This window comes from Felis catus, chromosome D2, assembly GCF_018350175.1.
Source record: "Felis catus isolate Fca126 chromosome D2, F.catus_Fca126_mat1.0, whole genome shotgun sequence".
Classification (NCBI taxonomy): Eukaryota; Metazoa; Chordata; class Mammalia; order Carnivora; family Felidae; genus Felis; species Felis catus.
In genome coordinates, this window is record NC_058378.1 from 86,326,103 (window position 1) to 86,387,050 (window position 60,948).

The window sequence follows — 60,948 nt, forward strand, 5'->3', positions numbered from 1 at the left end:
GTTGCAGTATATGCACATGTGTGTACATGTGCAACGTAGGTGGACACGTGGTGTGCATGTGCATGTGTGGTGTGGGTGCATGTGTGGTGTGAGTATGCAGTGTGTGCACGTGTTGTGTGTGTACATGTGTTGTGTGTGCACCTGTATTGTGTGCATGTCATGGTACGTGTATGTGTTTTGTGTGCATGTGAGTTGCATGCACATTGTATTGTGCACGTGTTGTGAGTGCACGTGTGTGTGCATGTTATGTGTGCGGTGTGAGTGTGCATGTGTGTACACGTGTGTTGTGTGTGCATATATGGTGTGTGCATGTTATAATATGTGCACCGTGTGTGTGTAGATGTGTGGTGTGAGTGTGCAGTGTGTGCACGTGTGTGGTGTGAATATCATGGTGTGGGCTGTATACGCACACGTGTTGTGTGTGCATGTGCAGTGTGGGTGGACACGTGTGGCGTGCGTGTGCAGGTGTGCTCACATTGGCATCAGCTGGGAAGCGATAATGCCTTAATCTGCCCACACTCAGGGACGCCCCTGCCCGCGTGTCATCGGAGCCAGCATGGGGCAGACACGTGCCAAACCCTGGAGAGAGGAGGAGGTGCACCCGAGAATTGCCCTTCCCCTCCTGCTTCCCCTTCCCCTTTCCTCTGGTACGCCTGGGGGGGAGGGGGTAGAGCTGTGCTGGAAACAGGGGCCCACGGGGAGGGGTCTCCAACCAGACAGAAACCCTGACAGCCACCGGGGCATTGTGGGGACATAACACTCACAGAGGGAGGGAACACAACGCAAATACCTCCTGACGGCACCGGGGGCTGAGCTGTGTCTGCTGCTCTGCTCAAGCTCGGGACATGCTAACTCACAGAGTTGTCCCCGTGCCTCGTGGAGTAGACACACACACCCACGCAGACACAGACACACGTATGCACGGACACATGCATGCACTCACACAGATGCACACGCAAACGCATGCACACACACATGCATTCACACACACAGACACACAGGCACACACACATGCACACAGAAACATGTACGTGCAGACACACACGTACACTTATACACACATGCACACACAGACACACATGCACTAACATACAGACACACATGTACATACCAACACACACCTGTACACCCGCGGACACACATGCACGCACATGTAGGCACATGCACCCGCGCATGCAAACACAGACACATGCATGCGCATAGAAACATGTACATACCGACACACGCATGCACTTATACACACCTGCACACACAGACACACATGTACTAACATACAGGCACACGTGTACACACCAACACATGCAAGCACCCACACACATGCTCATGCAGGCACACACATACACTCACACAGATGCAGAGAGATGCATGCTTGCACACAGACGCATATACACAGACACATGCATGAACTCATACACACGCATACACAAAACTCACCCATGCACATGCAGACACGTGTACACATGCATGCACTTATACACACCTGCACACAGATGCACACGGACATGCATTAACATACACACGTGAACACACCACCACACGCATGCACCCACACACACGCACACGCAGGCACACATATACACACACGTGCCCTTTTCCCAACACCCCTCCAATGAAGTCGTGCTGCACGTCGGTACTTCTCGTGTCCCTACGACAGAGGCCACGGTCTGCCCGCGTGGCCGCCAGCCGTGATGCAGCCCGACCCCCAGGGTGCCACAGGCCAGTGCGGCCGTCACAGGAGGGCCAGCGCACTCTGGAGCTGAGCGTCCCCCTGCCTGGCTCATTAGGGCTACGAGTCTCACCGAGCTCATTAGGGCAGCAGGTCTCACCGAGCTCGTGGGATGCGGGGACAGAGCCGTCCCCACAAAGAACAACTGTCACCAATCACTTTCCCCGCTCCCGCCCCCTGGGAAGGGGGCCCTCTCATAAATAAAAGAGCTGGCACTAGTCTCCAGACTGTTTTTATTATTGGCTTAATTTGTCTTCCCTGATACAGATATAAATATTTTATGTCCCGTCGCCTAGAGATTTGGTTATGACAATCGCTCCTGCTCCCTGCGCACCCACAGAAACACCTGAGCGGGGAAATCTGCCCCCCACCTAGCATGCCAGACCGCTGGCCACCTCTGCAGGACGAGGGCCTGGGTGAGGGACAGAGCCGTCAGGGGGCAGCTGTGAGAAGGTGACACAACACGGGGACCCTTACTCAACAACCTGTGCCACCCCTGAGGAGCCCGAACAATCCCATCCAATACCCTGCAAGTGTGGGCTCTAATTCTCGCTCAGGAGTTAAAATCGTCCTGACCTGTCAGGGCAGTGCCTTGGCGCTGCGAAGTCTCAAGGACATATGACGAGAGCCTACGGGCATTCATAAAAGACTTCCGGAGAGGCGCTGGAAATATGACTGTGTAAACAACTCTATAGCTTTTCTGTAGAGTAGCAATAATCAGTGAGGGGAAAATCCCAATACCTTCCATTCCAGCAGCAGAAGGTATACGTTTTTACAGGACTGAGAGACTTATTTGTAAGAAAGCTGTAAAACTTTACTGAGGCACACGAGGAAAAGGAGAGATATGCACGTGTACAAAACCATGTCCTACAGCGGTGCCCAGCCTGGTCCCCAGACCCTGTGAATGTGTCACCTTACACGGCAAAAGCGAATGATGGTGACCTGGGGGCACGGGCCTGGACTGTCTGTGGCTGACCTCATGACCAGGGTCCTCAGGACAGGGACGCAGGAGGGCCAGAGAGCAGGAGGGAGCTGGGCCCCGCCAGCTTGGCAGGGAGCGAGGGGCCACAACCCGGGGTGGGGGGTGTGGAAGGCAAGGGACCCGCTCCCTGGGGCCCCAGGAGGAACCAGCCCTGCCCACCGCTCAGGTCGACCTCCCAAACCCTAAGTTACTTCAAACCCCTACATTTGTAGTAATTTGTTATAGCAGCGACAGGGAAAAATATACGTTTTAAAGGAAAAGAAGGAAAAAGAAAAACACGTATAACTGAGTTTGTTCCAAAGTTATGTATAAGTTTAGCCTATTTCAGTCAAAATCCAAGCTAGTTTTCATGGAATATGACAGCGTAACTATACATCGTCCTAAATAAACGGGACGGTTACGAAGACTGACCCGTGAGAAGGGCCAGAAGGTGCTGGCACCCGTGTCACCAGCTGTGTGCACAGCGTGGCCGCCGCAGGACCTGGTGGCCGCCCCACCAAGACAAGCTTATCTGAGTGTCACGGCCGCATGCGTCACATGCTATTTGGCATAAGACAGATGCCATTTTTCCTGTGAAATCAGTGAAAATGTGAAAAAACAAAACTGTGCATTTGCTGGTGCACCGAGTCCTGAGGAAGTGGGGTCTGCGGCGCCTGAGACGGGGGCACTGCTGGCTTCCTCAGGGGGCCTCTGGCCGGTGAGCGGGGGTCAGGAGGCTGGGCTCCAGGACAGGGTCAGCAGCCCTGGAAGGCCCCGGAAGGCCCCACAACCTTGGGGCGGCCGAACTGGGGTCTGACGTGAGTGGGGCAGCGAGAGGGAGCGAGAAGGTCACGGTGACACCGGCATCCTTGTTTGCGGGTCTGGGTAGACAGAACCCAGTGCAGGGGTGGCCCAGGGCAAGCAGCGGCCCCCAGGGGACACGTGTGGGAGGTGGGCTGTGTGGCAGGTGGGTCTGGGAACTCTGTGCACCTGCCCAGAGGGGCTGCGGGGGAGGGGGGTGTGCAGGGAGCGTGGGGCCAGATGAGGCCGGACCGGCCTGTCACAGTGTCACCCTCACCCTCGGGGGGGCACAGGCCTGCCCGCCGCCTGCACCCACAGGACGTTTGAGCCTTTTCTGGGAGAAGATGGTGACCCTGCTCTTCAGCCTCAAGGGTTTAAGCAGACATGAAAGCAGCCTAATTACTTTTTAAAAATCCCGTTGATGCTTTTGTATTCAAACGTTACCCAGAGAGAGTGAGCTGGACCACTGCTATGCAAATGAGGCTGTGCCCCGGAAGGGAGGGCGCCGTCCTGGGCACCGACACCCTCCTCCCTGCTCACCCGCCTCCGCAGTCTCCAGTGGACACTTGAGAGCAGTGGAGGCCCCGGGGCTGGTTCGGTGGCACCGTCCCCGCGGGGGTTCACGGCTTGCACGACACCGCGGTCCCCGGAGCCCATCGGCTGTGCAGGCCCTGCTCTGAGGGCTCAACGGCCGGTGTCCCGTCACCCCCAGGCCACCGAGTCACGAACACCTGAGTCTCGGCCGCAGGTCGACCACCGCCCGCACCCGAGTGGCGGCCAGGCCAGAGCCTGGGATCCTGGCCACTATTCCACACACAAAGGACCCAACAGGGCCCTGCCCACGTGAGCCTCCTGCTGGACGCCCCGTGGCACACACACACCCCCACCTCGCTGCACCTGACAGGTGAGGGGACGGCCATTCCACAAGCACCCTGTGCAGCCTCTCAGCTGTCAGGGGTGTGGGACATCTGGCGGGACGCGTGGTGGCCTGCGGCGCTACGGGCTGGGGGTGGCGCTCCGCTGGCAGGTGGCCTCCAATCTCCTGCAGTCGGGCCGGATGCGCGGAAGCCTTTGTCTGTGTCCAGTAAGGAGCAGACACCCGGGCAACCGTACAGTCAGGGACGACACCAGAAGACATCTTGACTCACGTGTGAGGTGCAGGTGCCGAGGCAGAGGGAAGACACAGGAGCCGAGTGGCCCTGGGGGACGGGGGAAGTGGGGTGTGGCCACAGGAGCCGAGGAGCAAACACCCTTGGGGCAAACAGAGGCAACAAAAGCTGTCTCCTTCACTCTAAAAGCAGGACACACTCCAACCAAAATGGGCGGGGGCAGGGCCAGTCTCCCCACCCCAGGCCCAGTTGGCGCAACCCCAGGTCGAGGCTGGGACGAGGCGGCCTGGGCTTCCTTGTCCAGCACACAGGGCGTGTGTCCTGCCTTCGTGCTGTGAACGCGTAGCACGCCCCAACCAAGTACGAGGTTAGCTGTGGGCCTGTCACAAACGTTGTCATAAACGGCCCTTACCGGGCGAGGCACTTCCCTACCACTCATACGTCGTGGGATGGTTTCATCGTTAAAGGATGTCGGATTTTGTCAAGTGATTTTTCTCTTCAACTGAGAGGATCGTGTGGTTTTCTCCTTTACTCCATCCCTAGATGCACTGCAGGGACTGATTCTCCGATGTTAGCCAAGCCTTGTGCCTCTGAGACAAATCTCACTCGGTCGTGGTGAACAGTCCTTTTTCTCTGTCTCTCTACTCCGTTTGCTGCTGTTTTGCGGGTGAGTTTTGTGTTTACGTTCGTGGTAGGCATCGGTCTGTAGTTCTCCTGGAAGGCTCTGGCTTGGCCGCGGAGGTAAGACTGACGTCAGAGTCGGGCTAAGCTCCCTCTTCGATAGCTCTGGAAGAGTTTGTGAAGGATTTGCGTTAATTCTTCTCTAAGTATTTTTGTAGAATTCACCAGCGAATCCAGCTCCCATTTGGGGACGTACGTTAACTGCCCTCCTGCTGTCTTCCCTTGTCATAGGTCTATTTTCACTTTCATTATCTTTTTGAGTCAGTTTTGGTCTAGCTCTTCCCAGGAATTTGTCCATTTCCTCTAAGTTGCATAACTCATTGGCACACAACTGCTCAAAATATTCCCTTTTAATCCTTTTTATTTCTGTAAGGTTGGTAGCATCGCCCCCTCTTTCATTCCTGATGTTAGCAATCTCAGTCTTCAGTGTCTGTTTTGTCAGCTTTGCTGGTGTTTACAAAGAACCAATTTGGGGTTTTGTCTATTTTCCTCTACCATTTTTTCTATTCTACGTTGTATTTACTTCCACTCTTATCAGAATTATCTCTTCCCTTCAGCTTGCTCTACGTTTAGTTTGCTCTCCTTACTTTCTGAAGGTGGAAGCTGAGGTTATTAACTGGAAATCTTCTCTAACGTTTGCGTTCATGGCCACAGACTTCCCTCTGAGCACTACATAAGTTGCACCCAGTAGGTTTATGTACATTAATGTTTTCATTTCCACTCATCTCAAAGTATTTCCTAACCTCCTTGCAGTGTCTTCTTTGGCCCAGTGGCTACTTAAGACTGTGTTGTGGAATGTGCGTGTACTTGTGGTTTCCCAAATTCCCTTCCGCTGCTGATTTCTAGTCCTGTCCCAATATCATCAGAGAAGATACTCTGTGTGATTGCAGATTCTTCAGCACATGCTGACTTACCCTGGCCCAAACGTATGGGCCACCCAGGACAACGTCCCATGCGTCCTGCTGCCAGCTGGAGCGTCCCGAGGTGGCCTCCCGGGTCCAGCTCACAGATGGCATTGTTTGCCCCTTCTCTTTCCTTCTGTACCTTCTGTCTAGTTTTCTGTCCACTACTGAAAGTGTGGCACTCGAGTCCCCACCTGTTGTTTATTGATTGTCTCTCTCCCTTCGTTTCTAAGTTCAGGATGAGCTCGTCTCAAGATCCTTAACTACGTCCGCAAATAAGGTCCTTATTCCAAATTAAGGTCACGTTCACAGATTCCCGGGTACCCGGTGGGCATACCTCTGGGGCGGGCAGTATTCCACCCATTCCGCAGGGACGACGAGCTAACCGCGCAAAAAGCCAGGATCTCGCCTGTCGTGCAGCTCTGGTTGACGACAGGAGCCCCTCGCGGCTCTCCTGACTGCGTGTCTCGGCTCCACCCACCAGAGCCCTGGCAACAGGAGGCCTGCAAGGGATGCTTCCTTCTGTGTTTGTGTGCTGGTACACGCTCTCACCTGAGCTGTTGGTCAGGTACAACGCCGGGCCGGGGGACCTATCTGCGGCCTCAGGGCCGCCACCTTCAACACTGGAGCGATGACAGTCCCCCCTATTAGGCAACACTGACCCCTGCCCTTGCCCACCAGGTGAGGACCAGCTTTTCCAGCGGGCCAGGGGACCCGCTGGGCCCTGGCAGGCACTTCTGTGAACACTGGGGGATCACATCCAGGGAACTTTGGGGAAGAAAGCTTCTTTGGAAGTTTCCCCTTTCCTGGTCTCACCCTCCAAAGGCTTAGCCATCAGCACTAAGGGTGGAGGAGTCCCAGAGATCGGGGGCTTGCCCAGAGCCCCTGCCCCCATCACGGTGCAGCCGTATCTCCCTGAGAGCACAATGGGGGTGCGGCCGCCCAGCTCACGCCGGCAATACCGGGCCGGAACCACCAGACCCTCCCGCCACGCGGCCGCCTGCCCTCCCCGTGCTCCCGCTGGCAGACATGACAGCCAGCCATGGGAAATGGCCAGATTTGACTTCCTCTCTCACCGCGGTTTCCATTCCAGTTTCCATGGAAACCGCCATCTGAATGTGGGCCAGGAAGGGGGAGCGAGCAGCTTTAAAATGATGATAGTTGAAAAACTTTCATGGGCCTGTGTTTCCTGCTACTGGGGTTTCCATGGAAACTCAGACCAAAGACGGAGCCGGATGGAGAAGGCGCTGGGTGTCTTCCACCATGGTGACTGGCGGCTCCCGGGGGCAACCGTCCGCCCCTCCCAAGGGTGCGGGAGCACGCTCCCAGATCCCGACGGGCCACGTTCCTCCAGGGGGTGGGGACACCACAAGGGAGCAAGGGAAAGGGGGTGGTCGCCTGCCATCCTGAAACAGGACCCGAGACACCATTCTCCACCCAGGACCATGGCCCGCACCCCGATCTACACACACCCCTGAGGGACAAGCAAGGTGGGGGGCAGTGGGCCTGGGAGCCCCCCTTCCCCTGATCTGCCTCTCACATGCAGCACATACACACCCTCTCACACACAGCACATACGTGCACACACGTGTGCACACACACCTCAGCATCCATGTGCTTGCACACTTGCTCTCTGCTGGGCTTGGCGTCGACCTCCTAACAGTCATCTGTGCCCGCACCCCTCCCCTTTGCAGTCGCCGAGGGGCCAGAGGCTGGAAGCTGAGGGCCGGGGCAGGGGCAAGCCCGCCAGGCTGGGGAGGACACCGTGTCAGCAGCGCCCGACCTGTGAGTCTCACCCTGACAGGGACTCTCACTGTCCCCGAGCCCTTGTCCAGAACCATCCCCTGGGGGCCGCGGACTCGGTATCTGGGCAGCCGCAGAACATGGCCCACGACTGCAGCCCCCGGGGACACCGTGGCCTCTGCAGCCTTGGTTCCTCTGGCCGGTGGCCAGCGTGCCGGCCCTGGGGTGACACCCGCGGAGGCAGAAGGGCCCGGCAGCCCTGCCCTGGCCTGAGGGGAAGGGCTCTGAGCTCCGTCCCCCAGCAGCCTGCTGAGCCCTCCTTCCTCTTCCTTTAAACAGGACTCAGGGTGCCCGCTGACTCGTCTCCCCCTTTACCGAGGTCCCCATCCTGGAAGCTCCTTCCCTTCAAAGCCCTGGGGCCCTTTGCTGCTCTCAGTGCCCCCGCCCCTGCCCGACGACAGTCCCTCGCGGAGGACAGGATGCATTCACGAGGCCGTGGACACACCTCACCGGCTCACGCTGGGTGCGCCTCGCCAGGTCTCAGACAACCCACAGACCCCGCGTGAGGAGACGCAGCAGGGGGTGGACCGAGGCCAGGCCCCCCGCCCGGCCACCGTGCGGGACACACACCGGCCTCCACGGCCCGTGCCCCGAGAGTTTCGTGTAAGGAGACGGCCGGAACCCGCCAGACACGCGTTGGGCCCGGAAAAGGCCAGTGAGAGCCGAGTTCGAGGGGCCACAGCCGGGGCCGCGACGCCTCCCCGCACCATTCCAGCTCCCCAGAGTCAGAAAGGAGACACGGAGACCATGGCTCCCAGACACGAGGCATCAACGTGAGCCTAGGAGGAGCCCAAAAGACATACAGACGTCAGCCAGCCTGCATGGCGGCGCCCCCAGCTCTGACCGCTCGTGTCCCATGGACGAATCACCCACACCTCGCCTGCCGCCCACACAGCTGGAGCAGGTGCCGGGCGCAGGGTGTTCACCGAGGGTGCCAGGCAGACGGCAGAGGCGGGGTCCCCGTGCCCACGATCGTAGATTGAGGGGCGGTGTGACCGCGTCCGGCGAGTGCTCAGTGGTCATTCTGCGGCCAACGGTCGACGAAGCTTGGGGTTCCGGGGAGGCTTGAGGGACAGACACCTCCACAGGCCCACATCAGAGGAGGCGCCCTGGGAGAAGTTACAGCCATGGCGAGACCCGACCCACAAAAACGCTCATCCCAGACGGCCGTGGTGTCAGCCCCGGACCACCGCCTAGGCAGGGGCCTGGAGGCGGACACAGCGGTGAGGGGACAGTGAGTGCGGACGCAGCAGGCAGGTGCCCCTCAGTGTCACGAGGACAGAGGGAGAGCCTTCGGCCGGGGTGGGGACACTGCGGGATACGTGCTCTCAGGTCACTGTGGCTGCAGTGCAAAGGGTCCCGGAGGATGTGTGGTCGTGCGGCTGGGCCTCGAGGGGCTTTTCTCCCCCCTGCACCGGGTCTTGAACCCCGGGTACCCCCCTCAGCCATCGTGTCCCCCCGCCCAGAGCCGCAGGGGACAGCTTGGAAGTTAAGGCCCCTTTACTGCAGAGAGGTGAGGAGGGGAGGACAGAAGAGGGAGCAGCCCGGAGAGGGCACCGTGTGTGGGGGTGTCCCTGCAGCCCCACCTGTCTGACCCCAGAGCTCACGCTCTTAACCTCTGAACTTGGGCCTGGTGATATGGGGAGAGCGAAGCAAAGGAAGATACCAAACAACCGTCACTGATTTGGAAACTCTGCCAAGAGCTGGCCCTGCCCCACATGGCCCGGCCTGGAGCTGTCCTCCGGGAAGAGGCAGGCGCCTCCTACCCCTCGCTCCGGGGCTCCCCCAGCTCAGAGGGAAGGAGGGCAGCAAACATCTGTGGGGGGGGGGCGGTCCACCATGGGGTGAGGAGAGAGGGACCGTGGGCCGGCATTCCACAAAAAGTAGGTCCCTGTGTCCCCCCGGCCCCCCAAGGTGGTCTGGGTGGACGTCTTACAGCTAAGGAAACAGACAGTGTCCTCAGCGTGCCCTGCACTCTGAGTGGGACGCAGCCTCGTCCTCCGTCCACCTCCCTTTTGCGGGCGAGCCGCTGCTTCTGAGCGTGGGCCTTGCTCACCAGCCCCTGGCACCACCAAAACAGGTGAACAGACCCCCCCAGAAGGCTGCCCTGGCTGAAGGAGCTCATCAGAAGAGGGGGTGTGTTTTAGAGCTGGAGAACAGGGCCAAAGAAAATCGCTTCTCACCAAACACAGTTGAAACGTTCTCACGGCCAGGCTGCTAACGAGGTTTAGTCCCTCAGGGATCCAAACTGCAGACTCGGTGCCTATCATTTTCGACAAGCACGGCTCGGCACGTGTCTTCCTTCTGACTATGCGGGTGGCCCACAGGGCGGCCCCTTGGAAGTAAAGCACTGATGCCAGAGAGGAGGCCAGCGGAGCAGGAGCCCCGGGAGTGCTGGGGGACCCAGGGGCCGGGACCAGGGGCCCTGGAGCTGCGGTCCATCCGGAGGCCCGGCCCCCCTGGGCTGCGAAAGCCGGGGAAGCCAACGGGGCAGGAGCTTGGGGCTCGTCCAGGCTGAGTCTGGGAGAAGGTAGGGACTGAGCCAGCCGCGATTTAGCACAAGCTGGCTGCTAGAGCCTTCCCCCCCCCCCCCGATTTCCAGGGCTCCACAGTAAGCTCTGGGTCCACCCGGCCACCCACCCTGTCTGTCGGGGCAGAGCTGTGATTAGCGCAATCACAGCACCATGGGACAGAAAATGCCCCAGAGTAGGGAGTGTCCTGAGGGCAGGTGTGGGGGCAGATTTTCTCTTTCAGGGACCTAGATATTAATGAAACCTCTCAGGAGACGGTCACAAGGACAGACTCCAGAGGACGTGTGGGGCGGGGCTGAGTGCACCTGCCCCCGAAGCCTGGCCCCCGCAGGTGCAGCCACCGCCCTCCCCCAGCACTTCCTGGGGCCCAACCCACCCCCAGCGAGCATGACGCACAAACACGATGCACAAACACAGTGCATGACGCAGCAGTTAGAGCACTTAGTGAGGACTAACTCAGCCCCACGCACACGCGGGGGACAAGTCTAACCCGAACATCACTCACAGTGCGTCAGCGCCATCCACGTGCTATGACTGCCCTGTGCCCGACTGTCCTGGCCAGGGCCTGGGGATGGCCGTGGGCAGGCCCGGGGCACTTGGGAGTGTCCGCTGACCCTCTCCAGGCCGTGCAGGTGATAAGCAGGTGGTCAGTGGAGGTCACACCCAGACAGCTGGGCCCCAGAGCAGGTACATGCTCACACAGACACACACACAGTCGCACACACGACTCAGACACTGGCCCCCCGCTGACTCCTAGCCCAGGGCAGCCACCGGGTGGGCAGAGTCCCCGCAGCAGGCACGGCTTCCATCAGACACTTGGCCCCCTCCCCAGAAACCAGGGTACAGGCACCCACACGGCTTCCTGGGGTGGCAGATTTGGAGCAAGGCCCCCGGGAAGGGGCCTCCGCAGGGCCAAGCCACCTGACACCCGGAACCAGCCGCAGCACTGTGCCTCGCTGGGACTCAGGGGTGCTGACCAGCCGAGCCGGGGTCAGCAGGCTGGCGGGGAAGGAGCCGGCCCAGGCCTCGGGGTGTATGCGTCCCGGGGATGGGGTCCAAGCAGGCCGGGTGGCCATGAGCCGCTCACCAGCACTGCAACAGGTCTAAGGGCCAAGGACTCGGCCGGGAGGCCAGCAATGCTTCTGTGTCCCCATCAGCAATTCCTGCCCACCGGCCTCGGGGTGGCCGGGACCTCTCACCGGCCCGCCTGGCGCTCCAGGACAGGCAGGACAGCCCCGTGATGGTCTCGGCAGGCCCCGACGGCGACCCCAAGCCGTCGCTGGGCCTCGGCCCCGGGAGAGGGCAGGGAGCAGGTGGAGACCCCCGGAGGCCGGTGCGGGGGACGGGGAGGGGAGGGGCGGGGCCCCCGGCTCTGGGAGGACGGGAGGGGGACGCCCCAAAAGTTGGCGCCGCCTCCTCGGAACTCACCGCGCGTGACCAGCAGGCCTGCCCCCGCCGGAAGCCAGCGTCCCGGAAGCCGCCGTCCCGGAAGCGACGTGCCAGCCGCTCTCCCTGCGCCGTCGGGGAGCCGAGCCCCACAGCCCCTGAACCCCTGTCCCTCAGATCAGATTCCCTTCCACCCAGCACGCGGGGCCAGGGGCCCGGGAAGAAGGACGCGGCCGCTGGGGCCCCCCCGGGGGCAGCAGAGGCGAACCGCTGTGCGCCGTGACCGCCAGGCCCCGGGGGTCGGGGGGGTCGGCGGGGAAGCCCGACTCAGCCGCGAGGGAGCAGGACTCGGGCCTCTGCTCGGGCAGGCCATCTCGCTGCTCTTCCTCCTGGACAGTGACAGCAGGCTCACGAGCCCGCGGGTGGGGGAGGCATCTGTCCCTGCGGAGGGCGGAGGAGCCGGGGCGGGCCCCTGCCGCCACCCTGACGACTGAGCGTCTGCCACTGAGGGCCGGCCCCTCGCCCCGTGGGACCCAGGCCGCCAGAACCAGCCCGTGCGCCCCAGCCTTGCCAGCAAGACCGTCGGTTCCAGAGCGCTGGCCTGTCCGCAGCCCAGGTCACCCGCGTTCACTCAGGACGCCAGGACGGCTGGGTTCCAGGGGGGGCCTTGGTATTATAACCACGCTCCATGATGGCACAAGCTTGGTCCTTTATCTCCAGAGCCCCCTCTGTCTGTGTGTCTGTCTCTGAGCCTGTCGCCAGGAAGCCTGGGCCACTCTGGCTCTGACCCCGGTGACTGCGGGAACAACACCCGGCAGGCCCCCGCTGAGACGCCATTGCGAGGCGGATGGGTGACAAGGCGCAGCGGGAACGTTCAGGTCCCCGCCTACTAGTTGGGAGGACTCCTTCATTCCTACCCCAAGCCCCGCGAGATGCCCTTCGAGTAAATGGCGTGTCCTTTCTACAAGTCCCTACCCTTGCCGTAGCTCCTTCACAGTCCTCACCGGTGTAACCGAAGAGGCCGACCAGCCCACGCCGCCAGGAGGCCACGGTGCCCGGTGCCCAGAGAGCACAGCGCCTCCCCAGACGGGCGCCCGGCCTCCTCCCCAGACATGCTGTGTGTCTGTCCGCACCGCGGAAACAATCCAGAGAAGAGGTGTGGACACCCTGAATGTCTTTCCAGATACTTATTCCTTAAGTTATACAAAATGGGGAAAACAGCGTCTTCCAGTATTTAACAGTTTTCTGAAATAATTACCCAGTTCTGTGGAAATACCAGGGTTTCTGGCCGCCTGGGCCGCCGCGGCTGGGAGGCAGGACAAGAGGCAGATCAGCCGCCTCCACCCTTTGGCCCTGACCTCTGACCTCACACTCAAAGGCCTGGGGGTGTGGAGCCCGGGACAGGGTGACACTGAAGGTGGCAAGGTCCCCTCCCCCATGCCGTGTCTTTTCCTGCCGCATTCAACTCCACCGGGGGCCCTGAGCTGCTTAGACTCGGGAGGATGGCCCCAAACAAGCCTGAACAGGGATCAAGGCCACACAAAGGTGTCTGTCAACAGCAGATGGCTGAGCCGTGGTCACTCCCACCCTGCTCGTGGGGCTGTGGTTCCTGGGAGCAAAGCCTCCTGTACGAGCGACCAGGGATGCGCCCCCCCAAGGGACCTATGGACTTGGGTGGGGCCAGAGGCTCCACCCTGTCACTGGGAAGCACGAGAAGCAGGTGACAGAATCAGTGCTGGGGTGGAGCCGTGTCACCTGCTCCTAGGCCGCATGGCCAAGGTCTGGGTGGTGGGGGGCTCAGAACACAGGTGCCGGGGACATGCTGGCCGATGGGCCCCCAGCACGCAGGGCCAGGGGACCTTCAGCACAGGGATGGGGGGCAGGACTCAGGGGGCAGGGCTGGCAGCAGAAGGGCCACGCGTGGGTGTCCTTAGATGCTCTCCTGGGCAGATTCTCTCTGATCATGGCTGACTGAGAAGGACATGAGAACCTGGTGAGGAGTTCGAAGTTTATCTTAAGGACAGAGGTCAGCAGACCATGGCCTTGGGGTCAGATCCAGAGGTCAACAGATCACAGCCTTCGGGTCAGATCCAAAGGCTAGCAGATCACGGCCTCTTTCTGGATGGCTACCAAGCTAAGAATAGTTTTTATACTTTGAGTAGTTGAAACACAACGAGGAATAATATTTCCTGATACGTGAAAATTATACAGAACCCAAATTTCAGCGTGATAGATAAAGCCTCATCGGTTCAGGCCGCGCTTCTCTGGTTCCGCACTGACCGGGCTGTGTCCACGTCAGAATCAAGCAGTCGGCAGCAGAGATTACAGGGCCCTTGCAGCTAAACTATTTATCCTCTGGAACTTTAAAGAAAAGGCTTATCGACCTCTGCTGAAAGTGATCAGAAGCCATTAAAGATTTCTCACCTAGGGGCGCCTGGGTGGCTCAGTGGGTTGGGCGTCCGACTTCAGCTCAGGTCATGATCTCACGGTTTCTGGGTCCAAGTCCTGCGTCGGGCTCTGTGCTGACAGCTCACAGCGTGGAGCCTGCTTCAGATTCTGTGTCTCCCTCCCTCTCTGCCCCTGCCCCTGCTCATGCTCTGTCTCTCTCTGTCTCTCAAAAATAAATAAATGTTAAAAAAGACAAATTGAAAAAAAAAAAAAAAAAGATTTGTCACCTAAGAAAGGCCCAGAATAAAACAGTGATACGGCCCACGGGTCCGCGGACAAAGACTGTCCATCTGCCACCTCTTGAGGGGAATGATTTGTGCCAGGGCAGGACGGCACAGGGAAGCAAGTGGGACCAAACCGGCTGAGCGTGCAAACCTTTATTTCCACGCACGCAATCACGTCTCTTGTCGTGGCTCACGGGCGGGCGGCCTCACTGTCTGCAAGCACGTTGCCCCAGAATCTCACCGGGACGTAGATGCGTTGACCCCTTGCACAGGCGTCACATGTGCCCTCGGGCCAAGACTCCGCACCCTGCCTGGAGTGAGTGGGCAGGACCAACGGACCTAAACCCCGACGGAGGCGCTGAAGGGCTCGCCCTGCTGGACTCGCTGACCTCAAGCCGCATCAGGGCTGGCAGGGTCTGAACAATCCTTAGAACCATCTGGTGATCTTGAACTCCATTCAGTTCACCAATGAAAAATAATTTCTAACATCCAATTAGACCCTCTGGTGTCGATTTTGATAATAATATCTGAAGTATTAAGTAACCACCCGCAGAATATTGCAAACGCCCACAGTCCCTAGGGGTAGAGTCAGCCTACACGTGTCACAATTTTCATGCCTCACACTGTTAAAGCAGGTCGGCACGCGGAGAGCGATGCCTCCTCATTCTCGGCGCTGGGAAGGGCTCCACGCACAGACGTGCACCGGGACCCCGAGATCCTGCCACGAGCCCAGAGCACCAGCGGCAGCGGCTACGTCTGGGTCCCTTTCCCTAGAGGCTGGAAGGGACTTCCTCCTCCAAAGACACTGTGACAGCAAGGACAAGACAAGCATTTAATGTATCTGATGCAAGAAAGAAAGGCAAGACGCACGAGGCGGGTGTCCCGTGAACAGGGGCTGAGCCTTCGCATGACATCACCACCGGCACCACCAGCACCTACGCTTGAGCTGGAGGAGTGATCAGCCCGTCCTTCCTCTCTCCTGCCTGTCGTGTGATCAACGCCTCCCGCCAGCCGGTGCCTCCGCAGAAGCAGGCGGACAGGATGTACAGAGATACAAAAGAGAAGATTCCTTCTAGGAACTGGCTCACGCGGTTAGAGAGGCCAAGCAGCCCCAGGGTCTGCCGTCCACCAGCAGGACCCCCAGGAAAGCTGGTGGTGGGATTCGGTCCGAGTCCAAAGTCCTGAGAAGCAGGGACTCCGACGTCCAAAGGCAGGAGAAGCTGGACGTCCCAGGCGAAGAAGAGAGAGTAAAGCAGCCCTTCCTCGGCCTTTTTGTTCTATTTGGGCCTTCACCAGATTAGATGAGGCCCGCCCAACTATAAAGGTGGCCGACCTTTATAGTTACTGAATCACGTGCGAATCTCAAGAAACACCCTCACAGATACACCCGGGAGTAACATTTGATCGGCTCTCTGGGCGTCCCTGAGCCCAGTCAAGTTGACACATAAAACTCACCATCAGAATGGCAATGCTAAGTGACGCAGTACAGGCTCTAATTACAAGCACTTGTTGAACTATTTGGATGACATTTATTTGAGGCGTGTGATAAATTACACCCCCCCCCCACACACACACACACAACATTCTCATCCAAATATGTTTAGAAGATAAAATTTTTGTATAAAGGGAAAATTATTACTGTCATAAAATTATAAAAAAAACACATCAGAGATTTTGTCAAACTAATTAGCTACTGAAGAAACCAGTAAAATACTACTTGGTAAAAGGATTAACACACATACACGCTGCAATCAGGAATTCTGAAATGAGTTTATAAGTAAGTAAACACTGGTCCGTATCCGGCCAGTTGTATTCCCCCAGACACAATTTATTTGCAATTCTATGGGCATTACTCTAAGTTTGTACAACTCAGGGTTGTAAAATAGCCCACAGACAAGGAAGGACGTTGGCCCCTGTGCAGTCAGGCCAGACAGGTGTCCCACACAGTCTTGCAATTTTCCCCGACAGTATATTAGTGTCAAAAAACAAAATGCGGCCAAGTAAATGTAAGATCTAATTGGCTTTGGTAAGCGATTCATGAGTGGGGCAGCAGGCCATCCGGGAGGCAGAGGGGTGCTCCGCTGATCTGCCCGAGAGGAAGGTTGGCAAAGGCAGAGAGAGGATGTAAACACAAGAAGAAAGGGGTTTATCAGCAGGGTTACTCTCCCAGGGGACCGGAAGGGCTCTATCAGAAAGTTTCCTGGGACTGATCTGGAAATCCCACGTCTGCTGGTGAAAGCTCACTCCCCTGCGGGGGGTGGAACTGCAGGCAGGTTACATGTTGAGTCTTTCGGTTTGCTGACTTGGGGCCTTAGCCTGAGTGACACCATGTTGGGCCCATGGTTTTCCTTTTAACACTGGAAAGTTCAAAGTTCTGTGGCCTGTGAGGACTGTCTGTCCCCCCCAACCCCACCTCTTATCCCTTCTTCAGGAAAAGGTGTTCAGCTGGTCCCCGCCCAAGCCCCTGATTCCCCAGGGCATCAAGGCCGTGGTCCATCCGGTGCTTTCAAGCGCTCAAGGTGGCGAGGACAGATCTCCTAGATCCCACAGGATATCAGGGACCAGCACAAAGACGGGCAGCGTGTCAACCCCAGAGGTCATTGGGCCCCTGGAGCAAGGGAAGAATGTGTCAGAACATCCCTCTGTAGTCACCAGAGAACAGAGACACCACGACTGTGATTGTCAGAATCTCGAGTAAAATAATTTAGATTGCTTCCTGTTCTCTGTTTCGAAGGAAGGAAGGAAGGAAGGAAGGAAGGAAGGAAGGAAGGAAGGAAGGAAGGAAGGAAGGAAGGAAGGAAAGAAGGAAGGAAGGAAAGAAGGGAGGGAGGGAGGGAGGGAGGAAGGGAGAAAGGAAGACAGATGAAGGGAGGGAGGGAAGGAAATCATGAAGAACCTCATTTCCTATCACACTCGGCCTCTCACCTGCTGTGTGACCTTGGACAAGGTACTAATCTCTCTGCATCGCAGTGTCTTTATCTATTAAACAAGAATCTAGCCGCCGGTGACCAAAGGCCTGCGGGAGGATGAGGGCAACTAACCTACATAAAGTCCTTGCCTGGTGCCTGGGTCACACGAGAAGCGTGTTTTCCATTTGTGTGGTTTCTCTTTTCTGCAGGACCGTGGAGCACTTTCCCACAACCCGTAGGCCTAGACGCGGAGCTCCCCCGCTCGTGTGCAACCCTGTCCCACCTGACCAGGCTCCCAGTGCTCTCCAGCTGACGGTTCCTGGAGTCCCAAGTACGTGGGAGAATGGAGACCGCTTCCCTTCCCGCGTCCGTGTGCGCACCCTCGGCCTGGGCACCACCCGGCCTTCGCCCGGCGCTTGACCGCTGCGTGGGGCCACACTGGCTGCCAGCCGCTCCCCATGTCGCCGGGGTGCCCGCCCGGCTTGGCTCCACCGGGCCCCATCGGACCTGCTCCCCGATAACCTGTCATCTTTCTACAAGTGCGTGCCCCAACACGGTGAAGGGCCATCTGACAACTACGCACTTGCGTCGTCCGATTCAAGTCGCCAAGTCGCGCTCACATCTTAGTCCGCAGGCTGGCCGCGGGCTCCCAGCGCTCCTGACGCAAAAAGCAGGGTCCCTCCATAAACGCCAGACCCTCCCGAGCAGGTGTCCATCTGCCCTGCCGACCGCTTCCCCTACTCAGCCCGGGGCCGCGGCCGACGGAAAACACAGCGCAATGTGTGTTGGAGCCTCCTGACCTGCCCGGCGCTAGACGGTCTTCCGCGGCCACAGAAGGGTGCCCCACAAGGGTGGGGAGGCGCTGAACTTGAGCTATCTCCATCCTAACACTAGTGCCCTTTCTGACTTTCTGGAAAATACAAGGAGCAGAGAGAAGGGCGCGCTGGGCGGAAGAAGGCGATGTGTGACACTGAAACCATCCTTTTCTTGGCTCTAAACGCCACTCTGTTCTTCTTTAAGAAATGCTCTGCAACGAGCCAGTGCTGCATCCCTGCTGGGGAGAAGCCCCTTCCGTCCCAGCACCGCTCTCCTCGGTCACCAGCCCGCCGCTGACCGTGCACACCGCCGCGGGGTGCCCGAGGCCAGGCTGGCTCCTCCCTCCGTGGGCACCAGCGGGCCCCTCCCTGCTACCTGGCCGGGACCCCAGTCCCCTGTCACGGAACACACATCCTAGTCCAGTCCTGGATAAAGCTGATTTCATCTTATTCCATTTAGCATACACTTGTTGAGTGATTACTGAGTACCCTCCCGCATGAATCCTGTTCCAAAGGGCAGGGTCTGGTCCACCATCCTCGTTTGAGAGGGGGGCACACGAGAGCCCATGATCCAGGACGGCTTGCACAAGAATGTGCCCCTGCTGCTGAGCTCTCCATGGGGGCTGTGAGAGCCTGATGAGCTGTGCATATGTAATGGGATGTGAATATGTAATGAGTGGTGCATATATAAACAGCCCTATGCTGCATACGTAAATGAGCTCAGTCCCCTCATCGGCACGTCCACACTAGAAGCCACTATCACAGCCTCACCTGACAGCCTATTTGTATAAAAACTTATTCTGGTGATACTATTGGATTCTAGAGGTGGGCTCCATGTTGAAAATGTGAAGCGTTTTGAAGACTGGTTTATAATGTGCTTCAAGTTGTTTGTTGCCTCCTAATACGGGGGCTTATGAGACACATTTCCTTTCTCTAAGCTGAGTGGGTTTGGGCAGCTTCATCTCACGCCAGTAAAGATGGCCCTGCGCGCGTGCGAGGCTCTCCCCCGGCTCCCACGAAGCTCTGGGCGACGCCGCATCCTCCTTTAGGCAGACCAGAGACCCCGGACATGTTCCAGAACTTGTGCAAACTGGCTCGCTGTCATGCCGCAAAGGGTGTTTTAATATGAATACACCTGTTGCTGTAACACCCGCTGTGTGCTGGGTGAGCATCAGAATCGAAAACTGACTACAGCCTAGAGCTCGCTGAAAGCCTCACTTAGTTTTTACGCGCATGTTGACCACGGCGCCCCAGCCAAGGTCTCCAGGTGAGGGTCTCTGCAGGTGGGGGGGCTGGATGAGGGGATCGCTGCAGGTGGGGGGCAGGATGTGGGGGTCTGCAGGTGAGGGGCAGGCCTCTGGGGCTGGTTACTGTGGACTAAGTGTTCATCGTTCTACTGTTAGGTACTTTTATGTACAACCTGGGCCATTGCCTTTCTGTACAGTCAGCGCCTCGGGCCGTGGTCAGGAGTTCCGCTCGCCTGGGGGTGGCCGGCAAGGGTGCTGAACTCAGAATACGGCCCAGGACTCAGGTGACCCAGCGAGGGAGCAGGTCTCAGTGGGAGCACAAAACAGATCCAACGTCTGCACCGCCAAGGCCCTACCAGAGTCCAGAGACACACAAGTGGACTACAGGGCCCCCGAGCAGGCCGGACACACGGACGCCTCAGGAGAGCGTCTCTGATGTAGATCGCCCACGGAAGGCTGGTGGAGAACAAAGTCAGGTAGGGTCACAGCCAGCAGGAGGGGTGCCGGGGCCACGGCGAGGGGTCCCAGGGGGGACCATGCCTGTCTCGGCCTCCGCTGTCCACGGCCTGACCTCCAGGCCCTGCCCCTCCCCCCCGGTGGGCCGCGAACATGACCCCCTAGTCCCAGCTGGCCAGCTCCCTGACACGGGGATGTGGCAGCAGCCCGTGCAAGGGGACAGTGAGATCTTCTGGGAAGAAAGCACCCTCTGGGGCTCGCACAGCACGGCAGGGCCGGCCAGCACCTGACAGCCTCCGAAGACGCTCCAGGTCTGGCAGGAGTGGCCGCAGCCCGGTGCGTGTCCTCCGAGTCCAGGGTGAGTGCGTTCCGGATGTGGACACGTGACTGCAGGAGACACGGGAAGGGCCACCGTGCAACGTGGAACAAAGATAGACAATGATGAAGGGACGTGCAGCCCCCACCCTTGTCCGGAGGACAGCGTCGTTCTCTGAGACTGGACGAACACGTGACGGAGCACGCTCTCGGTGCGGCTGGTGGATGCTGCTGCCGGGTCACCGAGAGGTGATTGTTAAAATGAGTGTAGGAAAGCGGGGTGAGCGCCATACTCCCCAGGCTGACCCCACGGAGCGGCCCTCAGTGACCGGCGACCCCCCAGCCCTGCCTGCCCCGCTCACGGCCCACAGCGCAGGTGGCCACTCGGCTTTTCTGCAGGGACCACTAATCGCCCCGTCTGCCCTCCCTTCTCACCCCTGCCGTCGCCTCCTCCCCAAGTTCGGCAGAGGTTGGCTCCCTTCCCTTTTCCCCAAAGCTCTTGTGTTTAGAGATAAATCCTGAGCAAGAGGTGCTCCAATCACAGGGGCCTGTGGCTCGGCCGCAGCCTGAACGACAGGCCCTTCCAGTGTAATTAGGAACTGCCCGCCCCGGAGAGCCCTGTGGCCAGAAGTCGGGCCCCCTCTCCAGACCCAGGGCTCCGGGTTTGTTTTGAGCACTTATTCATAAAACCTGCGCACATCGTCCGGGCAGGAACAGCAGAAGAGGGAGTGTGCTTGGGCGGGAAAGTGGGTCGGCGAGTGGCCATAAATGTGCCCTCTAAAGGCCAACGTTTAACTCCGTAAGGACAGCGCTGAAAGCACTTTTCAAAAGAATGGGATTTTTTTCAACAGACACGAGTACGTCTGAGAGTCTCGGATTCTGACCCCAGTGGAACCGGCTGCCCGCAGGTGGGTTTACACCCGCCGCACACGGAGCGTGGAGGCCCGCTCTGCCTGAGGTCTTGGCGGCTCTGAGATTAAGCCCTCGTCTGCTGGGAACTTTGGTCACACGGGTGCCGCAGCCTCGGCACCAGGCTCTGCCTGCCCCTGGCCGTGCCCAGCTGCTCTGGGAGGTCAGTGAAACCACGGGAGCCCAGCCGGCCTGTCTCCGACCCCCGAAGGGATGTTTCTGGAGGCCTTCCGTGTGCTGGGGCTTACACGCCCCCTCCTTTTCTCCAAATGTATCCATTGTTCAAAAGTCCAAATCTGCGATTAAAACGTGCTGCCACCAGGGGTCGCATGTTCCAAAAAGTAGAGTTGGCCGTGTTCCGGGGACGGACGTTGCCCTGAACACACGGTCCTCGCTTGTTTAGAGCGAAATGTGTGAATTTATTGAACATCAACTCTTCATGTAACAGGTACGATCTAAACACAAGCCTCAAGGCAGCATTTCTTAACTTCATGTGGGTCATGGGTGGTTTCCCAAACCTGATAAAACGTGGGAGGTTCTCCCTCAGGGAAATTACCTCCGGGCACCTTCAAAAAACGTTCACATGCAGCTTGGAAGTCACATGGCACCATACGAAACCGCTATTTTAACGACAATTCCTAGGAATTGCTCTCACCAAATGATTGCAAATGAAACATGAAAATGGCTGCCTGATCGCAACGCAAGAACCGTTACCCTCTGGGCTTCTCCGAGAAGTCACACGGACGCATCCGTGTTCCGTTTGGTTGTTTAATAGGCGAAGGTGTGCACACTGCCGAGACAGGTGGATGCACCATGCGGATGAGAAGGTAGGTAGGTGGAAAGACGGATGGACAGACAGGACACAGAAACACACAGATACTTATATATCGTGCGTACTTATTCACGTAAAACCACGTGTTTCTCTATTCTGATTGAACACGGCAATTAATTTAATTCTGCACAATAGTTATTTATCACACGGCTGGTCTGGTCACTGGGCCAGGTGCTGGACGCTCAGAGAATGAAATCCAGTTTCCGCCCATGATAAACTCACTGCCTGGCAAAGAAAACACACATATGTAATAACTGTAATCTAACGTGATGAGCGTTTGTGTAAAAAAAAATATATATATATGCTATGGGAACAGAGGACAGACGGTGTTGTTTCTATCTGGCTCGGGGAGCAGAAATCAGGAACCAGTAGAGAGGAATGGGGACCGAGGATTCGGTACCCAGTCTGGGGCCACTATTCTAAGCTCGGGGCCCTGCATGCCTGTCAGCCAGCACTCTGCGGTGGGGTGACCAATGGCAGGTTTTCCCCCGAGCAAAGCTCCTCGCCAGTCCCCTTCCGCAGGACCCCCTCTCAGGCTCTCCTGCTGCCCACGTCTGGGTTTGGGGTCAGGTCCGAGTGGGGCTGGACCAGGCCCCTCCTCTGGCCTGAAGCTGGACCTCTTCCTTCCCAATTTACGTGCCTGCAAAGAGGACCTGGGGCAATGAATCGGAAGTCAGACCCCTCCTGCCACCCGCACTGGCATTTGGGGGCCTGGGTCTCACCCAGCCTGGCAGACGTGCCCTGCAGACTGAAGCTGAGTCCCCACCTCAGCCGGAACAGGCCGGCTCAGCCTAAGCGTCAGATGCGCTGCGACCGGGCCGCCTTTCGACCACACAGGTGTCCGTTTGACACGTTCCCCCTCCCAGTTCTTCTGCTAGAGATCGTTTTTCCGAAACCAAGGTCATGTTAATATAAACAATTTTGACTTCTACATTTTTCACTCCAAGTTGTAGCTACACCTGTTTTAAGAACTCAGAAGACGCCACCGTAGAGCCTGAGACCACGTTGAATGTGTCATGTGGACACAGCCAGCTATCCGACCACAATCACCAGACACTTAGGACCTTTCCACGTTTTCACTGTGGAATTAATGCCGTGATTAATATCGTTTTTTAAAATATTCCCAAAAAGTCTCTGTGAGAAGATTATTCCTGAGGTCTGAGCACACAAACCCTCCTTAAGAGATCCCTTGTTCTGAACCATTTATCCGACGGGCACGGCACACTGACTGGCCGCGACGTGCACAGTCCGGGTTAAAGCCCCAACGAAGAAACCCCCAGCTGCTCCGCACGACAGAAAAGACCCTGCAACTGGGCTCAAAAGCATTCAGATCAGAACAATTTTCACGATTAAATAAAATTTAATCTTGGGCTCACATGGTAAAAGACTGTATCAGATTTCTCATTCCTTGGAAAATCAGAGAGAACTTAATAACAAATACCATAGTTTTCTGCAAAGACCAGACCATGATTAAATTATCAGGAGGCCTTTCCTCCCAAAACGATTTCTTTAGTTAGCTAAAGCTGGCAGTATATGTTAATATTTCCAGAGATATTTGCGTACACTCACAACAGGCTAACCAGGTATTAGCTGAGATACAATTTTTCTAGTATTATATTAGAAATACTTTTAAGAATACATCATATTATCATGCTTTTCTATGATTATTAGAGTAGGCACTCCTGATTTATTACCATAAAGTCCCAAATTGAGAAAGTGAAAATGCTTCTCTTTTTCCTTGATGAGATTTTCCAGTTCCACCTATAAGCCAAGGACCCGCTGGGGAGAACGGCTCCAAATAATCCACCCGCCCAAACTGCTCGGGGACAAACGGAAGGAAGCCCTCCCTGACGTCCAGCTGCCGCGCTGTTTGTCGCCCAGACCCGTGTGACCAGCTCCTGGAAGGCCTCCGGCAGAGAGCCTGGCAAGGGGGCGAGGGAACTTCGGGCACTGGGGTCCCACCGCCAAGGTCAAGGAGCACAGGGCCTGGCCAGGATCCCAGTCACAACTCCCAAGACTTCCCAGGCCCTGTCCCAGCACACCTGGCGGTCCCTGCATAGCAAACCGGGACCGTCCGAAGGTTCCAGGAAGGGGTCCGCTCCAGAGGTGTGGGGAGGCCACATCCCGGCAGGACTGTCGTCACCCCTGCTGGGCACAGCTGGCGATGAGACCCCACGGGAGAGCGCTTCAGAGACAGAAGGGGGTCAGGAGCAGGGTCAGGAAGGGCGGAGCCAGAAGGGGGATCAGGAGCAGGGCCAAGAGCAGGGCCAGGAGGGGGGCCAGAAGTGGGGCCTGAAGGGGGTCAGGAGCAGGGCCAGGAGGGGGGCCAACTCCGGAAGGCCCCAGGGAGGGGTCGGAGAATAGACTCTGCCCACTGCCCTCCTCCCCACCCTCCTGCCTGGGCCCAGCAGAAGCCAGAGGGCAAAAGGGCTGGTGGGCGTCCAGGCCTGGGAGGAGAGAAGGCTGGGCATAGACGTCCGCATCCAGCGAGCTCATCTGAGGCAGCATGTGCCCGTTCTCCACTATGGTGCTTTCTTCACCACGGCCGTGACTTTAAACAACAATCATCAGCAAGAACAGCACCTACTTTGAGAACCAGACAGAAGTTTCTGAGGAGCGAGGAGCCAGGGGCCAGGAGCTGCGGCCCTGCACCCCTCCTGGAGCAGCAGAGGCGGTGCTGGGGTTGGACACTGAGCAAGGACGGGGCCCCTGTCCCAGAGGCTCCTGGCTGGCGGGGCTGAGGGCCCCATCCCACAGCTCACTTGCTTGGAGAGTGAGACACACGTGGGGATGTGAGCAATGAGCAAGCAGGGCGGCGTGGACAAGGACACAACTTGGTCCACTGGATGGGAGGGGCTTCCGGAGGTGACAGCAGGGAGGTGTCCTGAGAACCACCCCCACCCTCGGTGGCCATCACTGGGCAAGGCTGCCATCTCGAGGCCAGTCCAGCAGGACCCTGGTCTCGCTTCTGTGGGTGCAAATGGGGGAGGAACGCAGGGGAGGACAGTCCTCTTGTCCCCGACGCGGAAGCGGGAACCTGTGGGCAGGCAGTCCTGACTTGGGCCCCTGCTGCCCCTGCCCCAAGCACCAGAGAGGGACGGGGACACCAGACTCTGCAGGTGTTTCCCACACAGGACGATGAGGGCTGGTCTCCAAACCTGGTCTCCTGAGGACTTTTTCTTCCCTCCTGCTCCCACCTCCTCTTCCAGACAAGCTCACTGACATGCCGTGGCCTCCCGCCACGTTCCGTGGTGCTCGTTGAAACGTCACAGAGCATTTGCACATCCTCGGACGCCCGGAAGCCTGGCTTGAAACTCAGGTCTGTGTCCAGGCTGAAGCTGACCACCCTGCCACATCGTTTCCACATCGTGGGAGGATGTGGCTGAGTCAGTGACCCGCAAAGAGAAGGCGCAACAGCCGGCCGGCATAGGAGCCACGGGCATGCGGGACCAGCTCCGCGTCCCCCCGTCCACACCCATCCCTGGAGCCTCTTCAAGACAGACACGTCCATGGCAGAAAGTCTACTGGCTCCCAACAAGAATGTATCCCTGAAAAGATGCGTTTCCCCTCCCCAAAGATTGAAACAGTATTTTAGGAATTAAAATGCAGTAAATTCAAATTACAGTCTATCCAAATCATGATTCTAAAAAGGAAATGCAATATTCATGCTCAACTTGTCATCTTAATTAATTTGTCTAAGTTATTTCAGGAGTTCTAAAAAAACAGGGTAGTCATCAAGTGAAAACGACAGTATAAATAAAGCAATTCAATTAATTCACTATCCATCCAAGAAGATTTAGGGAGGAAAACCTTCCCACTGGGAAGAAAAGTGGGCTAGACAAAATACTCCCCAAAAAAAGATCTTTGAGAACAATCGCTTTAAAATGTGCAACTTTGTAAAGTTATTATACAACATTATCCACACTGAAATTTCAGCGCCTTATTTCTGGCATTTTTGACTTACTGCAAACTTTATCTCTTAAAGCGATTTTCACAGCAACGTGGAGCAGACGGTACACAGAGTTGCCAGTCACCCCGCCCCCCAACGCACAACCCCCGGACTGTCCACGTCCCCACCACATGGTGCCTTTGTTATAACCGATGAACCACCCGGGCTCATCATTACCACCCAAAGTCTATAGTTATCACAGCGCTCGTTCTCAGTGTTGTACTCTCTATGGGTTGGGACAAACGTATAATGACGTGTATCTATCATTATAGTATCCTACAGAGTAGTCTCACTGCCCTAAAAATCCCCTGGGCTCTCATTCATCCCTCCTTCCTTCAGTCCCCGGAAATCAGTGATCTTTCTGCCATCTCCATAGTTTTGCCTTTTCCGTAACATCGTAAGGTTGGAATCATATCTACGCAACCTTTTCAGACTGGCTTCTGTCACTTAGCAATACGAATTTAAGATTCTTCTGTCTTTTCACGGCTTGACCCTCATTCTTTCAAAAAAAAATTTTTCGGGGGGGTGCCTGGGTGGTTCAGTCAGTTAAGCGTCTGACTTCGGCTCAGGTCATGTTCTCACGGCTTGCGGGTTCGAGCCCCGCATCGGGCTCTGTGCTGACAGCTCGGAGCCTAGAGCCTGCTTTGGACTCTGTGTCTCCCTCTCTCTGCTCCTCCCCCACTCGTGCTCTCTTTCTCTCTCGCTATCTCAAAACTAAATAAAGCTTAAAAAAAAATTATAATTTATTTATTATAATTTATTTATTCTTGAGAGAGACAGAGAGAGACAGAGCATGAGCAGGGGAGGGGCAGAGAAGGAGGGATTCACGGAATCTGAAGCAGCTGCCGGCTCCAAGCTGTCAGCACAGAGCCCAACGTGGGGCTCAAACCCATCCATGAATGGTAAGATCACGACCTGAGCTGAAGTCAGACACTTAACTGACGGAGCCACCCAGGCACTCCAATCCTCATTCTTTTCACTAACTAATGATATTGCACTGTCTGGACAGACCAGTCTCTTTATTCACCTACTGAAGGACATCTTGATCACTTCCAAGTTGTGACAATTATGAATAAAGTTGCTATGAACACCAGGTTTTTAAATGATGTACATTTTTAATTCACTGGGGCAAAAACCAAGGAGTGTGATTTCTGGGTCATAGTTTTGTAAGAAACTGCCAAGGTCTTCCAAAGTGGCTCTACCATTTTGAATTCCCATCAGTGATGAGTTAAGAGTTCCTGTTGCCTCACACCCTCATCAGCATTTGCTGTTATCAGTGTTCTGGATTTTGCCATTCTAATTGGTATAGTATTATCTCCTTTTTGTTTTAATTTATAATTCCTTAATCACACAGGATATGGAACATCTTTTCATATGCTTACTTGCCATCCACATGTCTCCTTTGGTGAGGTGTCTGAGCACGTCTTTTGGCCATTGTTAAATCAGGTTGTTGGTTTTTTTATTGGTGAATTTTAAGTGTTCTTTGTATATTTTGGGTAACAGCCCTTTACTAGATGCGTATTTTGCAAATGTTTTCACCCAGTCCGTGGCTTACCTTCTCATTGTCCTGACACTGTATTTCATAGAGCAGAAGTGTCAACTTCAGTGAAGTCCAGCTTATTAATTACTTCTTTCATAGATTGTACCTTTGATGTTATATCTAAAAAGTCATCTGCATACCCAAGGTCACCCACATTTTCTATGTCATTTTCAACAAGTTTCATAGTTTCACATTTTACGTTAGTTCTGTGGCCCACTTTCCGTTAACCTTTGTGAAGGCGTAAGGTCTGGGTCTAGATTCCTTATTCTGCACATGGACAACCAGCTGTTCCAGTGCCATCTGTTGAAGACACCATTTTCGCTCCAATGTAGTGCCTTTACTCCTTTTTCAAGCATCAGTTGACCATATTTATGTGGGTCTATTTTTCTGACCCACATCGACCCATTTGTCTACTTTTCCACCAACCGTACACAATTTTGATTACCAAAGCTTTACTGTGAGTCTTCAGGTTGGGCAGTGTCAGTCCTACAATCTTGTTCTTCCCCTTCAAGGTTGTGTGGGCAATTCGGGGCCTTTGTCTCCTCTCCATATAAATGATACCATCATGTTACTGATATCCACAAAATAACTTGCTTGGATTTTGATTGGGATTGTGCTGATTGTCTAGACCATTTGGAAAGAACCACCATCTTGACAATATTGAGCCTTCCCATCCATGAACATGGGATTCCTCTCCATCCATTTAGTTCTTCTTTGATTTCACTCATCAGAATTTTGAGGTTTTTCTCATATAGATCTTGACATATTGTAAGTCTCTACCTAAGAATTTCATTTTGTAAGATGTTAATGTAAATGATAATGTGTTTTTGATTTCAGATTCCATTTGTTCATTGATAGCAGGCAGGAAAGTGATTGACTTTCGTATATTAATCTCGTATCCTGAAACTTTGCTATAATTTCCCATTAGTTCCAGGAGTTGCGTTTTGTTTTGTTTTCAGTTCTTTCAGATTTTTCATGTAAATGATCATGTCATCTCTGAAGAAAGACAGTTTTATTTCTTCCTTACCAATCTGTATACTTTTATGTCCTTTTTTCTTCATACTGAATTAGCTCGGACTTCCAGTACAATGTTGAAAAGGAGTGGTGAAAGGGGACGTCCCTGCCTTGTTGCTGAGCAAGAGTTTTTTTAATTAACTTGTTGTAATTAGTTCTTTTGAGTGATAGCACAATTTCAGAAATGGCTCTGCTTATACATCACAAAATGAACCGTCAAAGATGCTTCTGTTTTGAAGAGATGGGAATATTTTGTTTCAAAGAATTTGGAGCCTCCCATAGGCTACACACCAGGCCTTGCCCAGGAGAATCTGCATAAAGCGTGTACTTGTATTAATAGTCACGTATTGCTATCAGTTCGTGAATTGTGACAGATGTTTGTTACTAACGTTAAGATGTCAACAGTAGAGGAAACTGGGTGTGGAGTACACAGTCTCTCCCTGAACCATCTCTGCAATAGTTCTCCAAGGCTAAAACAAAACCATTTATTTAAAAAATACACTGGATGGGAACAACAGCAGATTCAACTCTGAAAGGAAATTTTAGTGAACTAGAACAACAGAAATACGAACTTCCCAAATGAAGCACCTAAAGGAAAAACAGAACACAAAGTGGTCATCCGGCAAGTGGTTCCAGAACAGTCGGATGTCCAACTATATCTCACCATCCCACAAAAACTAACCTAGGATAGGTCCTGGACCCAACAAAGAGAGAGAACCATCACACCACTGTGAGAAGTCTTGCAGCTCGGGCTGGGAAGAGGTCTTAGATGGGATGCAGAGAGCAGAACCATAAGAAACAACTGAATAATTGGACTCCTTCAAATTGAAAGCTTTTACTTTTTGAAAGCTGTTAAGAAAAATAAAAGACAAGCGACTAGGAGAGACCATTACGTAATATATGTTGATAAAGAACTTGTAACCAGAAAATAGAAACTCGTTAGCAACTCAGTTATAAGAAGACACCAAAAAACGAGTTTATTGTAAAACAGGCAAAACCACGGGCGCCTGGATGGCTCAGTCAGTTAAGCGTCTGACTTCAGCTCAGGTCATAGTCTCATGGTTCGTGGGTTTGAGCCCCGCGTTGGGCTCTGTGCTGACAGCGCGGAGCCTGGAGCCTGCTTCGGATTTGGTGTCTCCCCCTCTCTCTCTGCACTCTGCCCTACTTGGGCATGTGTGTTCTCTCTCTCTCTCAAAAATAAAGAAACATAAAATTTTTTTTTAAATGGGCAAAACCAAAGAGTAGAACAGATCTTCACAAACATACACAAACGGCCAGCAAGCATAAGAAAAGACGAGCCACATATTTGTCTCGAGGGAAATGCGGATTAAAACCACAGTGAGATACCGCTGCACATCCACTAAAATGGTTCACTACGGGTAACACTGCAAAATGATACAGCTACTTTAGAATATAATTTTCCAGTTCTTCACAATGTTAAATATATCCTCACCATGTAACTTGGCGATCCCATCCCTAGTATTTACCCAAAAGAAATGAAACATATAAGCCTAGGAAGACATGCTTGCAAATGTTCATAACGGCTTTATTTATAATAGCCAAAACCTGGAACCGTTACAAATTCACATCAACTAGTGAAGAGCTTAAGAAATCGTGGTCTAGCTGTGAAATGGAATAGTCGTCAACAATAAAAAAAGAATAAACTACGATGCAGACAATAACACGGATAAATCTCAAAGCCACGACACTAAGTGAAAGAACCCAGACACAAAGGACTCCAAAGGCAGAATTCCCAGGACTTTCAGGGGGACCGAGGACTGACTGCCAAGAGCACAGGAACTTGGTGAAGTGATAGAACGGGTCTACGGCTTGGCTGTCGTCATGAAGGGAAGATGGTACACAGTTGTTGAAACCCAGCGAACTGCATATTCCAACGTGGCCGATTTTATTCACATAAATTTTACTGTAATAAGGCTGATTTAAAGATATTTATCTTGCCATTCCCAACTGAAAACCCCATAACGCTGTCTCTCTGGCCTCACCCCTGGATGCTATCTCCTCTCTCCTCCCTGTGAATCCCACACCCTTTACTGCGGCTGCACGGAACACGGACAAATCCTCATTCCCCACGTCTGGGTCCTCTGCACCGGTTCCTTTGCCTGGTAGGCCCGTCTCTTCATTCTCCCTCCGTACACTGGTAGAGTCTCCTGTCCTCCAAGACCAGCCAGAAGCATCTGCAAAGACCACTAAGTAGGGTCTGCCAGAGAATGAGACACAGATGCCTGATACCCCCCTTCCCAGTTAACATTGTACCAGACTTCCCGCCAAGGCAATATGTTCGTTTTTTAAAATAAGGTACACAGATTGTAAAAGATTAGGTAATTATTAGCAGATCTTTAGAACTGCATACAAAAGAAAGATAAAAGGAGATGTACAATTACGAGTAAGAAGGAGGTCCGGCAAGGCCACTGCTTAAAGCCCGACACACAAAGATGAAAGCATTGTTACACCTCAGCAGTATCTAATTAGGAAATGTGATTTATACAAGATCCCATTCACAATAGCAAAAAAAAAAAAAAAAAAAAAAGAAGAAGAAACTGTAAGTTCTCTAAAACAAAGTCTAGCATAAGATGTTCCAGATATTTATGGAGAAAGTTAGAATAACACATTACTCAAGGACATTAAAAAAAGACATGAATAAGTAGAAAGACGTACAATGTTGATGAATGGGAAGCCCTAATTTCGTAAAGATGCCAGTTCTCTCCAAATTAGTCTATAAACTCAAAGCCATTCCAATCAACGCTCCAAAAGATTTTTTTGTGGAACTTGTAAAATGTGTTCTAAAATTTATATGAAAGCAAAAAAGTCCAAGAATAGCCAAGACAATTCTAAAAAGGGAAGGACTTTCACTGTGAGATTATCCAGGCCGGTTATAAAGCTGCAGTCACCACGAAGTGTGTTGGAAAGGCCCCTGAGTGCGACCAACAGACCCCCGTGCACGCACGGACGGCACCACCACACGGTAGAGGAGGTGTGCAAACCAAAGGGGAAAATGATTACTCAGCGTTCGATAAATACCGCCTCCAAGACCCTTGACTCTCCACACTGGGAAAAATCATAGATCCCTGCTTCTCAACACGGACAGTTATAAATTCCCAATGTATCAAAGGCCTAATGGTGAAAAACAAATTAGGACGAAATATACAAGAATACTCTAAGAAAACACAGCGAAAGAAAAGAGAAAAGCATAAATCATGAAGGAAACGACTCATAAATATGACATCAACGTAAAATTTGGGGTATAACAGGAGACATCATCAAATTAAAAACCGGGCACAGGCTCGGAGGAAAATTGCTCTCAGTGTATGCAACCTATAAATAATTCATATCTAGGAAGTATAACGATTTTCTCACAAATCACTAATAAAAAGAAAGCGCCCAGTGGACAAAAGGCGCAAGGGCTCTGACAAGACCCTTCGCAGGGAAGGCACCTGACGGTGCTGGGGAAACTCACTCTAAAACCAGGGATGCCCCTGCACACCCATCAGCATGGCAAACACCACAGCAAGCGTGACCCCGTGATGACTGGCATGCAGGGCCCGGCGGATTCGCACGCTGCTCTGGGGTGTGCACGGCACCCTCGCTCTGGGGGGCGTTTTGGTGGCACCTTGTAAAGCGGGGGCACAGGGCTTCCCTCCTTCCCTCCCCACAGGCCCGGCGTTTCCCTCCTCTGCCACCTTCTTCCTGCACCAGAGGCGGATGTGCGGTGAGAGGCACAACCACAAGGTGAACGTGGGGGCAGCAGATGGAAACCCGGAAGATTCCGGTCAGGGCAACACTGCTGACCCGCTGAGCTGACCTCGGCGGCCTTCCCACAGGGTCTCTCCCTCCATGAGGTCCTCGCCTCCGTCCCTGGAGGGACCCGGCTTTCGGTGCCTTGTATCTGATCACACTCCCAGCCAACACCCCATCCGGCACCCACCGACAGGACAGAAAGGGAGAAAATACAACATGGATTACAGTGCATGACCCACGTGGCCCCTCGGGTGGGGCCAGTGACCCCAAGGCTTGTGGGCCACATCCTCGGAAATGTGGGGCGGCTCCCGGGGGGAATGGGGCGCTGCTGGCCCAGAGGTGCAGACCCGGCTGCTGTTGGACATCCTGGGGCGCGCAGGGCGGCCCCAAGGTCAGCGCTGCTCTGCCGAGAGACTGCGACCCCGCCTCACAGCCATGGCCGGGTCACCAGTGACAGGTCACAGGCTGGGGAACATGACCCGTGGCCCCGGGGATCGTTTGTGCTCAGCAGGGGTGGTATCACCCCCAGAGAGGAAGGGTTTGGTCTGGGGAGGGGAGAGGGAGGTGAAAATCCGGATTCCGTACGATTTCATTTCTCTCATTAGGGAGAAATTGATGAATTTCGTTAATTTAAATTTAATTAATTAAAATTTTAAATTAATTTTGTTTTGTTTTCCTCCTGAAGGCAGCAACAATAGGGAAAGCCTGAAAACACTGCCCTCCGTGCATATTTTAAACACACACGCCCCCTGGTTTCCGGACAGCTGCTCGGATCCGTTTCAGCCACGGCCTGAATGTGCCTCAGTTTCCCGGTGGAGGGTGTCGCAGGGCAGGCAGGGGAGGCGTTCACAGAGGGACTTCAGACTTGTCTAAAGTGCCTGAGTTCGCAGGGAGAAAGCCCAGAGGTGAACAGCACAAGTCAACATGCGGAGTGAGAGACGCACTCGTATGGTTTCCCACAACTTCGTACTATAAAAATGCAAAAAAAAAAAAAAAAAAAAAAAAAAGATACTGAATTATTTCCAGACAAAACGGTGTGAGATGTAGATCGTTTTCAAATTCTCAGAAAACAAGAGTGGGGTGGGAGCCGCGGCAGCGAGACGGACGAAACAGGCCTTCTCTGCTCCCGCGGAGCCAGCTGCCCCAGGACCTGGTGGCTTCGAGAAGCACGCCCACGTCACCCCGTCTCCGTGAGGCCGGAATGTGCGGCAGCCACGCCGGGGCTCTGGCCCTGACACTGAGCTGGCTTCACCTGGAGCCCACCACCCAGGACCTGCCTTCAGAAGCCCCCGGAGAGGGTCTCAGAAGTCACCTCTCGGGCAGTTTGCAGGGAGGGTGCTGAATTAGCCTTCACCTCTGAAGGGAGGAGTGTCCGTGAACTTGTGGGCGTATTTTATTTTTAAGTAGTGGGACTCGAACTCACAACCCTGAGATCAAGAGTCACGTGCTCCGACGGAGCCAGCCAGGCATCCCGCGTGGGCATATTCCTAAATTGCCAGACCTTCCCTGCACTTGACCCCACAGGGAGGAAGATGTCAACCAGAGGCCTGGGGAGGAGCCCCGTGTCCCAGCCACCACCATCCCAGCTCCGGAGGCCGAAACGGTGCGTCCTATTTATGGCCTTTCCTGGCCATGCGTGAACCGGAACGCCGTCCCTGAGCCACCTTCTTTATCCCTGGGTGACTTCCTTGGTTTATTTTAATCAGCTAATTTGAGAGCAAAATATCGTGTTGCAAAATAGTTATTCTTGCAACGCAGGAGCTGGTCCACGTCCTACAAAGTTAGAAATTAAATGGCTGTTCTTTTTCTGAGACATATGTTAAGCTGGTAACTCATTAATCTTTCTGCTCTAAGACTGTAACTGCTGCTAAATCTTTAAGTCCTTGAATCATTTCTCTTTTATAATCCCAACGCGGGGCTCGGAGAGGAGTTCATCTTTCTTAAAGCATTCCAGGAGAGGCCGGTTCAGACAATGGGAGACGGCATATTCCCGCTCCCAAAGTTGGAAGAGACAGTGTGATGGGACCGTGCCGGCTCTCCCGGCAGCTGTCGGACGCATCCTGAAATCAACTCCCAGGTCCAACCTGGCCCTCTGCTCATGCTTGACCTCTGCTGCCTGAAGAAAGTCTCGGCATGATTCTTCCTGCCCAAATAGTCAGCTGATCTACTGATATCCCATAATATTGCTCACTGCTTTCTGATTATTCAACATTGAGGGGGCAATTCAGGGGGCATCTGGGTGGCTCAGCCGGTTATGCATCCGACTTCGGCTCAGGTCACAATCTCACAGCTCGTGAGTTCGAGCTCTGCGTCGGGCTCTGTGCGGACAGCTCGGAGCCTGGAGCCTGCTTCCCATGCTGTGTCTCCCTCTCTCTGCCCCTCCCCTGCTCACACTCTGTCTCTCTCTCTCTCTCTCTCTCTCAAAAATAAACAAACATTAAAAAAATTTTTAAAAACATTTAAATTACTTCTAATTTTTCATTATTATTCTCTCTTAATTAGCATCCCCTACAAAATCACACCTACTAATTTCTCCAGAACTGACTTCTGGAAGTAAACCTGCAGGATCACAGGGTTTGCACCTTTGTAGAGCGCGAGGCCCCCAGAGGCTTGCACCCCACGGCATGTTCCCCGCACGTTACCGGCCCCCAAGTTCATTCTCTGTCATGCTGTCACTGCCACAGGTGAAAGTGCTGTCACTTTATTCCGATTGACTCAGGCGCCACGGGTGAGGTCAACGCTCCATCACGAATGCAGGACTGGAGAAGGTCCAAGAACCCGCGGAGGAAGGCGAACCCATAGCCATTCTCAGCCTCAATTTACCTGCAGCACATCTGCCGTCTGTCAGCCACGCCCTCCCGGGACCTCCGCCCCCACCCTCTCAGACAACCAAGAACAACGGTCACCACGGCCACCGGCTGCAGCTGGGGTTCCCCCAAACTGCCCTCGCCCCTGACGCGGTCACCTCCAGCCCCTGGCACCCACACTCTGGGGGTCGAGCTGACACCTTAGATCTGTACTAGGGTCAGCACTAAGAATCCTTAGCGATCCTTCCTTCTGGGAAGCCGCCTGCCCTTTCGCAGGTGGGTGCCAGGTACCCGGCGGGGGCAGCTGGATGCCAGCGGGTCCACCCCTGCGGTCCTGGTCCTGACGGGGCCTCTCTCCAGCCACACAGGAAGCCAGTCCTGGGGCAGAGACCTGAGCATCACAGACCGGAATGAAAGTCAAAACAATTGCTCTGTGATCTTTATTTATATTCTAGGAACCTGCTTCACATGGAAATGCAGATAATCAACAGTCGCTGATTAAATTGTCCATATGAATATTCATCAAATCACCTGGACTTTCATGGAAATTCTGTTCTTTCTCTCCAGCCATCTCTGAATAACAAAGCTTCCTTCCTTCTCCAAAGAGGGCGTCCAGGGTGGGCGGAAGGCTTTAGTGAACAATGGCATCGGGTTTCAGGGTCTAATTTGATCTTCCGATTTAAGGTAAGTTCCACCTTCAAAGTCTAACCTAATACAGTTTCTTCGTGCAATCGAGACGAGAAGGAGCAATTATTTCATATGAAAGGACGTGTATTTAATGAGTACTGGGAGAATGTTCTATTTTAAAGGATTATCATACTAAACTACAGTGCAGGAGTTTCCTAGACTAAATGTTAAACCGATGTCCACATTTGACCAAACATCTAAAGAGAAAAGCTCCTGAAACACCTCAAACAAATAAATAAATAATACATAAAAGGCTTTGAACACACCTGGGTTTTGAGGCCATATCCGTATCCGTGCAAATGTCCGTTCAGCCCACACCTCTGGGGGTGCGGCACTCACATGGGGTGTGGCTCAGGGGACACATATCATTAGGGTTTGCCCTGCCCTCACTTTCCTCCACTGGCTCACAGCACCGGCCTCCTCCTCCGTGCTCCCCAAACCTGCCCTCAGCTTTGCTCCAGGCCAGGGACAGGAGGAGGAGGAGGATGACTGGAGGTCAGGAGGACCTTCAAAGGTTGGCCCCCTTGGCCCTCCCGCACACACCCCTGTGCACCCCAGCCCCCCACCCCCACGGGCAAGAGGCTACCGGTCTGCCAGTGCCGTGAACCCTCGCACACCCATAAGGGAGGCCCGCTCGGTCCGTCTGGCCCGATGAGCCAAGGGACCAGCAGCCACGCTGTGGAGACAGCTGAGCCCTCTCAGCCCCTAGGGTCCCCGGCCAATCCCAGGGCCTCCTCTGTTGGACTGACTCAGCATGCAGACATCTGTGTCCCCAAGGACCCCCCACCCAGGGCTGCATGGGAGCAAACCCTCCCTCGGTGGGACATCGGCGGTCACAACTCTGTGGTCTCAGGGCCCCAGCTTTCCCACCAGCTGCGCCCCAGAACCCCAGATTTCCCCATCCCTTGATCTCCCCCATTCCTCTCCCCCAGCTGCTCCTTCCAGAAAAATATCCCAAATTCACACTCCACTGTATATTTAGTTCTACAGAGAAAACTGGGTCACTGCATGGGGAGGTACAGGCATGCGCCCCCTCTCTGCCTCCCTTCCCCACCTGCTCCCAGGCCCGTTCCCTCCAAGCTGGTGCCCTGACCTCACAGGGCAAGGCCTTCTGCAGGCAGAGGGCTGACCAGGAGCCCTGAGGCAGGGACCAGGATTTCCATGTCCCCCCGCAGGGACCTGGTGCAGCGTCAGGCCCAGGCCAAGTGACTCATCTTGGTGACAGCAATGCCGTCACCTCAGTAGTAACTGTTCCGACCAAAGAGCCAGTGTTCGCCCCGCGCCTTGGCCGCATCAGACTGACTCTGAGTCCGCACTGGGTCACACGATGCAGCCTCTTCACTAACCCTGAGTGACAGAGCACGAGTCAGGTGCTTGGCCAGCCACGAGGCCAGAGGACAACGACGCAGTGATCTCCCGAGAGCCCAGGGCAGACAAGGACACCCTGTCACCCACCTCGGGGAGCCGTGGGGCAGGAGGGCAGTCTGCAGGCTCAGGGCCACGCGGCTGCGCCCCGTCAGCAGTGGATGCTCACCGTGTCCTGGGCCGAGGTTAGGCCTCATCAGGACTTGTAGAGCTGCTCCCTCGAGGCCCCTACACGTAAGGGCGCGTGGCTGGGCCGCGGATCCTGGCTCACAGCTGTGCTGTCAGAGCCCTGGCCTCCCGTCAGCGATAGCAACGTACGGAATTGTCTGAAAAATCAAAAATCAAAATATGATTGTGCAATCAGTGTGCAATTTCTACTGTTTGTATTCCTACTCCGTGTGCTCGGGGGAAGTACGGCAGGACACGACTGGGTCATGGGAGTGAAGACACGGAGCCACGGGCCACCCTCCCACCAGCTCGGGAAGACAGGGCACATCCAGGGGAGAAAAGGAAACTGTAGGAAAAGAAGCTCCCGGAGCATTCCCCCACCTCAAGGCCATGGAGGGGCCAGGCGTGTTCACGTCTCGAATCACGGAGCCCAGACGGCCAAGGATGTGGCCTGAACTCCGGGGATGGGGGCCCTGGGGCGGAGGTACTGGAAGGCGCCTGGTCAGGGAGCCACCACCCCGCCACTGAGGAGGAGGCGTTTCCAGGTCCGGCAGGGTCCTGCGTCGTTACTGTCCCCCCGGGGCTGGTGCAACCCGCTACCGGCCCAGGGCCTTTCATGGACTGTCCTGTGGCCTCAGAAACCTGCACTGGGTCGGGGAGGCGGGGAGCGGCGGGGGGAGGTGAGACCGTGCACCCACAGGCAAGGGCCAATGCTAGTGGCCCCAGCCCCGGCAAGGACCCCGCCCCCTGCCCCACAGCAGATCCCATCGCGGTACTGATTCACTCTGTCATGCGCTCATCCACTCGTTGGGAGGCCCCCGACACGCGCCATGCCCCGGCAGCAGACTCACACGGCTGCCATGGCAGCTCCTGAGGCCGACGTGTCCTGACACCTGCAGAACCGGGGTCCCCCACCCAGGTCACCCGCCATGCCACACCTGCCCCCCATGGGCCTCCATCTGTCAAGATCGGGATTCTCCTTGGCCACGTTTTCCCGGGAAATTGGCTCTCTCCCCACTTCCTTCCCAGGGTCTGGCCCCCTACAGGGCCTCGGAGATTTCGGACGTGAATGAGGTGACCACCAACGGCACTTCTGGCGGCTTCCCCGGGATGCGGAGGGCCCCGCGCTTGACAGGGGTCTGTCCTGTCCCCAAGCACAGTTCTTAATCTTGACATAAACCCCTGTTAAGCCCCTTTTTCTACCTAAAATAACAGCCAAACTTCAAAACTCGGTGCACAGGGGGCACCTGCGTGGCTAAGTCGGTTAAGCGTCTGACTTTGGCTCAGGTCATGATCTCGTGGTTTGTGAATTTGAGCTCCGCGTCGGGCTCTGTGCTGGCAGCTCGGAGCCCAGAGCCTGCTTCGGATTCCAGGTCTCCCTCTCTCCCTGCTCCTCCCCTGCTCACGCTCTGTCTCTCTCTCAAAAATAAGCAAACGTTAAAAAATTTAAAAAAAAAAAGCTGGGTGCACACACAAAACACTTTGGAAACCCGGCTCCTTAGGCCCAGAGAATCGCACTCGGGACACAGGGAAGGTGGGTCCATCAGAGATAAATAAGTCACATTCACAGGCACCGGGCTGAGGACTTGGACACGTGTCCCCACACAGGGAGACAGCAGCATCGCCCACTCCCGAGTCCCCGACCACGTGGCCAGGCAAGAAGCACCATTCCCACGAAAGGCTTCTCTTCAGAAGTTCAGACGACCCATCAGCACATGGGCTGCTGGTGCCAGGCTGCGTTTCCCGGTTCTGTGCACGGTCTTCAGCACCCTGACCGTGAATTTATGGCCTCCCCATCCCCACTGGAACATCCTCCTTGAAGGGAGGGGCCCCCTGCCCCTCATTAACAGCAGGCATCCTCCCCGCGGCACTCAGCTCCCTAGGGAGAAAGGTGTCCCCACAGAGGGGCAGCGCGAACGTCTGCGGGAAGGGCATCACTCTGCCGTGCATCGGGGACCCAGGAACCGGGTGAGTCACCAGGGCACATGGGTCCTGCTGACCAGCTTCACCCACCTGAAGCCACAGCCTCTTTCTGAGAGCCGGACGCGTTGGGCAGCGTGCTGTACCTCGTGCCCGCAGCCCTGGGCTGAGCCGGGACCTCCAGGAAAGCGCACCCTCTCCCGAGCGGTCAGTTCTGGAACCGGCTCCGGATGCCACACCGGCCCAGCGTCCTGGCTCCTTGGCTCCCTGCCATGCGGGAGGCACGGCTCCACCCGCGGGAACAAGGCTAGGCGGTGAACGTGCTACCCCAGTCCCCAGCCCACGCTGACTGGTTCCGGCGGTCATTTCCATGTGCACACGGACAAGATTCTCCCCGACCAGACCCCGGCCAGACACTAGCCGGACAGGCCCAGCCCTCCCTGCATCACTGCAGCGGCGTGAACCGTTTCTAACAGCTCGAGGCCCAACCCTCGGATGACCCCGGTGCCCACGGCACCTGCCTGGGAAAGCTCAAGGCTGCCCGGAGGGCCCTGCGTCCCCAGCAAGCCCTGTTGGGGTCCTGGGGACCACACCCCGCCTGGGAAAGGCTGTTTTTCCCTCCCTCCGTCACCCACACCAAGCGATCCTGCAACACCAGCTGGGCATCCCACCGCTCAGTTCTGACACCGTCTCCCTGGAGGGGGCATCAGACCCCATGGCTAAGGCCTCGGTCCCACGGGGCTGCCCCTCCCCCACTGCTGACCCCAACTGCACCTGTGCTTTCAATCCACCTGCTGCAGATGGCTGGAGAGTGGCTCACGGAGCTCAGAGAAACGCCCCGTGGTGCACCCGTTCAGGGCTTCGCGGGAGGATGTGGACGAGCAGCTGACGAAGGGGCATGTGGGGCGAGACGTGGAAGCAGCTCCCAGGCCCGGTTCCGGAACCTGGAAGAGCCCTGAGCCCCACAGCTCCAGACTCTACGGCGGCTTCGTGGGCGTGTTGGGTCCTCACCAAGCTCCCCCTGACCCCGCCCGGAGGATGGGGTGCAGGTGGGGCCACGAGCTGGCAGCTCCCACTGCCTCCTCACGAGGAAGGATCGTCACAGCGCCTGGAGGCTCCGACGGACGCGGGGCCCCCTGCCAGCACCTGGGGCAGAGCCCAACACGCGTGTCTCCTGTCACTTCACCTGCCGCTCTGCCAGACCGTTCTCTGCGAGCCCAGCCCACCACACCTGCTCACCCTCCTCTACAAAGATCTTCCCCGCCACAAGCTGTCGCGGGTCACAATCTAACCAGGTCCGGCCTCGTGACCTCTGATAACATGTTCTGTAATCACGAACCGTCTCCGAGCCCGGGGAGCCGAGCGCAGTCTCCAGTCCTCACCGAGAGCCCGCGGCTGTCTCTGCCACTGGGCTGCACCGTCGGGGGCAGGCTCAGCTCCGTGTTTCGCTCTCAGACCACCCAGGAGGCACAAACCGGCTGGATTTTCGCTGTTCTGCAAGGAATCTGCACTAAACCACTGAAGAAAGACGGGTCTCTGGCAGGAAGAAAGCCACGGTGGCCCGTAACGCCAGCCTCGGCTGGTTTTCTCCCAACGGTGAGGTGCTATGCAACCTGCCCCCCCCACCCCTGCCCAGCGTCCCCACCCCCCAGTCTGTCCTGCTTGGGAGGGAAGAGCGGCCCCCCGGGCGGTTATAAGGTTGGCGCTCCAGGGGACAGACCCCTCAGACGCCTGGAGGAAAGGGCTGAGCGGCATCCCCGCGAGGCTCCCTCACACTCATATCTGGACCGGTCTGTCTCGGTGGGGCTCCTGCCAAACCACGGTCGGGGGCAGGGCCTGGGGTGCAGACGGTTTCAAGGGGGGCACAGGCAGGCGGTGAGAGAGGCAGGACAGACAGACCCAAGCAATGGACTGCTGTCGCTTACAGAGGTGGCCACTCAGCCATTATCACGAGTGTCCAGGCCACAGTCTGCACTTTGCCCTTGGAGAGCAGGAGGGAGGCCGCGAGCCTGGGACGGTGGGGACAGCGCAGCACCGCGAATCTCATGGGCGTCTATGCAGCACAGCCAACCCGGTGAGCCTCCTGGTTACACTGTAACTGTCACACCTTTATGTCTGTTTGTTTGTTGTTCTGAAGTATCATTTCCATGAAGTAGCGGTTATTAGAGTCTTAATTATGGAGAATTATTCCCAACTTCATCAAGACCCATAGGTGCAACATACTTAAGCTATTAAAATTTTGAAGGAAACGATTGCCCTGAGTTAAATTTCCAACGTGGAAAGGCGAGCTTGAGGTCTTGGATCTCCGCGAGACCGTGGCCTTGCGGCGGCGACCGTGAGCACCTGCCACGCAGGGGGTCCCTGCGTCTCTGCCCCGGGGACCAGACGCGCCAGAGCTGAAAACCCCAGAGCCGCCCTCAACCAACGCCGGTGGCGGCAGTCAGGTGAACAGCCCAGCCCCTCACTTGCGGGAGAGGCCGGCTCCAGACCACGTGCCCGATGGCCTCCCAATCCCGCCAGGACCACTGCCCACCCCCAGTGGCTGCTCTCCCCCTGCTCTTCCCACACCCGGCTCCTTCCCTGGATCAGCCCCGAAAAGGCCCTAGCTCTCCAGTCTGTGTGGCCCACCTGCTGCTGTTTCAATAAACTGTGTCCTTAAAAATTAACATAACATAACGTAACAACATAACGTAACGTGATAACGTAACACGATGACCTGACATGGCGTAACATAACAACATAACGTAACGTAATAACGTAACAATAACGTAACGTAATAACGTAACACGAAGACATGACATAACGCAACATAACGTAACGTGATAACACGACATAAGCTATGTCCTGCTGAGCTGAGCCCTCGGCCAGTGTTTGGAAACAGAAAAGACTTCATTGCAGCAGCACGATCATGACTTTTAAAAAAGTGACCTGAGGCAGAGAATGATGAAAAGGACACAGATCGCTCAAAAATCGGTTCCCGGCTTCAGAAGCCTCCCGCCTCCACGCGGGACTGCAGCGCACAGCAGCCACGCTGAGGAAGCCGGGACGTGGACGGTGGTCGGCCACAAGGCCAGGACAGGGGCACGCAGCTGGCGTCCGGGTTTTCTGCATCTGGAATCATCTCACAGAGCGGGCCGGGGAGGCGCACAAGGGGGTCGGGACGGCAGACAGGTTGGGAATGCTCAGTGCAGGGTGTCCACGGAGGTCTTGGGTGTGGGTGGGTCCCCAGGGAGAAGGGGCAAGGGGCAAGGCGGGAGGCGTGCAATCAGGGGCAGACGGGGGAGTGAAGTCGTCACAGAGAGGCAGGGGAGGGCCCGCTGACCGGTGCCTGAGGGCAAGGTCCCCCCTGTGCCCTATGGCCCTCCGTGTGGCCTGTGCCAGCTCCTGAACTCCAGCTTCTCATCATGAAACAAGGACGGTGATATTTCCTCAGGTTGGTGCAGTCGATGGGATGACGTGCAAAATGGCGAGCGGCAGGGGCGGAGGGAGGTTCAAGTTCCCAGCACCGCGGCCGCCCAGGGACACTTGTTACCTGCTGTAGGCCGGGCTCCCCGGGAAGCAGGCTGGGACGGCGTCTGGGGGGCAGGACGGTGTTGGGAGCTTGTGGGGAGGGAGGGAACAACTTCGGGCACTGGAGCCGACACAGTGACCCAAACAGTGGCCACGGCCAGGCCCCCAGGAGCCGATGTGGCGGGCAGTCATCCGGATCCGGGCCACACTGGCCAGCCCACCCGGAAAGCACATGGCCTAGGCAGGTCCCAGAGCGGAGGGCCCGTCGACGTCCACACTCCCATATCTGGGAACAGGACCTTCCTCGAAAGGCCCCGGGTCTTCACGCCGCCGTCTGTCACGGTCCCCCAGCCCCGTGGAGCCAGTGAAGAGCTCTAGACATAAACAGAAGGACCAGTCTCCCGGGTGTCTTCCGTCCCTGACGATGGCAGAGAAGAGGAGGAGTCACCTGGGCTCCCAGGTAAGAGGCCCCAGGGCCTGAAAGGAACTTTGCTTGATGGGAAACAGTCTGGAAACATAGAACCAAGCAAACGGGCGCATCAGCGAAGTTCTCTGGGCTACAGACTGGCAAGACAAGTGCCGATCCCCGTAGCTCGAATGATGGTCACGGACGTAAGACAGACAGCGGCTGGACACCCGTGGCTGGACAGCATCACTCTGCGCTCACAGGCGCAGGACTGTTGGGGCCCTGGCTCCCAAACAGCAGCTCCCGAACGCTGCCCAGACGTCTCGAACCCAAACCCGCTCTGCTCTGTCAAGACACGACACCCTTGGTGCAAGACCAGGAGCCTCGCGCCAACTTGCCACGTGTGGACGGAGCGCATCGGGCACCCAGCACAGGGGACACGCACGGCCCCATCCTTCAGGACCGCGTCTCCCAGGAGCCACGGCAGCACCAGAGCAAGGCCGGCCAATGCCTCTGTCAGGCAGCCTTCTGGAAGCTTCTTCCTGGAGAGTACACCACCAGGCACCAGAGCAGGGGGCCCTGGGGTTCCTCTGCACCAGGATCACACGTGTGCGTGGCTTGTAAAGTGCCCACTCTCTGTGCCTGGTGTTTCCCAGGACCAGCTCTCTCCTTGAAGGCCGGGTGCTGCCACGCAGCCCACGGCGTGAAGCGGCCGTGGCTGCAAGTTCCCCTCGTGGACATGGAGACAAAGGGACAGAGCGACCGTCACAGAGGCCTGCTGGCGCTTCTGCAGAAATGACCCTCGTGAAGGAACCCGGCTGTGTGGGCATCAGCCCAGGGGCACCTGAGCCGGCTTGCTCACTGCGCTCCCTCCTGCTGACCTCGGTTCCCACTACAGGAAAGGCTTCTCCGTGGTCCCCCTCAGTTCCCCGCTGGTCCCGGGGGGTCTGGAGCCTGTGTCTGTGGTCTGTAGGATGTCGGCCTCCCAAAGGCATCCAGTCCCGGGCCCAGAACCTGTGAACATGTCCTTGCACGTCAAAAGGGACCTTTCGGATGTGATTAAACTGGGGATCTAGAGACGGGAGGTGACCTCGGGCCGTCTGGGTAGGTCTGACGCAGGAAGAGTATAGTAGCCGGGGGTCCCCGCAGACACAGAGCCAGTGGGACATACGTGGATATACAGAAAGACGGTTCTCGTGAGGATTGCCTCGTGGACTTTGAGGCTGAGAAGTCCCACCGTGTGCCGTCTGTAAGCTGGAGGCCCCGGAGAGCTGGGGGCTGGTCCCGGTCCAAACCCAAAGGCCTGAGGCCCAGGGGACCGATGCCCGTGGGCAGGACAAACCGGGCATCCTGCGGGAAAGAGCCAACAGCGGCCCCTCCGCAGGGTGGATGGGGCCCACGTACACCAGGGAGGGGGCTGGTCTTTGCTCAGTGACGGAATCCAACATTAATCTCTTTCGGGAAGACGCTCACAGACGCACCCCGACGTCACGCTGCCCAGCTGTCTGGGCTTGTCTGTGCTCACACAGGTGGACACAAGAGTAACCTCATGGCAGGTCAGGGGGCCTCCCAGGACGGCCAGAGGCCAGAGCCCTGTGGGAGGAGGCCAGAGCACCATGGGAGGAGGCCACAGCGCCATGGGAGGAGGCCAGAGCCCCGTGGGAGGAGGCTGGAAGCTGTCCACAACTGGCTTGGAAGGCGGAGGATAGGCGGGGGGCTGAGGGGGTGGAGCCAAGGAGGTAGATCTCCCCGAGAGCTCGGGGAGGAAGGACAAGGACGCGGCACGGTCGGCACCTTGACCTTAGCCCTGCTCCCAGGGCTCAGACTACTCCCAGGGCTCAGACTTCCCGTCCGCGGGATGGTCCGCTGATGCGCCTGTATCTTTAAGCCGCTGAGTCTGTGGTAATTCTGTAGCAGCAGAAGCCGCTCACAGGCTGCCTGTAATCCTTTATTTAAAAGTTCCCTCTTTTCTGGCACTTTTTAAGTGGCCGCCAGAAGCCGGGAATTCTCGGAAACCATCTTACACGCAGTTCACTGTTTTTTTTTTTTCTGGCTAAAATTAGGTCCCTGCTTAGTCTAAAGGAACATTCTACTGTGCTCCATGCTGATCTAAATTCTAAGGAGGTAGATGAATCTTTGTAAACTGCACAGTAACAGGCAGGTCTTGATGATGAAAGTCATTTAAATTATTTATGCAGAGACGTGAAGCCAAGAGGAATTTCACGGCAGCAATACTAGCAGCTAAAGATGCGGGCTCGCCGGGCAGCAGGTCAGGGGACGGCCGCGCGAAGCCCCAGACCCTCAGCGCCTCAGCGGCCAGGCTGACGGGTCTCCCGCCGGTGGGGCGTGCAAGGGTCTCAGGTGCTTCCAAATTCAAACAAGAATCAACACTTCCGCCCTCTGGCCGTTTGGTGCGCGGCGGGCTGGCGGTAATTACTTAGCCGGTCACGCTCTTCCCTCTGGAAGTCGTGACGCTCCGGCCACACCCCCCCCAAAACGTCTACCGGACTTTAAGGGCCGGGTGGGCCCACGTGCCACGTCAGACACTTCCCGTGTTGGGATGGGGACCACGGGACGACAGTGACACGCACAGGAGCGCGCACATCCTGCCACGATCAGGCCCCAGCGAGGCTTCCGTCAGCCCCCTCGAGGGTGAAGACACAACCCGCAGACCCGCTCCGATGCCGGCCAGGGACAGGCCCCACTCCCCAAAGCAAGGGAGGCCTGGCCCGTCTTGAAAGGCCAGCAGGTCTCCCCCCGGGGAAGAGGAGGAGGGGGAGGGTCGGGGGGCCCTGCTGGTGCAGCTGCCCAAAGGACAGGAAACTTCAAAGGTGCGTCAGGGCCGCGGGAAGCAGACTGCCCAAGCCACCCGCCAGGCACACCGCCAGGTGTTCCGGAAGTGGAGTCCGCCCCACGCGGAGCAGTGAGTCCGGAGTCACGGCAGATCAGACCTTCTCCACCTCTGCTTCCAGGTTTGCTCAAAACGTGACCTCCACCTCCCGGAGGGGAGAAGGCGGCTCAGACCTCCTTAAAACCAGTAGGGAAGCGAAAACCAGGTCAGACTGACTCAAAGCGAACACAGTCAACAGACGTTGACGGAGCAGCGTGCGGGGGCCCAGCATGCAGGTGTGGGGCCCAGCAGGCCAGCCGAAGAGCGCGGTCAGCCAGCCGGAGGAAGGTGCTCGGGGGAGAGGGCCCCCGACGGGGCTGCGACTCCAGATCAGCAAGCCGCCGAGCAGCGAGGGAGGGGACCCCGTGACCCTCCCCGTCCTCCTTCTGACGCCTGCCGGTGGCCAGCGGCAGACAGCTCAGCCTCTCTGGGCTGGGAGGGGTGCAGTGGGTGGGGGGCTGCTACAGACTGAAGTTGGTGCCCCCCCAGATTCACCAAGGATGAACGGTGCCTAACCCCCAAGGATGGCCTCGGGAGGTGACTAGGTCCCGAGGGTGGAGCCTCTATGACGGGGATCAGTAAGTACCCTGATAACAGAGACCCCACAGGGCCCCCTCGCCCCTTCTGCCTCGTGAGGGCAGAGAGGGCTGGTGGCATCCGTGAACCGGGACGTGCTCTCTCCAGGCACCTGTCTGCTGGCACCCAGGCGCGAGGACACCAGTCTGCTGGCACCAGGTCTTGGACTTCCAGCTTCCAGAATTATGGCTCTCCACCCCCCCCCCCAAGAGGCTGTGGTGGGCTTACTCGAATAATCCCACAGCCACGTAAGGACCTGAAACCCGCAGGACAGGGATAAGCACAGGCACACGATACTGGGCTATTTGGGTAGCGGCCTCATCTGCGGGCACTGTCGGCCATCGGAGGCTCCCGACTGTGCCGGAACTCGGAGCCTTTACCGTGGGCCTTTACCACGTGTCCCTCCTGTTCTCTCCCTCTCTTCCTAGATGCCTCCACCATCAGACGCCCCCAAGATCAAATTCCAGGTCGTCCTTTCCTGTCTTGACCAGCTTACGAGACAATGTATTTGGCTGACGGAGAGCAAACCTAACACGTAACACTTCCCTTGACGTCTTAAACTGTTCCCGAACACCTTCTGGGGGGAAGGGAACAAGGAGTGGTTGACGAGAATGAGAAAAATCTGGCGTTCGGATTTTTGTGAAATATTAGAAAACGCTTACGTTCTCCACCTCGCACTAGACGTACTATCTTGGTCAGGTGGGTGCTGTGCGGCCCACTGGGGCAGAACACTCAGGTAGAAAATTCTGACGGCCGTTTCCGGGCAAACAGTCGCCTCTGGTCCGGCGACAAGATGGCCCCGAGGCCCACGGAGCGCACGGCCACATACCGCTGCATTGGCTGGAGGGGTGAGGGGACGTTGTCTCGCATTCGCCAGTGTTGAGAGCGCACACCTCTCCTGAGACAGAGTCCTGGCGTCCTCAGAGCTGGAGGCAATTTTCACGGTTTCGTTGACCCACAAATCCCCTCGGCTTGTCCATCATTTGAAGCTCATGGTTTTTTCCCAAATGGTTGAAAGTATACGTGCATTTCCTGAAAGAAGTTCTCTTGTCCAAACAGTAGAAAACAGTCACAGAAATTGTTTAAGATAAATTACCAAACGATGCATTCCATAACGAAGCGATCAAGTTTAGTGACGTTCCGGCTCCGTCTGTAAAAGCAGCAAGGCAGGGAATTTTCGTCAATTGTCAGGAGCACGTGAACCACGCCGCCGAGCCGCCGAGCTCTCTGGGCAATTTCGGAAGCCACGTCGGCCCAACGTGCCGATCCTCGATCCAGGGACCAGCCCCCGAAGTGAATGAAAACAGGCCCGGTCCTGAAGCTGACAGAAACCACCTGAGCTGGCACAACGGTCTTCCTAGAGACGTTTCTTTGCACGTCCGCCAACGGCCAGTGCGTGCGCCAGGCTGCCCCCAAGTGAACACGTCCACTGACTGGGAGTGACCTTGGGCTGGAGGCTGCACCCACCCCCCCGGGGGGACCGGGAGTCATGAGCTGCGGCCCCCTCCCCGGAGGCCCGGCAAACGCATCTCCAGCCAGCGGCCCTGAGCGCACCTCGGTGCTGACTCCCGTCTGGTCTTCCCAGCCACGCTGACCAAACGTGAACGGGCACAGGGCCGCGGCCGTGTCCACCATCGGCTGGGTCTGCTGAGCTGGCCCCGCCCCGCCCCTTCAGCTCCATCACTACAAGGGAAGGGCGTCCTCTCACTCGGTCCACGAGAGAGACGGATGAGCCCTCAGGCCACGGCCATCCCTCGGCTGCAGCAGGCAGAGGAAGGTGCCCCCAGACAGGGGTGTCCCCCCAAGTCCTCACCTCTGCAGACGCACATCACCCCTCCAACGGGTAAAATTTCCTTTGGTGTCACGTCTGCACGACTTACAAAACCCTCCCCCACACCTGCACCTGAGCTCTGCCGACCACGGGAGCACCTGCTTGTGTTTGGGCCTCAGTCAGGGCCAGAGCGGGGAGCGCACGTGGAAAAGCCAAGGCTGAGTCAGCCTGAGGTCACGACAGCCTCACTGCCTCCCATCGAGTCCTGGTGGGGACATGGCGGGACGGTGACGACATCGGATCCCCCGCACAGTGAATGCAGCTGGGGCTCTGAGCCACAAACCGGAGGGGGGGGGGGCCTGAACATCACACTACTTGATTTCCACTACTTTAAATCAGACGTGACTCCCAACCCATCCCCCCGGCAGGCTAGGGGAGGCCAATGTGACTCCTTATCGGGGTCCCCCATGGGTCATCCTACAGACAGAAGCACAGGAGACCCCATCCAGCTTTCCCCTGAAGCGGGTCGCCGAAGGCACCCACTGTGGAGCAAGAACCGCTGCACAACCAGGGTCCTGGGCATGTCAGGAGAACGGGGACCCAGCCTCCGGGGCCACACCCCTAGCTCGGCCGCACACACATCTGCATTCTCCGGGTGCTGAGTGCAGGTGTCTGGGAGCAGGTGAGTGGCTTCCGCCCGTGGGTGACTGGACCCGGGTGACAGCTGATCGTGGTGCAGCCCCTGGAGAAGGGTTTGGGGTTTCCTGCAAAGTTAAATAGACACCACAGGACCCCACAACCCACTCCCGAGTATTTGCCCTGAAAATGTGAAGACCCGCGTTCACACAAACCTGCCCGAGACTGTTCACTGCGGCTGTATTCCTACCGGCCAAACCAGAAACAACCACAGTTCCTCAGCAAGCAAGTGGGTGGGCAGAGCAGACCATCCGTCCACACCGCAGCGGGGGCAGAGTGGTTCGGCCATCCACACGGAGGAGGAGTAACTACTCAGAACAGCAGGTACAAACCGCCAACTCGAGCCCGCGGGGACGACTCGCCGAGAGAAGGAGCTGAGCCAGCCTCAAACCCTCCCCCCCGGAACAAACATCCTCAGAAAGACAAAACCTCAGCATTGGGAAGGTGTCCGTGGTGGCCCCGGGGTCAGGCCTGAGGACACAGGCTGAATCCTCGCCCATGTCACAAATCACAGACCTGTCACCTAAAGAAGACACATAATTTTACTATATGTTACTTTTTTTTTAACGTTTTATTTATCGTTGAAGGGGAGCGAGGCCATGACCGGGGAGGGGCAGAGGATCCGAAGCGGGTTCTGTGCTGTCACGCTGGAGCCTGATGCGGGGCTCGAACCCAGGAACCAAGAGACCATGACCTGAGCCAAAATCGAAGTCCGGCGCTCAACCCACTGAGCCCCCTCCCCCCGGTGCCCCCATACGTTACTTTTACTCTAAAGCCATATTTAGAAAGAACCCAGAATAAAGGGTGAGTGAGAAGATTAATCGCCCAAGACGGCAGCGCCCTCCCAGGCAGGGGACGGCCCCCAGGGGTGCGGTTCTGATCCCCGCCCCATTCCCTCTGACCCGGAGACGCTTCCACAGCTCCCCGCATCCACGGCCACACCTCTGGCCCCTGGAGGGACCAGCCCCCCAGCCTCACCCCTCTTTCAGCAGAGTCCCTCCGCCCAGGGCCACCAAGGCCCTCTGTGTCCCTACCTGCACGAGGTCGGCGTCCCCACAGATCCGATTTCCGGGCACCTATTGGGGGGGTGCTGCTCCTCTCACCATCATGGTGCCGCAGCGTACGTCCCGGCTTCGTGGGGCCGCAGGGCACGCCCCCCGGCGTCGTGGACCCGCAGGGCACGCCCCCCGGCGTCGTGGGGCCGCAGGGCACGCCCCCTGGCGTCGTGGGGCCGCAGCGTACGTCCCGGCTTCGTGGGGCCGCAGGGCACGCCCCCTGGCGTCGTGGGGCCGCAGCGTACGTCCCGGCTTCGTGGGGCCGCAGGGCACGCCCCCCGGCGTCGTGGGGCCGCAGGGCACGCCCCCTGGCGTCGTGGGGCCGCAGCGCACGCCCCCTGGCGTCGGGACGCCGCAGGCCACGCGCCCGGCATCTTCCACGCCAGCCCTCAGCCACTGCTTCTTCTCGCCGCGGATCGGGTCCCGGGTCTGTGTCGTCCTTACCAACAGCGACGGCCAGTCCGCAAAGGTGGGACGGGTGTCTGCAGAGACCCGTCCGTGGGAGACGCGGTGGCCTCTGGTGGCCCTGGAGTCGCTCCCGGAAACCGAATCCTGACCGTCCCGAACCCCCAGCGGTGGAATCCGTGGCGTCGACCCCAGTGACGACGGCAGGAGAGCGGGGACAGGCAGGCACGCCGCGCACCGCGCGGGACAGATAGGCCGGAGCCGCAGCCCCGGGCACGAGTCTCGGCGACGGGAGGTGAGCGCGAGCGGAAGGAAGGTGGAAGGCGATGTCGCCGGCACACAGACGGCAGGAACACACAGATGTAAGTGGGGCTTACGAACGCATACGTGTCATTAAGAGCTGTGCCCAGGGAGGATCGCCAAGTTCAGAACAGCGGGTCCCTGCGGCGGGAGCGAGGTGGGGGTGGGGGGCTTCACGGGGAACCTCAGTCGTGTTGGTCATGTGTGAGTTCTGGAGATGAGTCACGGGACGTGGGTATTTGGGATGTTTTCTGTGTTTTCTATGTGCTTTAAATATTTTACGAGCAAGAAGAGCAAACAACAGAACGATAAGTAACATACAAATAAATAGCAATAGATAACAGAGGAGGTATCTGCATACCTGCGTGTGTTTCGGGGGGCGCTCCAGGAAGGACAGGTCGGGGCCTGCGGGTTGGGGGACGGTTTCGTCCTCCGCCGCGCCCTTGATTTTGTTGAGTTCGGGTACCATGTGCACGTACCGTACCTCCGATTCATAAAAAATGACTTCGGTGTTGAACAAGGGACGGTGAAGGAGGGATGCCCTCGCCCTCCCCTCGCTCCTGCTCACGCAGCTTCACAAGCCGACCTGTCCAGCCGCGTCCTGCGGGCCACGCTCTGCCCTCAGCCTCAGCTGCGCCACCGCGGCCGGTCCCACCCTCGCCTCCCGGGGCCCCTCCCCTCCCCTCCCCTCCCCTCCCCTCCCCTCCCCTCCCCTCCCCTCCCCTCCCCTCCCGAACCTACAGCCGCTGGCCTGCCGCGCCTCCCCCGCCCCCCGGGACCCCACGGCCGGCTCGCACACGTCAGCGGCTCCCGGTCTCCTTGGGGAGCCTCTTCCGGGTTTTCTCCAGGACTCTGCCCGTGCGCCCGCCACCTGCCCCACCTGCCGTAACAAACCGCCCCGTCGGGGTGGCTGCAGGAAGGGATCTGCCGGAGGCTGGACGCCAGCCATTGGGGTGTCTCGGGGCTGGCTTCCCCGAGGCTTCCCTCCTGTGGCATGACGAGGGCCACCTTCCCCCGTGTCCTCGTGGCCTCCCCCACATGTCCCTGGTGTCTCCTCCTCTTCTTGTAAGAACACAGTCATGTCGGATCTGAGCTCACGTAACCACAGTGTTTCCAGGTGCCCCCGCGCAGCCACGGCTTCGGTACCGGGCTTCAGACGCCATCCGTGAATTTGGTGATACAATTCAGCCATAAAGCCACGAAGGTTTCCATTCACAGCCTTATCTTTTCTTACCCAAGGCAGGAGGGGGGGAAGGGGGGCCCCCAGGACCCAGAAACTCAGAGGAGGGGTCCCGAGGGGCTGGGATCCGGCAGCCTGGCAGGGTCCCGGCAGGACTGCTTGGGGGGAAGGGGCCCTCCAGGGCTGGACTGTGTGGGTGAGGGGGAGGGGACAAGAAGCAGAGGGAAGGAGTGAACCCCTCCCACCCCCAGCCACTGCACTGGCAGAGGGAAATGTGGCATCTGTGTCCTGGCCCCGGGATCAGGGAGCCCAGCTGTGGGAACCAGGCCGATCGGCCGTCACTCGTGACCTGTAGTCATTTGTGTTCACGCAGGCTCTCAGTAAAGCCCGAGTCGGAGAAGGAAGGTGGGCACACAGGGCCTCTTCCCCTGAGCCGCTCCTGCCCCCCAGGCAGCAGGCTGTCCAGAGCGGAGCCCTGCAGGTGACTCCCAGACGGGGGGGTTCATGTGAAAGGACACTCCCTTCCTCGGCCCAGCAGTCCCCTCGGACCTGCCCTCTGCAGCCATTCGTGCTCCAGGAGAGAGTGATTCTCGGCCCTGCTGGCCCCCGCCCCTGACCCACCGCCACCTGCATTCTGACCCCCCCCCCCCACCCCACGAATTTCACCAGGAAGAAGTAACTAACAGCCATCTGGAAGATTTAAGAGCTTGCCTTTGGGAAAGTTTGAATTATGTATGATTTAAGAATGGCCGTCTTTCCTAAATAAAATATTAATTTGATTCTTCTAAAACAAATAAAATGTAGGCAAGTGATAGCCGGGAAAGGTCAGCCGTGGTGCAGACAGAAGCGTCCAGGACACGACTCTGTCGCTGCTGCACAGCCAGAAGTTAAAACAGCGGGGATTGCACGGACAGAAACTAGTTTATTTACTCACCTCGGCTCTGTGCCATCGAACACGGAAGAAACCACCCGTCCCCTCCTTTCTGAGATTGTTCCTGTGGCCCGAAAACCAACCATCAAAATTGCGGTGAGCATGACGTGAGTCCTTGCCTGGGGGATGGCCCCTCGGTGAGAACGGGACCTCGTGCTGGCCCCCTACACCCCCATGACTGGGAATGGGCCCCCCATGAGAGCAGGACCCCCATCCGCCCCCCGGCACCCCCAGTGCCCCTCACTGTTCCTCTGCTCCAACCAGGCACGTTCTCAATCTCGCACCTGCTGGTCCTTCTGCCTAGATCCCCTCCCCTAAGATTATAGGGCTCCTCCCTCACTATCCTTGGATGCTTCCTACACACCCCCCCGTCACTGTGTATCCCTCCTGTCCTCTGCATTCGTCACAGGCCCTACTCAGATGTCTATACACATGTCCGCTGCCCATCACCCTGCAGATGACACCAACCAGGATTATCACAGGACACGACATTTATCAGAGGACACGACTGTGGGGAAACAGGAGGGGGAGGCCCAGGGGACTGGTGGGCAGACAGTGGGCAGGGCTGGACCTCGAGAGAGAGGACTAGGGGCAGGGATCTGACACCTGGGGTGTGTGGAGCCCCGTGCCCACAGCTGCCCCCTCCCGTTTCACTCCCCTCCTGCACTGACCGCTCAGCCCCGGCCGAGAGGAGGATAGGGCCGAAACGGCAGACGGTTCCTTCACGCAAGCCTGGCCGACACAGGCCGTGTCTCGTCCGCCTGAGCGCCTCGTTTCCACGGCTCATTCTTCAAAGCCCACCATGGCGGGAGAAAGCACCTGTGAGGAAGGAGCTCGAACCATCGGGTCTCAGGGGCCCTGAGGGCTGCAACACAGCAGGGTGGACGCCAGCGAGGACAGGTGAACCATCGGGTCTCAGGGGCCCTGCGGGCTGCAGCAGGGGGTTGCCGGCAAGGACAGGTTGCACAGGGGCCACGGGAGGGTCCCGCCAAGGCCGGCCGGGTGCCCTAGTGAAGGCGGTGGGCTCCCCTCCTGCCCACGTGGGCCTCCCGGGAAACGCTGTCTTGTATAACGTACGCCCCACCTTTTCCTAATTGGAATGCACACGTCTGACGGCAAAGTTCCCGCACAGTAAGACCGTGAGTATGGAGATGGAGCCCATCGGCCTCGTAGGGAAGGAGGGACTTTGTCTGCGTGACTCCGTTCCTGGCTCCCCCGGCACCTGGACCAGGCCATCAGGAATGAACCGGGCCTTTCAATTAAACGTGTTCATGAAGCATTTCTGGGGACCTCCAGGACCTCTGGGACAGTGACCACCTCCTCCAGACATGCTTCTATTTCCCGCCGAGGCACCTCTGCACAGGGACCCGAGAGCAGCAACTACGATTTCCCAGAGGCGGGCCTCTCGCCGACACGCTGATGTCTCCGTGCTCAGAGGAAGTCATTCCCAGGCAGCAACGACCAGAAGATATTCAAATAACCCCACCAGTGCCACGGAGGAGGGGACTGACGTGCCACATCACCTCCCGCGAGGGGCCCGGGCACAGGGGGGGATCTGGCCTCACTCCCAGACGCCGCCCCATCGTTCCCACAGCCGAGCCCCAGCCCGGCGGCCCCCAGCCCTCCTGGGCCTCCTCGGCCTCCCCGGGCTCTTCTGACGTGAGGACTGGGCCAGGGGCCTAGGGGCCAGGGCGGCTCATCAGAGCCAGGACCCAGGACCGAGAGGACTCTCTGCCGGGGTCCTCGCCCCTTGCACCTGCAGTGCCAACCTCATCAGCCTTAGACCCCTGAAATGGTGTCGAAACAGGGGCAGCCGTGACCTTGGGCACCGACCCCGAATGCCACGTCTTCGCCCTACGAGCCTGTCACTCACATCATAACCCACGAACCATCCGACGTTCAGGGGGCAAAACCCTGTGAATCGGGGCCACAGAGTCACCACAAAACACTGAAGAAAGGGGTGCCCAGGTGGCTCAGTAGGTTGAGCGTCCAAATCTTGATCTCTGCTCAGGTCGTGAACCCAGGCAGGGTCAGGGGATCTCTCTCTCTCTCTCCCCGCTCCCCTGCTCACACACGCTCTCTCTCTCTCTCTTAAATAAACATCTTAAAACATTTTTCTTTCTCTTAGCAATCTGTCTGGAAGAGCAAAATTTTTAATTGTTTTTCATCCAAATGACTTTTAATGCACGTTGTCAAATATTACAGTAACACAAAAAATAAAAAAGACAAATGTACTTTCCAAGAGTCACCGGTAATAACGCAATCGTTATTGATTAGAGGCCATAATCGGGATGGGGTGGGGTGAGGTGGCTTATCAACGGTTTGTTTCCTGCTTTTTTTCCCTCTGTTTCTCTCTCCTCTTTCGATTCTCTCTTTTCCTTGTTCTGTACCTGCTCGGCGTGCTTTTCCAGACCCTTTCTGTCCCGGAGGAGTTCCTCTAATTCACCCCATGACGGCGGTTCTCAACACTGGCTCAAGCGACTGTCATGAGGGTGGGCGTGGTGGGGAGGACGCGACCAGAGACTCTGACTTCATTTTCCCGGGGCGGAGTCCGGGTATTTACGGCTTTGATGCAGGCCAATGGAGAGCCGAGTGGTCTCCAAACTTTCTCCCTTATACACTTGAACATAATTTTGAAAACTTCTGTTTCACGTGGCACGCTTTAAAGTTGATATCTGAAGTGTCTTGACATAAGTTTAAATAATAGCTTCAAATACTCTAATTTTCTACATATTACAAATACTGATTTTTTTACATAAAGCAAATAAATTATGACATGATTCCAATGAAACAAAGACTGTGGGCTTTGATTCCTATCTACCATTATCCATTTAAGAAACAGATGAATGAGCCCTCCTTTAACAGTTGGAAATTTCCAAGTTTTCCTTTGGCTTCCTTGAACTCTGACTTCCATTCTGTTTCTCTCACAGAAATTTAGGTTTATTGATTATTTCTTCATATTTCTCTGCAACAAGAAAATAGCTGTGAATGGAAATGTAACATTTTAAAATGTTTCCAAAGGCTCCAAATTAAAATCCTCCCCCCCATTGAATTACTGTTAAAAGTCCTATTAGTGTGGAGCTGACATAAATATATTACAAATTTTGATAATTCGTGAATCTTAAAATATTATTTTACTGGAAATGAATTTTCTAACGAGATGTATGGAGCTTTAAAAAGGCCAGTTAGCTTAGTATCCTTTAACGTGTGATACTTAACGATAAAATGGAATGGGGTCCAACATCAGTAATGCCCCATTGTCAGTTTTATAGGTGTAAATGCTAATCCTGTTCGTGTAAATAACGAGATTGCTATTATAAAGAATATTGTGGGGCACCTGGGTGGCTCAGTCGGTTAAGCGTCCGACTTCAGCTCAGGTGACCATCTCATGGTCTGTGGGTTCGAGCTCTGTCAGCACGGAGCCTGGAGCCTGTTTCAGATTCTGGGTCTCCCTCTCTCTGCCCCTCCCCCACTCACGCTCGGTCTCCCTCTGTCTCAAAAATAAACATTAAGAAAATAAAATTTAAGAATATCGTTAGTGGGCCTGGACGGCCCAGTTGGTTAAGTATCCGAGTCTTGATTTTGGCTCAGGTCATGATCTCAAGATTCGTGAGTTCAAGCCCTGCTGACTTTGTGGAGCCTGCTTGGGATTCTCTCTCTCCCCTCTCGCTCTGCCCCTCCCCACTCATGCTCTCTCTCAAAATAAATAAACTTTTTAAAGAAAGAATAGTGTTATGACAATGTCACTTAATTTTTTTAACTCCTTCTGAATTGTATGCAAAAAATAAAGTACTCAGCGATTTCTTCTTAAAAACATTTAAAAAATCAGTGGAAAACTGGATTCGATTCTTCAATTTTGTTGGAAGTAAAAAAACTACCTGAGTAACGTGAAAAATAACTTATTTTTTATTTTTTACTTTTTTGATTTAAATCCAAGTTTGTTAACCTATAGTATAACAATGATTTCAGAGATAGAATTTACTGATTCATCACTTACATATGACACCCAGTGCTCATCCCAGAAATGTCCTCCTTCACACCATCACCCATTGAGCCCATCCCCCATCGACCTCCCCTCCAGCAACCCCCAGTTTGTTTTTTATATTTAAGAGTCTCTTATGGTTTGTCTCCCTCTCTGCTTTTATATTATTTTTGCTTCCCTTCCCCTATGTTCATCTGTTTTGTATCTTAAAGTCCACATATAAGAGAAGTCATAGGATATTTGTCTTTCTCTGACTGACTTATTTCACTTAGTGTAATATCCTCTAGTTCCATCCACATTATTGTAAATGATTTCATTCTTTCTGATTGCCGAGTAATACTCCATTGTATGTATATACATCTTCTTTATCCATTCATCCATCAATGGACATCTGGGCTCTTTCCATACTTTGGCTATTATGGATAGCACTGCTATAAACATTGGGGCACACGTGTCTCTTCGAAACAGCACACCTGTATCCCTTGGATAAATACCTAGTAGTGCAATTGCTGGGTCAAAGGGTAGTTCTATTTTCAATTTTTTGAGGAACCTCCATACTGTTTTCCAGAGCAGCTGCACCAGCTTGCGTTGCCACCAACAGTGTAAAAGAGATCCTCTTTCTCCGCATCCTCGCCAACATCTGTTGTTGCCTGAGTTGTTATGTTAGCCATTCTGACAGGTGTGAGGTGGTATCTCACTGTGGTTTTGATTTGTATTTTCCTGATGGTGAGTGATGTTGAGCATCTTTTCATGTGTTGGTTGGCCATCTGGATGTCTTCTTTGGAGAAGTGTCTATTCATGTCTTTTGCCCATTTCTTCACTGGATTATTTGGTTTTTGGGTGTTGAGTTTGAGAAGTTCTTTATAGATTTTGGATACTAACCCTTTATCTGCTATGTCGTTTGCACATATCTTCTCCCATTCTGTCGGTTGCCTTTTAGTTTTGCTGATTGTTTCCTTCACTCTGCAGAAGCTTTTTATTTTGATAAGGTCCCAGGAGTTCATTTTTGCTTTTGTTTCCCTTTCCTCTGGAGACGTGTTGAGTAAGAAGTTGTTGCGGCCAAGATCAAAGAGGTTTTTGCCTGCTTTCTTCTCAAGGATTTTGATGGCTTCCTGTCTTACATTTAGGTCTTTCCTCCATTTTGAGTTTATTTTTGTGTCTGCTGTAAGAAAGTGGTCCAGGTTCATTCTTCTGCATGTCGCTGTCCAGTTTTCCCAACACCATTTGCTGAAGAGACTGGTTTTTTTTTTTCCATCAGATATTCTTTCCTGCTTTGTCACAGATTAGTTGGCCATACGTTTATGGGTCCATTTCTGGGTTCTCTATTCTATTCCACTGATCTAAGTGTCTGTTCTTGTGCCAGTACCATACTGCCTTGATGTTTACAGCTTTGTAATTACAGCCCGAAGCCTGGGATTGTGATGCCTCCAGCTTTGGATTTTTCAGGATTGCTTTGGCCATTCGGGGTGTTTTCTGGTTCCATACAAATCTTAGGATTGTTTGTTCTAGCTTTGGGAAGAATGCTGGTGTTATTTTGATAGCGATTGCACTGAGTATGTAGATTGCTTTGGGTAGTATCGATGCAAAATTTTTAATTTTGATGAAACTTCCTTTATTAATCTTTATGGCTCTTGCTTTTATCTAAGAACTCTTGCCTAACCCAAGTTCATGGAAATTCCCTCCCGCATTCCTCTGGAAGCTCTCTTGCTTTGGCTTCACCCTAGGTCTGTGGTGTATCCGAGTTAATGTTCACCGGTGTGAACAGATTGAGTTGAGTCTTTTGTTCTTCTGTGCATCCGGGGTATGCAGTTGTCCAGCATCGTTCATCAAAACTCTCTTCCCTCCACGAAACAGCCTTTGCTCTTAGAGGGGCCATTGCGCCCGAATGATACATGGTGTGCAAACGCTTAGCACCCGGGAGTACTCAAAGCAAGTGCTCAGTAACCAATAGCTTTGAAAAGTCCACACTCTCCATGCCCCAGAAGTTATCGTGACAGGTAAGTACATCCCATCTCAGAAAAGCTCTGGAAGGGTCTCGTGCTCCATGGGGTAGGAAGGAAGACCTCTTGCACCTGGTCCTGACGGCTGCCAGAGGGGATCACGCATGGACAGATGCGAGGCCCGGTCCCAGAGGCATGGGGCAGCTCCGAAAGCCTGCCCGCAGAGTGAGGAGAGTTATGGTCAGGGCTTGTCCCCTCCTCCCCCATACCAAATGCACCCACACACGGACACGTACCGTGCTTTATAAACCTGAACCTCATCGTTAGTACCGAACAGCCACATTTAGAGAAACTTTACTTAGAAAATTGTTGTTAATAATTGATTGGGTGATTACTTTTCACTTTGCCCACTCAGGACATTATTTGCTTTGTGTAGAGTACAATTGGTTTTATAAACAGAGCATATTTAAATATAATTTGACAACAGTGATGGTTTATTTGATGCTATCCTTTAAATTCACATTTATCAAGCCTGTACCTTTGGCGTTTCTAACAGCCACAGCCACAGCCACACAAAGTCACCACGGGCCAGGGCCAACCTGCCACCAGGTGTCGTCTGGCCTCCCACGGGAGGAAGGATTAATACAGGGGACCGTGGGCCAGACTCCTCGCCATGAGCCACGCTATCCCGCCTGGGGGCCCGGGGTGACCCCTGCATGCCCCTCTCAGGCCCACCCAGCCAGCACATGGAGGCGCAGGAGTCAGGAGCCCCAGCGTCCGAGAGGGCAACCAGCACGCCCAAGGTCCGGACAGAAGAATCCAAACCAGTCCGCGCGCCCCCGTCCTCAGCAACTCCGGGAACGGGGCTCCAGCCCTCTCCCCGACTGCCCCGGGGCGCCTGGCACCTTGTGCTCCCTAAACCCGTGCCACAAGTGTGGGAGGTCTCCCCGGTCCCATCTGTGCTGCAGGCACCCCCCAAACGCCACACAGAACCCCCTCACCTCCCTCCACTCCCCCGGGGGCCCCAACACCTCGCGGCTGGGCACAGGCCAGCCTCTCCCACCTCGCAGTCCCCTCTCCACAGGGCAGCACAAGCGATTGTCCAGAAACATAATTCGGATGGAGTCTTAAACCCTCTTCCCGTGCAAACAGTCGCTTCCTGACCTCCAACTGCTGTTTCACTCAGGCCTTTGCAAGCACCCGCCTCTGCTGCCTCGGGGCCTTTGCACAAGCAATCCCCTCTGCCTGAGGACGCTTCCTGCCACCACTATGTCCCTGGCCCCCCGCCGGTGGCCTCTCACCCTTCAGGTCCTGGCTTAAACCTCCCCTCCTGGAAAACTCTTCCCACCTCTTTCCCTTGTAGAGTAAGACATCCTCTTTGCCTCTCTGGCACTTGTCACATTCTGAAATAATTTGATGTATCTGTTTGCTTGTCGACTGTAGGCTCCATAAGGCCAAGAGCCTGGTGGTGCCAGGCACAAGCTCGTCACACGGTGGGCTCTCACAAATGTGCGTTAAATGAATGAATGCAGACGGCTACCTCCCCGGGAGCCAGAGCAATTCACTCAGATCTGTGTTTGCTTCTAATTTATAAAGCAAATTTCCCTTCCTCTCACTACCTGCTTTCTGTGGCGAGGGACCTTCTCTCCCCCAAAGGGCAGCGGTACCTGCGTAAGGCTCCGTCCGGCAGGAGGCGCATTTCTGCCCTCCTGGGGCTCTGCATGTGATGTCCTGTCACGAGCAGCCTTTCTCGGGGTGGCGTCCTGGGACCCGTGTCTCTGCAGGTGCCACCCTCTACGCTCAGGTGAGGTGACGAAGTGATTCGCAATCCCTCAGGGCCTTCGCTGGACATTGTGATCTCCCAGAGGGGAACTGGGTCCAGTTCCTGGGTTCTGAGGACTCCGTGTGTTGTGAAATACCCCATTGATCATGTAACGGCTTGTTGGAAGGAAAACAGAAAAAGACACTGACCGGGGCTGTAGGCTGTCGGGGGGACCCACGGCCCTGAGTGGCCTGAGGCTGAGGAGTTTCCAGGGAGGCGGGAT

The 60,948-nt window shown here is 55.9% G+C and overlaps 1 protein-coding gene and 2 long non-coding RNA genes across 8 annotated transcripts; 1 reads left to right on the plus strand and 2 right to left on the minus strand.

The window, feature by feature from the left end:
- Positions 1-1,562: 1,562 nt before the first annotated feature.
- Positions 1,563-14,386, minus strand: LOC123380961. Of its 2 annotated transcripts, none has more exons than XR_006587438.1 (3): positions 11,020-14,386; positions 10,167-10,318; positions 1,563-5,383 (listed from the first exon to the last, which is right to left on the minus strand). It is a non-coding gene; the product is annotated as an uncharacterized LOC123380961 (long non-coding RNA). The 2 variants fall into 2 exon arrangements; XR_006587439.1 differs by having other exon boundaries at positions 11,602-14,384.
- A 3,026-nt stretch (positions 14,387-17,412) lies between these two features.
- LOC123380960 lies at positions 17,413-50,289 on the minus strand. 3 transcript variants are annotated; one of them, XR_006587436.1, is made up of 3 exons: positions 50,145-50,289; positions 37,343-37,499; positions 17,413-22,280 (listed from the first exon to the last, which is right to left on the minus strand). XR_006587436.1 is itself a non-coding variant. In XM_045040863.1 (2 exons), exon 2 carries the CDS (start codon positions 44,623-44,625, stop codon positions 43,435-43,437), a length of 1,191 nt encoding a protein of 396 aa, XP_044896798.1. In that variant the 5' UTR covers positions 44,626-47,793; positions 50,145-50,289; the 3' UTR covers positions 40,932-43,434. The 3 variants fall into 3 exon arrangements, 1 of the variants encoding a protein (XP_044896798.1); XR_006587437.1 differs by lacking the exon at positions 17,413-22,280 and adding an exon at positions 31,146-33,283; XM_045040863.1 differs by lacking the exons at positions 17,413-22,280; positions 37,343-37,499 and adding an exon at positions 40,932-47,793.
- Positions 50,290-50,461: 172 nt separating this feature from the next.
- LOC109492898 lies at positions 50,462-56,379 on the plus strand. 3 transcript variants are annotated; one of them, XR_006587440.1, is made up of 5 exons: positions 50,462-50,932; positions 51,979-52,074; positions 52,424-52,531; positions 52,855-53,077; positions 53,391-56,379. It is a non-coding gene; the product is annotated as an uncharacterized LOC109492898 (long non-coding RNA). The 3 variants fall into 3 exon arrangements; XR_006587441.1 differs by having other exon boundaries at positions 53,660-56,379; XR_006587442.1 differs by having other exon boundaries at positions 51,988-52,074.
- Positions 56,380-60,948: the final 4,569 nt, after the last annotated feature.

Coding starts and splice junctions, on each gene's coding strand:
- LOC123380960 (XM_045040863.1), bottom strand. CDS start 44,625: ATGTTGGATTCCGTCACTGAGCAAAGACCAGCCCCCTCCCTGGTGTAC.